Source organism: Apium graveolens, chromosome 4 (genome assembly GCF_009905375.1).
Source record: "Apium graveolens cultivar Ventura chromosome 4, ASM990537v1, whole genome shotgun sequence".
NCBI classification, from domain to species: Eukaryota; Viridiplantae; Streptophyta; class Magnoliopsida; order Apiales; family Apiaceae; genus Apium; species Apium graveolens.
Window position 1 is genome coordinate 69,311,279 of NC_133650.1, and position 72,089 is coordinate 69,383,367.

Genomic DNA, 72,089 nt, shown 5'->3' on the forward strand with positions numbered 1-72,089 from the left:
AGTTGCAGGTGAAGCAGCAAAGTCTGTACCAAAGGAGAAGAGTGATTACACTGCTGAAGATATCGCATCAATTGCTAAGGATGCTAAGGTACGACACTTGCTGCATAGTGCCATTGATAATGTAATGTCAAACAGGGTAATTAACTGCAAGACTGCAAAGGAGATATGGGATGCCTTGAAGACAAGATGCCAGGGAACTAATTCAATTAAGAAGAACAGGAAGACTATACTCACTCAAGAGTATGAACACTTTGACTCAAAGCCTAATGAGTCATTGACTGATTTATATGACGGATTTGTCAAACTCTTGAATGATTTGTCACTAGTTGATAAGGAATATGATCTTGAAGATTCAAATCTTAAATTCCTGTTAGCTCTTCCTGAAAGTTGGGATTTGAAGGCCACAATTATAAGAGACAACTATAATCTTGAAGAAATGACTCTTGATGAAATTTATGGGATGCTCAAGACTCATGAACTTGAGATGGAACAAAGAAGCAAGAGGAAAGGAGGAAAGTCAAGGACAGTTGCTCTTAAGGGTGACGAGGAATCCCCCAAAGCAGCTACCTCAAGGAAAGGTAAAGGAAAAGCTCTCATCACAAATTCTGATACTGAGTCATCAAGTTCTGATAGTGATGATGACTCAGAAACTGAAAGCTTACCTGAGATGGATGCTGATGAAGAGATGATGAAGCTGTGTGCTCTTATAGTGAAAGGAATCACAAGGATTGCATACAGAAAATTCAGGAAGGGAAAGAAGTTTTCCAGGAAAGGTTCAAGTTCTGATAAGAAGAGTTTCAGAAAATCTGAAGGCAAAGGAGGGAAGTCTGACAAAGGAGATTACACAAATGTCAAATGCTAAAACTGTGGTGAGAAAGGCCACATATCTTCTGATTGTAAGAAAGTGAAGAGTGACAAAGGCAAGGCTCTTGTCACAAAAAAGAAAAGCTGGACAGACACTTCAGATTCTGAAAGTGAGGAGAACTATGCCTTGATGGCAAATGCTGATAGCAGTTCTGATGCTGCTGAGTTAAAGGTACCTCAAACTACTTATGCCTTTCATACTGATGATATTAATGAGTTGAGAAGATATCTTAAAACCATGTTCATTAGTTATAGAGATCAAACTTTAACATGTGAAAGATTAACTTCTAAAAATCTTGCTTGTAAAAAGAGGAATGATTATTTAGAAAAAGAGTTAGTCATGTTCCATCAAACTCAGAAAGATAGAGATGATGCTTTCTATGTTAGGGATGGAGTACTTAAAATGAATGAATCACTAAAAACTGAGTTAGAAAAGGAAAGAGAGATTATCAGGACTTGGACTAACTCTGGCAGAACAACTCAAAATTTGTTAAGTAGTGGAAACTGGAAAGAGGGCTTAGGTTATGGAGATGATAAGAATGATAAAGGAACTGTAGAAATTGAGCCTATAGTTGTTAAACAAAATCCAAAGTTAAAACTTGTTAAGTTTGTAGCTGTAAAGTCTGATACTGATAAATCAGAAGTTAAAGAGAAATTAACTTCTGAGAAACCAAAACAAAGTAAGCCAGCTGAAGTAAACATAGGCTTAATGACAAAGAAGCAGCTTAAGCATAAGCTGAAAGATGTTAAGAATGTAAACAAGGTAAAGTCACCTAGGAAAAATAGGAATGGAAAGGAAGGTGTGAATAAAAGTAATGATTATAAGCCTGTTCCTAATGCTCCTAGAAAAACATGTCATAACTGTGGAAATTCTAACCATCTGGCTTTTTTTTACAGGAAAAATAAGAACATAAACTCCTTACCTTCAAAGTCAGGAGTTAAGAGTCAGTCTGTTAGATATAAGCCACAAAATCCTTGTTATCATTGTGGTAGTTTATGGCATTCCATTTATACTTGTAAGGAATATCATAGTTTGTACTATGATTATTATCAAATAAAACATTCTTTAAAGAAAGTTAGCATTGTTCCTTCTAGTGTAAGTTCTGATACAAAGTCTGATAGTGTAAATGTTGATAAGAAACATGTTAACATAAACTCTGATGCTAAATCCGCTGCAAATGTTAACAAACTTAATAAGGCCAAAGGATCCAAGCAAGTCTGGGTCCTTAAAACTAATCATTAATGGTCTTTGTGATTGCAGGGCAACAGGAAAAACATCCTAGTTCTGGACAGTGGATGTTCAGGACATATGACTGGAAATAAAGCCCTGCTATCAGACTTTGTGGAGAAAGCTGGCCCAAGTGTCTCTTATGGAGATGGCAACATTGGAAAAACCTTGGGATATGGCAATATCAATCTAGGGAATGTCATCATTGAAAAAGTAGCTCTGGTCTCAGGACTTAAACACAATCTGCTCAGTGTTAGTCAAATCTGTGACAGAGGTTATCATGTGGATTTCTTTGAAGAACACTGTGAAGTTGTAAGCAAATCTATAGGCAAAGTTGTTCTAAAAGGATACAGGCTTGGTAACATTTATGAAGCAAAGCTTTCAACAAGTACTGATGGTTCTGCAATCCGTCTGTTAAGTAGAGTATCAATTGAAGAAAGCTGGAATTGGCACAAGAAACTCTCTCATTTAAATTTCAACAATATAAATGAACTAGTCAAGAAAGATCTTGTGAGAGGTTTGTCAAAATCAGTATTTGCTCCTGATGGCCTTTGTGATTCATGTCAGAAGGCTAAACAAAGAAAATCTACATTCAAGAGCAAGACTGAATCATCAATTCTTGAGCCTTATCACCTAATACATTTTGATCTATTTGGTCCAGTGAATATCATGTCTATTGCAAAGAAGAAATATGTTATGGTCATAGTGGATGAGTTCACCAGATACACATGGGTGTATTTCTTGTACACAAAAAGTGAAACTGCATCTGTTTTGATTGAACATGTCAAGCAACTGGATAAATTGGTCAAAGATTCTGTGAAGATTATAAGAAGTGATAATGGCACTGAGTTCAAGAATTTGATCATGGAAGAGTTCTACAAAGACCATGGAATAAAGCATGAATTTTCTACTCCTGGAACTCCACAATAAAATGGAGTTGTTGAAAGAAATAATAGAACTCTTATTGAAGCTGCACGAACAATGCTTGATGAAGCAAAGCTACCAACCTATTTTTGCGCTGAAGCTGTGCAGACTGCTTATTTCACTCAGAATGCAACACTCATTAACAAGCATGGAAAGACACCATATGAGATGGTGAAGAAAAAGAAGCCAAATCTGAAGTATTTTCATGTATTTGGATGCAAGTGTTTTGTTCTTAAGACTCATCCCGAACATCTATCCAAATTTGATCTAAAAGCTGATGAAAGAATTTTTGTTGGATATCCACTTTCCACAAAAGCCTTCAGAGTCTACAATTTAAGAACAAGGGTTGTTATGGAATCTATCAATGTCTCTTTTGATGATAAGAAGATTACTGGACTTGAAGATTTCAATGATCATTATCAGCTGAGATTTGAAAATGAAGATTTAAAATCTGATACTGTAAATCCTGACAGTCTAAAACCTGATACTGCAAACTCTGATGGATTAAACTCTGATGTTATTGAAACCGTGGTGACTACGCCAAAGGAAGATGCACCTGTGCAGGGGGGCATACTGAAGATACAACCACATCTCAAGAAGCATCAGAACCTACAACTGGCTCTTCAAGTACTGATTCATCAAGTTCTGATGAGCCAAGTTCTGATAATTCTGGAAACTCAAATTCTGAAGGATCCAACTCAGAGAGCATAATTTCAGGGGGAGCATCAGAAAATGTTGATGAAGACAGCATGGATCATGGGGGAGTATCCAGTTCTAGAGAAAACCTTCCATCTGCAAGGAAGTGGACTAAATCACATACACCTGACTTAATTATTGGAAATCCTGATGCAGGTGTCAGAACTAGAACAGCTACATCAAATGAATGTCTCTATAGTTCTTTTCTTTCTCAGACTGAACCAAAGAAAGTGGAAGAAGCTCTTCAAGATGCTGATTGGGTGCAAGCAATGCAGGAAGAGTTAAATGAATTTGAAAGAAACAAAGTCTGGACCCTAGTGCCAAGACCAAACAACAGATCTGTTGTTGGTACAAAGTGGGTGTTCAGAAACAAAACTGATAGTGATGGCATAATTACAAGGAATAAAGCAAGGCTGGTTGCAAAAGAATATTCTCAACAGGAGGGAATTGATTATGATGAAACATTTGCACCAGTTGCTAGATTGGAAGCCATAAGGATATTTTTGGCTTATGCTGCTCACAAAAAGTTTACTGTCTTTCAAATGGATGTGAAAAGTGTTTTTCTCAATGGAGAATTGGAAGAGGAAGTAAAACTTCCAAATCATGTCTACAGGCTTGATAAAGCACTTTATGGCCTTAAGCAAGCTCCAAGAGCATGGTATGAGACTTTAGCTCAGTTTCTTCTGGAAAGTGGATTTAATAGAGGAACTATTGACAAAACACTGTTCTACCTCAACCATGGAAAGGACTTACTTTTGGTGCAAATATATGTTGATGATATCATTTTTGGTTCTACAAATGACAAACTTTGCAAGAAGTTTGCCAAACTGATGCAGTCAAGATATCAAATGAGTATGATGGGGGAACTTAGCTATTTTTTGGGCCTTCAAGTCAAGCAGAATGAAGAAGGCACTTTTATTTGTCAATCCAAGTACACCAGAAATTTGCTGAAGAAATTTGGAATGCAAGATTGTTCAAGTGCATCCACTCCCATGGCCACTGCAACAAAATTGGATAAGGATACTGGTACAATAGTAGATATTACTGATTAGAGAGGTATGATTGGTTCATTACTTTATCTAACTGCTAGGAGACCTGATATCATGTATGCTACCTGTCTTTGTGCAAGATTTCAAGTCGATCCAAGAGAACCTCACTTAACAGCTGTGAAAAGAATTTTCAAGTACCTTAAGGGTATAGCTGATCTGGGATTATGGTATCCTAGAGAATCAGACTTTAAGCTAATAGGTTACTCAAATGCAGATTTTGCAGGATGCATAATTGACAGGAAAAGCACAAGTGGAAGCTCCCAATTTCTTGGAGGCAGATTAGTTTCTTGGTTTAGCAAGAAACAAAAGTCAATTTCCACATCAACTGCAGAAGTAGAGTACATTGTTGCAGGAAGCTGTTGTGCACAGATTCTTTGGATGAAAAATCAGTTACTGGATTATGGGTTAACATACTTTAAAATCCCTATTTACTGTGACAATCAAAGTGATATTGCTATGACAGGTAATCCAGTTCAACACTCAATGACAAAGTACATCAGCATTGGGTACCACTTCATAAGGGAACATATGGATGAAGGTACAGTGGAATTGTACTTTGTTCCAACAGATCAACAACTGGCAGATATCTTCACAAAACCACTGTGTGAAGCTACTTTTACAAGATTGGTAAATGAACTTGGAATGGTTTCAGGTTCTTTCTCTAAATCTGCTTAGTTTATGTTCTGTTACATCAGACTTTATGATCAGTATTTACAGATATTACTATCTTTGTGTATAGTGTGCTTAATTTGAAATTTGCTTAAGTGCTGATTGTTGTCTGATGTGAATTTCTAAACTCTGATAGTGATATGCATGTTTCTGTGACTATTCAATCCAATGAGGATAACCGTGCTAGATGCTGACCTAGTAGTCTTTAATGTACTAAAGTCCCATGTTTGAAGTAATTGTTTATGTGGAAATCTTTTAACACAAGCAAATTCTGATATTGAGCTTAGTTGAAGTTTACTTTGTGTATCTTATTACTAAGTCAAAAACTAGAATAGTGCTTCTTATCTGTTAAGTTCCGAAGTTAGTAAACCTTGTGGATGTACTAAGTGCTGATAAACCTCACTTATCAAAATAAAAAAGAAAAGAAAAAGAAATAAAAATCAGGTACTCCTTTGAGATCTAGAGTAAAAATGTGGAAGGGAAGACCCAAGTGCATTGCCGGTATTAAGTAATATGCATTAGAAAAGCAAAATAAATATTTTCTTGGTGACTTTTCACACTCTATGATTACTGGAGAAATACTCCGATAATAGCATAAATTCTGATAAGCAGTCGGGACTCACTTACACTGAGAAGCCACTGTAAAATGGAATTTCAAAAGATGCATAAAATGAGCACAAAACAGTTGAGGTGGACTCATGCATGAATTCATTCTAAAGTAGACTTCAGAATAATGACAGATTTTGAGCAAAGTTCTTAGTTATGCCTTATCTCTAAGATGTACTGAAGTGAATCATACTTTAATCTTTATCTGATATTTAGCTTACTGCACACACATACACTCCATATGAATGATGAACATTACTGTGGTGATAAATGTTATTTTAGATGAACAGTTTAAGTGTCAGTTGCATAAATTCTGAGGATAAGTTATGATGGAAATTCTGATGATTAACTTTTGAAAAAACGAAATCAGTATTTATGTGAAGAATTACAGGAATATACATTCACTTTTCGAGTTAAGGAGCCATATTCTGATGACTGTTAAGTTCTGATATAAGTCTAAGTTCTGATATTAAATCCTGATTCTTTACTTGACTTATTTGTGGTTAAAATATGAAACAGTCATATTTAAAATTAGAATATGTTTGGGTGAAATATAAACAGTCAACATAATTTGGGTTAGTGGTACTCGTAAATGGATAGTAATTTTTACTTGTTTCGTGTGCTCATTAACTCCTGTTTTAAGCTTCCAATGGCTGTCATTATTGCTCATCAGTCTAGGGAGTCGAGGGGTCATCATTTTTACATGTAATTTTTGCCCAGTCCTCGCGTTCCTTGGTATTCCATTGGCTATTTAAACCAACGATTCATTCCAGCTAAAACATCCTTCACTTTCTCACAAACTCACTCTCTTTTTATTCATATCAACAAAAATGGCTGAGTTTGGTTGGTTTTACAACTATTGCACTGAAACTGTGCATATTTTTAAAAATGGAATTCCGACTGAATATCATATCAACAACATTCCTTATAATCTCTGGATTCAATTTCCAGAGATCATTAAAAATGACTTGTTGACTGTCCGAAGAAATCTTCATCTTCGTTATCTTCGTCAACAAGAATGGATCATCTGTCTTGCAGTGCTCTTCGTCAGCAGCAGAAGGAGTTAGTCGTTTGGCTTCTTAGCTTAGGACTAAAAGCTGTTGATGTTAGGAATCTTAGCTTAGGACTGTCTTGTAATTTTTGCATGTAATTCCTAAATTTCATCGCATGTAATCATCTGATATATTAATGAAATTTTGATTAATTACAAGATTTTGTCTCTAAAACATTTCATATTCTGATGACCTGTTAAGTTCTGATAAAAATCAAGTTCTGATGTTGACGTGGCAGTATTTATTTACGTGGTTTTTTTTTGGTCATTACCTCACTGGTCATATTTTTACAGAATATTGGTAAAGCAGTAATAATCATTTATTTAGTGGGAACAGTTTTTTTATATTTAAAAAAAAACTGAACATCCTTGATTAATGGGATTACTTGGTTAGTGGAACGGTTTTTTTCTCCTTGAAAACTGCATGTGATAAGTAATGATTACTGAATACCCGTGCCCATTAATTATCTTTTACTGATGCATGTCTGACAGGTGTCTCAACGGCTATTTTTTTACCGTGTATAAGTAAAAGAGAGAAAAGATTGTAACATCTTTTATTCACTTTCATACTCTATCTCTCTCTTTTTACTCTTATTCTGTAACACCCCCAAATCCGGGGTCGGGGATCCGGATTGTCACGAGTTCCATTTCCCTTAATAACACCCAATCTTAATAAATAATCAAATACTCTGTACTGTGACCCCACAATAAACACACACACCACAAGTTATAGTCTCAGAGATGATTATCCAAAAATAATCACAAGTCGTTTTATTCCAAAATTATATGTCAATACACCTTAAAAGGGTTTCTGAATAAATTTACATTTCTTTGCCATTATTACAATTCATAAATATACATAAATCTGGTGCATCAAAAGTTGAAAGCCTAGCCTATTGGTAGCTCCTACCTCAGCTACAGCGACATCAACGCCTATAGGAAACTACGGAACGTTTCCTATCCGCTCACGAATTGGGAGCTTGGTCCTGTTCATCTTGTCTATCTGATGTTGTGTGATGAAAGAAGAAAGTAAGGGTGAGCAACAAGCCCACCAAAATAATATGTATACTGATTAACAATATATGAGCATACTCATAGTACTCATGAAAGTCTTGGTCAAAAGAAATGAACCAAGCTGATATCTTAACGCGACCAAGTCGCAAAATATTCAGTATATATATATACATATATATATACTTTTCACAATCTTTGAAATCCTCTGACATGTATAATATACACAGAGTTCCAGTTTATAACTGTATAAAAATATCGTTGCAAGGTGATCTCATATATCTAATCTTGTCTCAACGTTTTTCTGAAAATCTTTGTTATGCATAAGATAATCATTTACTAGATATAAGTTTAAAAGATGAAGTTACAAGATACTCCAATATACGTATTTATTTTCCAAATACTGCTTGAACTACCACCGTTCAAGTTATAATGAGCTTTCAACAGTTCATCACATAGATGAGACTACAAGACAAGATTTGAATAGATTAAATCTTTAAAATATCATCAAAATAAAATGAAGTTATGAGATACTTCATTTGATGCAAACATCATTTTGAATACTTGACCGTGCCAACACTCAACAATCGCCCAACCGTAGCCTTTCTATCGAAGTGCTCTGGGTAGTGTTGCAGAAATATCCAATTGGATGATGAACTCATTACGGGAGTTTGCCGTGCCAGGAAGACCACTTACGATGATCAGTCGTAGTAGTGCAACCCCACCATTTTCTACATGTAGAGGAGAACCTGTCGGATTTACTTGTCAACCGAACACTGGACTCCTAAGGAATGGACCGTCTTAGCGGAACTTCCGGGCCATTTGGGCCAATATAATAAGGCTGGGCCGGCGCTACTCGACCACTTACGCCACTCCTAGTTCAGATGAAATCCATGACTCTAAAACGTAAAGCTCGTTCCCCCTTTCCCCAAGTAGAAACTTGTTGATACGGCTCCACCAAGAAGTCATATCTAGTTGGAAAGGAGAACTCACCGATATTTCCCAGGCGATGCCTGTTAATGGATTAACTTGTTCCAAGAATTTTACTTCCCGAGTGTTGGGTAAGTAATCAAAAATTCTTTTATCAAAATAGCAACCTTGTTGCGAATATACAATACACCACAGAGTCGGATCCCTCAGGTTTTGAGCGAGTATTTAAATCCCCTTCGAAAGGAGGATCTTAAATATAAAATTGAGTTTGGGATCCGCTCTAACTTTTAAAATCATTTTGAAGACTCGCAAAATATTTTTAAGAATGTTTGGAGTGATGCTGATTTAATAAAATAAATCAGTCCCAATATATTAGGAAATATCTGAATATTTAAATAATATTCTCATAAAGAATAATATTTATAAAAATAATTGAAGTAGAAGTTTTAAAACTTATACTTGCAATGAATATTAAATAACCAAAGATATACTTATACGAAAGTACTATCTTTATTTGAATAATCAAAAGTGAGATTGATCATCGACACATTATTCCTTAATAAAATAAAGAATAATAATTAGTAATTAATCGGAGTCATAAGTCCTCGAATGAATATTCAAAATAATATTCATTAATAAAATAAATGGAGTCATAAGCCCTCGAATGAATATTCAAAATAATATTCATTAATAAAATAAACGGGGTCATAAGCCCTCGAATGAATTTTCAAAATAATATTCAATAATAAAATAAACGGAGTCATAAGCCCTCGAATGAATATTCAAAATAATATTCATTAATAAAATAAACAGAGTCATAAGCCCTCAAATGAATATTCAAAATAATATTCATTAATAAAATAAACGGGGTCATAAGTCCTCGAATGAATATTCAAAATAATATTCATTAATAAAATAAACGGAGTCATAAGCCCTCAAATGAATATTCAAAATAATATTCATTAATAAAATAAACGGAGTCATAAGCCCTCGAATGAATATTCAAAATAGTATTCATTAATAAAATAAACGGGGTCATAAGCCCTCAAATGAATATTCAAAATAATATTCATTAATAAAATTAACGGAGTCATAAGCCCTCGAATGAATATTCAAAATAATATTCATTAATAAAATAAATGGAGTCATAAGCCCTCGAATGAATATTCAAAATAATATTCATTAATAAAATAAACGGGGTCATAAGCCCTCGAATGAATATTCAAAATAATATTCATTAATAAAATAAACGGAGTCATAAGCCCTCGAATGAATATTCAAAATAATATTCATTAATAAAATAAAGTTATCGAATAAACCTTATTTGATTCATAGTTTTGAAAACTATATCAATATATATATATATAAATAAATATATATATATATATATATATCATATACTCGAGAACATCTACTCCCGGTTTTAGAAAAGGGTTCACCTTTGGGTCCCCTATACTAAGGGTATACGCAACTACTGCTTATCTCTAGCATAGGTATTATGCAACTAATAAGCATTTGAACCAACAGATATATAAATCAAGGATACGAAACAGGCATGCATATATACCATATCACATGCTACAATATATCGCAAGAATTTGCTAATAACAAATATGCATTTATCACAAGATAATGCATATACATATGTATATATCACAACAACAGTATAACGGGTAGAAAACTTGCCTGAGTGCTCCCGGATAGACTTAAGCTTAGAGTGGGTCCGGTAACCTATGAACAACAATATAAGTCAGAATTAAACCCCGGTCGCTTAAGAAACTAGACTTTAACCATTTAGAGTCCTAACGTTCGCTTTCGCGCTTAACGATTCACTTAAGTCGCTCGAGTACTCTCGGCTCCACCATTTTTAATAAATTAACCATTAAGGGTTTTAAGGCTATTCTTTCATGAGTACCTTACCAACTGCCTAATCCAGTTAACATAATTGTTTCATACCCCAATTAGTCCTTTAAGGTCCTTAACCAAGGTTTCAAAGTAAGGTGAGGGGTAATGGTTCGGTCGCGAAACGCCGTTACTTAAAACGGTCGTTTCTCCTAAACCCTACATCGGAATCAAACGAACTACATATCAAAACGAAGCTCCTAACATGAACTATCTAAACATGGCAATGGTCAAAACCTATCAGGGAGTTCTCGGGTCCTAATGTTATGAACAAAAGCAGTCTAAAGTAAATCGGACATTACGACGGCTATGTTTACGCGATTTCCCAATTTTATACCATCCCAATTCAACCACCAATCAATCCCAATCCATTCATACAACCAAAATCCATCCTCATTACATCATAACAGCCCCAATCAACTCAATATTAACAATTTATACTTAATCTTAAACTTGAATTTAACTATACTTAAGTCCTTTAACCAAACCATAAGATTTCAACCTTCAATTCACTACCATTCCAACCCAAACTCTACACCAACAAGCATCAAGCTACTCTTTACCATAACTATCAAAATCCTCCTAATATACAAAGTAAAGCTAGGGTTTGGAGATGTTATACCTTCCTTGAAGCTTTTAATCAATGAAAGATCCTTGGAATGCCCATGGAAGCCTTGATCTATGCTTAAGCTACCTTGAACTTTCATAAAAAAATCAAGAAACCAAAGTTATTTCTTGAAGTTTACTATTCACCATCTTCTTCCTTGATTTATTGGAAGAGATTGTGAAGGAATTAGAAGCTTAAACTTATAGGATATCCATATCTATGTACAAGGAACCTTAGATAATTACCTTGTGATTTAACAATGCTTGGAACTTGATTTTTGATTTTTCTTCCTTTGAAAAGAAGAAAAAGCCGAGAGCAATGTTGAAGGAATGAAATAATTTTGTGTTTGCTTTGATTTGTTTTGGCTAGCTTGGTTGTTTTTGTTTTGTTTTTGGGTAATTACCTTTCTAACCTTGACTTTGTGTGGTTTTAAATCAACCACATCTCCTTCCCCTTATGTCATGCTTATGTCATGCTTATGATGTCATCATCCCTTACTTGCCCTCTTCTTATTGGTTGGATGACCTCATCATCCCTAATCTCCTTGATTAACTTCCTAATTGTTTGCCTAATGACCGCTGATCTGTTATACGGTTCGCTTAACTTTCGTTTTCGTTTATCGTTTGAGGGATCATACCCGGGATCTTATTACTTGGGTTTCCTTAACCTTTCTCAATACATTATATTCATTTTATGATCCTCTCTTATAATCCTTTAATTTAAATCCTTTTTATCCTGTTACCTTATACTCAATTCTTTCCGTATCTAGTGGATTTCCGGGAAAAATCAAAGTGTTCGGAATTGGATTCTGACGATCTTTACATACACTTATATGTCATATAGAGTGCCAATAAAATCTCAGAATATCCATAAAAGAACCCCTACCTAGTGTGGCATGAAAAGTTTTCTCATTCAGCAAAAACACTATTCATAAGGGTTTCAAAAATTTTCCAAAAATTGGGGTTATTACAGTCTCCTCTCCTTAAAAGGATTCCATCCCGGAATCAGATAGAAAATGAATAGGGATACTCTCTTAACATTGCACTTTCTAACTCTCGAGTAAATTTTCCCATATTGTGGTTCTACCATCAAACTCTGACTAGTTTGATAACCCTTCTCCTAAGCACTTGTCCCTTTTCGATCTATAACCCTTCCTCGTTGCTCTATATAGGTTACGTCGGGTTGCATGTCTATGCGCTCATATGCCCCTATTTATCTGGCATCCGAATTACACTTCCTTAACATTGATACGTGAAACACGTTATGACTTGCTACATGTTCTGGGGTAAGGCTAGTTCATATGCTAACTTCCCAATACTTCTTAATATATCCAAGGGTCCGACAAATTGTGGACTTAGCTTTCCTTTCTTTCCGAATCTCATCAATCCTTTCCAAGGGTTTCCAAAGGGATACCTTTAACAACACTAGGTCCCCTACTTCCTATTCTTTGTCCTTCCGTGTCAAATCAACATACTTCTTATGTCCATCTTGGGTTACTATCAGCCTTCCTCTGATTAGATCTATTATATCCTTGGTCCTTTGGACTACTGCGGGTCCGAGCATCTTACGCTCTACAACTTCATCCTAACATAAGGGAGATCGACATTGTCTTCCCTCAAGGATCTCATAAGGTGATATCTCAATACTGATATATGATCTATTGTCGTAAGAAAACTCAATCCGTGTTAAGTGATCATTCCAATTTCTTTCAAGTCTATTGCACAGACTCTCATTATAGCTTTTAGCATTAGAGCTTTTGCTTCTCAATACCCATTCTTTTCCAGTTCGTAATCGCTACTACCTTCCGTTCCTAATATTATACTGGTTATACTTTTGCTCGTTAGCGTTCTATAACCTTTTAATAACCTCGTCAACCTTAGTATCACGAATGTGTTTCCATTCTGAATACCACCACAACTTTACTACTCCTTTTTCAGCTGCTTCTATCTTCGAAAGCTTAATCCTTCATATAGAAGTAAAAGAATTTATTGAGAGATCACTATGATCATGAACACTTGTTATATCGCATAGTTAGTACAGAAGGTGGCCAGCCTTTAGTACTTGAAAAGCAATTAAACAATAGATGGTATCCTACTAGGCTTCTATCACACAGATAGATAGTCATTCGGCAATACCTTCCCTTCTAGAAGGGTTGTTCTTCTCGGCTTATATGAAATAAAAAGGAGAGAAAAGAACGAACTGAAGAGAATTGTCGCACGCATTTCACATGCTTAAATATTTTTGCTATTCCGTCCATCATTCTATGGACCCATGCTCTTCCTCGAGCTTATACACAATCACCTTTGAAACTCCCTCGACATTGAAAATCGAATCTGGGATCTCATTCTAGACATCATCATTACTAGAATTCTATGCTTGCATCGCAACCTTCCTCGTACAGTCATACGACCTTCTATTGATAAGGAGGAATAAATATTCAATAGGTAAATAATCTACTTAATTAGTCTATTCAATGATAACTTATACATCACCACGACCCGTTAGTGGTACTTAATCTCAACATCCATTCCAATACAACTCTCATGGTTGTAATCAGCTCATTACTTGCAGAATCATTGCTGCATTACTATGGTCCACTACTGACCTACTGTCGTCATTCACATTCCATAAAATCTTAATATCTAACCATACGGAGTCCATACCTGTCGTATCAAATTCTTCTAAGGAGTTAACATAATCACCATTCATGATTCATGAAGAACACTCCAGATCCTGATGTACTTTCATGACATGAAGCAGATAAAATTGCAGAAGAGTTTCAATCAAAGCAACGATAGCAGGTTAATACCATTCTTAATCATATGCCTTCAATAGAAGACTTAACTCAAAGGTTCGTTTAGTCCTTTTTGAAACATGGTCCTGGATTATTCTCAAGATAGGACCTTCTAAGATAGATAGCCCGCTCATGGCGATTACGCGAATTAAACCTTTACCAGCTACTAGTACGGTTGGGTATTGCACAGTCATCAGAAGGAATGTCAATCTTCCAAACCATAATACAACCTTCATAGCTTTAACCATCATCACTGTATTCCTTTGGCACAAGCGCCTATAATTATCCTCTTACCTTTAAAGTGTCGGCCACCTCTTTGGCCTTTCCTGATAGTAAAATTTCCTTACAGTCAATGTCATTTTAACCACCTCCAAATAAATTTTCTACCTCATTTCAATCACAGCTTATGTGAAGATGTTTTCCTTAAAATCAGATGAGTAAAAAAAAAATATCACCATTTTTCCATAAGTTATTGCCTCAGTCTTTAGAGGTTAATCACTGTCACGACTGACTTTTAATCATACTTAGAACATCTTTTTATCTTAAGTCCTAATTGCCCTGAACAATTTCGACCATTACTGGTTCGATCCATACTTTCTCGTGGTTTAACACGTGCCCCACTTGGCATCATTATAATTTCGTCACATTTCCTTTATCAACATTTCTATTCTTGAGAATTTTAAATATTACCTTTCTCCATGTAAAACCTCTAAGGTTATCCTTGAATCGTTCCTCCTGTATTCCCTAGATACAGGGCATATCAAAATACCATTTATTTATACCAGAATCATTGTCTATATACTTCTGAAAAAATTTCTCCACCTATTCTTAAAGGTTGTTATTACCTAAATCCTTTCCAATTCATACTGTCAAAACTCATACTATCCCTATTAAGGGTGAAATGCCAACCTTTATGCATTCCCCTAGAATTCGCTTTTAAGTTACCGATGTTCTATCCTTAATTCCACCTTTAAAAAGGTACATGCATCCTTCCATGGATAAATCAAGTCATATATCCCTAATAAGGGTGTCTTATTCAATCATTCCCACCTCGATAGTATATGCCTAATTTCACAATAATATCTGTATTCAAAATGAGGTCAATCAATATGGCCTCCAAAAGATAACAACGGTTATCCGCTTTTCTTGCCTAATTTGGTAACGATAACAAGGATGTTCTGGAAGATATTGGTCGTGTTCAATGTGAACCTCTTCTTAATAATTCCTTATTTACTTTTGTTGTTTATCTCAACAGTCACCTCAATGTTGGGATATCTTTCATACCTGGCGTCTCCCTTTCTGGGTATCGAGCCACCGGTCTTACACTTCACATTCTTGAAGGTCGCTTCCTTCATCCAATTTTCCTAATTTCTTACTTCCTTGTCTCCTCAGTCTATCTGCGTCTCATTATTTATCCTTCGAACTATTTCAAGGTTTCCTCGAATCCTCCCAACTTACAGGGGATAAAATATATGTATCTCTTATTCCTTCAATCATCAACTTTAACTCATGGTGAATCACCCTCATCCTGACGATTACATACTTTTCTATTTCTATTGCTACAAGTCTTTAGGGTTTCCTCATACCCAACTCCCTTATCATTCCTCAAACTCTATTGCCTTTATATTCCTTTCCACTTCAGTTTCTTTTTATTTTCCTTTCTCTTATCATTATTTCATGAACCCACTAATCATTGACTTCAAGCATCACATCGTTCTGGGATTCTTGTCATCAGAACGAATCTTGACAATTTTTACAACTTAGCTTCATATTTCATCATACTCGTCCGCCTTTGTTCTGACTCTAAAGCGTTTACACTATCTCCATAACCTTGGGAATTACTTTCCCGAAACAATTGACTGAACTTTAATCAGTTTATTCTAAAATCTGGCTCCGTGCCTTTCTTGGTCTTTCACCAGTGGTGGCCCTTCTCTTAGGAGGGTAAGTGACAAAAATAGTCTTTTGTGATTCGTCCATCATTTAGAATCTCAAATGATTCCTATATTTCCTTTAGCCAGGCTCTTGCCTCGACTGGTTCAGCTTGTTCCTTGGAACTCTAAGGGCTTAGCGACTTAAAGTTCCTAAAAGAATTTCTCACCGCATTGTTTCCTCAGGGTGGTGGTTGGGGATAATAGTCTAAGTTCTGTCTAGAAAGGTCCATAAATTTTCGTATAGGAGTACCGTCTCGGGTCTCCTTTCCTTACTCGAATTTTATTTCCTTAGTCTAAACATTCCCTCCTCCTCCCCATAATCGGGGTCCTCCTACATATTTTAAATCCTCATTTTCCACTTCATCATGTTATGGGTTCCTTCGATCTTGATGGCGACCTCCCTGACTATCACGTTCAGGGTTTGCTCTAAATTTTATTCCTCAAACTAGCTTTCATCTAAGATCTCATCTTTAAGCTCTTGAACATTTGGAACCCAAATTCTGTAGGAATACCTCATTATTCCCTTATCATCTTTCTCGGTATTAATCTCTTATCTATTTGTTGGCTCTCTGCCTTCATTCATCACTTTTTCTGGCACAATCTGTTCTTTTCCAATAATTTGAACTGTATTGCAATCTCAAACAGCTTTTCGGTACCGGCTCCGGTTACCTTCACTTCTATTTCCATTTTTTCAAAATCTCTTATAAACTCTCCAAAAGACATTATCATCTTGAGTCTCTCCTTTTCACTAAGGGCATCAGCCACCATATTGGCTTTCCCCGAATGATAAAGAATCTCCCAATCATAATTCTTGATTAGCTCTAACCGCCTCCTCTGGCGTATGTTGAGCTCTTTCTACGTAAAAATGTACTAGAGCTCCTATGGTTTGTGAATCTCGCACTTCTCTCCATACAAGTAGTGCCTCAAATCTTTAGGGCAAAACTATTGCCATGAGCCCAAGCTCATGGGTGGGGATATCGAATTTTAAATTCCCTTAATTGTCTTGACGCGTACGTGATTACCTTGTTGTGCTGTATAAGAAGCACCCTAATTCCTTATGTGAAGCGTCACTACACATCACAAAATCTCCTTTTCCATCCGGCAACGCCAACATAGGTGTCGTCACCAACCTTTGCTTCCGTTCTTGAAAGCTGTTCTCGCATTTCTCTGTCCATTCGAACTTCTCAGTCTTACGAGTAAGCCGCGTTAAAGTGGGCTACTATCTTTACAAACTTGAACGAACCTCCGGTAGTGACCGACCAATCCTACCTCTGGTAGTCGACCTAACCATGGTCATTAATTCATCAGTGGTCTTTTATTCATTCTTTTCAGGATCCCCCACGGGATCCTCCTTAGCAACAATCCCTTCTAGGACAACATCCTCAACCGCTATATCCTCAATATGAACATCATCCGATCCCGTGTTAGGACGCTCTATCGGATCCATAATATGATCTCCAATAAGTAATAAAACATCATCGCGTTGTTGCTCCTCAACCTCAGGGTTCGGAGTCCCGCTACCATATACGATAACGAACTACGCTTCTATCACGATATTTATAAGGGTTCCCATAAGGGTTTTAACTATCAGTACTACGTTAGGTACCCCGACTATGAACTTGGCAAGAGTTCTTATCATCTTAGTGAACTTATTATCTTAACGTCACATCATCTCTGAGGTTTATAACGCTTAGCTCTGATACCATTTCTGTAACACCCCCAAATCCGGGGTCGGGGATCCGGGTTGTCACGAGTTCCATTTCCCTTAATAACACCCAATCTTAATAAATAATCAACTACTCTGTACTGTGACCCCACAATAAACACACACACCACAAGTTATAGTCTCAGAGATGATTATCCAAAAATAATCACAAGTCGTTTTATTCCACAATTATATGTCAATACACCTTAAAAGGGTTTCTGAATAAATTTACATTTCTTTTCCATTATTACAATTCATAAATATACATAAATCTGGTACATCAAAAGTTGAAAGCCTAGCCTATTGGTAGCTCCTACCTCAGCTACAGCGACATCAACGCCTAAAGAAAACTGCGGAACGTTTCCTATCCGCTCGTGAATTGGGAGCTTGGTCCTGTTCATCTTGTCTATCTGATGTTGTGTGATGAAAGAAGAAAGCAAGGGTGAGCAACAAGCCCACCAAAATAATATGTATATTGATTAACAATATATGAGCATACTCATAGTACTCATGAAAGTCTTGGTCAAAAGAAATGAACCAAGCTGATATCTTAACGCGACCAAGTCGCAAAATATTCAGTATATATATACATATATATATACTTTTCACAATCTATGAAATCCTCTGACATGTATAATATACACAGAGTTCCAGTTTATAACTGTATAAAAATATCGTTGCAAGGTGATCTCATATATCTAACCTTGTCTCAACATTTTTCTGAAAATCTTTGTTATGCATAAGATAATCATTTACTAGATATAAGTTTAAAAGATGAAGTTACAAGATACTCCAATATACTTATATCTTTTCCAAATACTGCTTGAACTACCACCGTTCAAGTTATAATGAGCTTTCAACAGTTCATCACATAGATGAGACTACAAGACAAGATTTGAATAGATTAAATCTTTAAAATATCATCAAAATAAAATGAAGTTATGAGATACTTCATTTGATGCAAACATCATTTTGAATACTTGACCCTGCCAACACTCAACAATCGCCCAACCGTAGCCTTTCTATCGAAGTGCTCTGGGTAGTGTTGCAGAAATATCCAATTGGATGATGAACTCATTACGGGAGTTTGCGCGCCAGGAAGACCACTTACGATGATCAGTCGTAGTAGTGCAACCCCACCATTTTCTACATGTAGAGGAGAACCTGTCGGATTTACTTGTCAACCGAACACTGGACTCCTAAGGAATGGACCGTCTTAGCGGAACTTCCGGGCCACTTGGGCCAATATAATAAGGCTGGGCCGGCGCTACTCGATCACTTACCCCACTCCTAGTTCAGATGAAATCCATGACTCTGAAACGTAAAGCTCGTTCCCCCTTTCCCCAAGTAGAAACTTGTTGATACGACTCCACCAAGAAGTCGTATCTAGTTGGAAAGGAGAACTCACCGATATTTCCCAGGCGATGCCTGTTAATGGATTAACTTGTTCCAAGAATTTTACTTCCCGAGTGTTGGGTAAGTAATCAAAAATTCTTTTATCAAAATAGAAACCTTGTTGCGAATATACAATACACCACAGATCCGGATCCCTCAGGTTTTGAGCGAGTATTTAAATCCCCTTCGAAAGGAGGATCTTAAATATAAAAATGAGTTTTGGGATCCGCTCTAACTTTTAAAATCATTTTGAAGACTCGCAAAACATTTTTAAGAATGTTTGGAGTGATGCTGATTTAATAAAATAAATCAGTCCCAATATATTAGGAAATATCTGAATATTTAAATAATACTCTCATAAAGAATAATCTTTATAAAAATAATTGAAGTAGAAGTTTTAAAACTTGTACTTGCAATGAATATTAAATAACCAAAGATATACTTATACGAAAGTACTATCTTTATTTGAATAATCAAAAGTGAGTTTGATCATCGACACATTATTCCTTAATAAAATAAAGAATAATAATTAGTAATTAATCGGAGTCATAAGTCCTCGAATGAATATTCAAAATAATATTCATTAATAAAATAAACGGAGTCATAATCCATCGAATGAATATTCAAAATAATATTCATTAATAAAATAAACGGGGTCATAAGCCCTCGAATGAATATTCAAAATAATATTCAATAATAAAATAAACGGAGTCATAAGCCCTCGAATTAATATTCAAAATAATATTCATTAATAAAATAAACGGAGTCATAAGCCCTCGAATGAATATTCAAAATAATATTCATTAATAAAATAAACGGAGTCATAAGCCCTCGAATGAATATTCAAAATAATATTCATTAATAAAATAAATGGAGTCATAAGCCCTCGAATGAATATTCAAAATAATATTCATTAATAAAATAAACGGGGTCATAAGCCCTCGAATGAATATTCAAAATAATATTCATTAATAAAATTAACGGAGTCATAAGCCCTCGAATGAATATTCAAAATAATATTCATTAATAAAATAAACGGAGTCATAAGCCCTCGAATGAATATTCAAAATAATATTCATTAATAAAATAAACGGGGTCATAAGCCCTCGAATGAATATTCAAAATAATATTCATTAATAAAATAAACGGAGTCATAAGCCCTCGAATGAATATTCAAAATAATATCCATTAATAAAATAAAGTTATCGAATAAACCTTATTTGATTCATAGTTTTGAAAACTATATCAATATATATATATAAATATATATATAAATATATATATATATATATATCATATACTCGGGAACATCTACTCCCGGTTTTAGAAAAGGGTTCACCTTTGGGTCCTCTATACTAAGGGTATACGCAACTACTGCTTATCTCTAGCATAGGTATTATGCAACTAATAAGCATTTGAACCAACAGATATATAAATCAAGAATACGAAACAGGCATGCATATATATCATATCACATGCTACAATATATCGTAAGAATTTGCTAATAACAAATATGCATTTATCACAAGATAATGCATATACATATGTATACATCACAACAACAGTATAACGGGTAGAAAACTTGCCTGAGTGCTCCCGAATAGACTTAAGCTTAGAGTGGGTCCGATAACCTATGAACAACAACATAAGTCGGAATTAAACCCCGGTCGCTTAAGAAACTAGACTTTAACCATTTAGAGTCCTAACGTTCGCTTTCGCGCTTAACGATTCACTTAAGTCGCTCGAGTACTCTCGGCTCCACCATTTTTAATAAATTAATGATTAAGGGTTTTAAGGCGATTCTTTCGCGAGTACCTTACCAACTTCCTAATCCACTTAACATAATTGTTTCATACGCCAATTAGTCCTTTAAGGTGCTTAACCAAGGTTTCAAAGTAAGGCGAGGGGTAATGGTTCGGTCGCGAAACGCCGTTACTTAAAACGGTTGTTTCTCCTAAACCGTACATCGGAATCAAACAAACTACATATCAAAACGAAGCCCGTAACATGAACTATCTAAACATGGTAATGGTCAAAACCTAGCAGGGAGTTCTCGGGTCCTATTGTTATGAACAAAAGAAGTCTAAAGTAAATCGGACATTACGACGGCTATGTTTACGCGATTTCCCAATTTTATACCATCCCAATTCAACCACCAATCAATCCCAATCCATTCATACAACCAAAATCCATCCTCACTACATCATAACAGCCCCAATCAACTCAATATTAACAATTTATACTTATTCTTAAACTTGAATTTAACTATACTTAAGTCCTTTAACCAAACCATAAGATTTCAACCTTCAATTAACTACCATTCCAACCCAAACTCTAAACCAACAAGCATCAAGCTACTCTTTACCATAACTATCAAAATCCTCCTAATATACAAAGTAAAGCTAGGTTATACCTTCCTTGAAGCTTTTAATCAATGAAAGATCCTTGGAATGCCCATGGAAGCCTTGATCTATGCTTAAGCTACCTTGAACTTTCATAAAAAATCAAGAAACCAAAGTTATTTATTGAAGGTTACTATTCACCATCTTCTTCCTTGATTTATTGGAAGAGATTGTGAAGGAATTAGAAGCTTAAACTTATAGGATATCCATATCTATGTACAAGGAACCTTAGATAATTACCTTGTGATTTAACAATGCTTGGAACTTGATTTTTGATTTTTCTTCCTTTGAAAAGAAGAAAAAGCCGAGAGCAATGTTGAAGGAATGAAATAATTTTGTGTTTGCTTTGATTTGTTTTGGCTAGCTTGGTTGTTTTTGTTTTGTTTTTGGGTAATTACCTTTCTAACCTTGACTTTGTGTGGTTTTAAATCAACCACATCTCCTTCCCCTTATGTCATGCTTATGTCATGCTTATGATGTCATCATCCCTTACTTGCCCTCTTCTTATTGGTTGGATGACCTCATCATCCCTAACCTCCTTGATTAACTTCCTAATTGTTTGCCTAATGACCGCTGATCTGTTATACGGTTCGCTTAACTTTCGTTTTCGTTTATCGTTTGAGGGATCATACCCGGGATCTTATTACTTGGGTTTCCTTAACCTTTCTCAATACATTATATTCATTTTATGATCCTCTCTTATAATCCTTTAATTTAAATCCTTTTTATCCTGTTACCTTATACTCAATTCTTTCCGTATCTAGTGGATTTCCGGGAAAAATCAAAGTGTTCGGAATTGGATTCTGACGATCTTTACATACACCTATATGTCATATAGAGTGCCAATAAAATCTCAGAATATCCATAAAAGAACCCCTACCTAGTGTGGCATGAAAAGTTTTCTCATTCAGCAAAAACACTATTCATAAGGGTTTCAAAAAATTTCCAAAAATTGGGGTTATTACATATTCTCTCTCACATCTACTGACGATTTATCATACAGACATTTTATCAAACACCTTACAGACAACCTAATTTCTCACTTATTTCTCATGGCACCCAAGGATTTGATTGTAGATGGAGCCAAGTTTGTACCTAACAACTATGCTGTAATCTTGAACAAGGCTGAAGCTCCATCTGATTTGCACTTTGTGCAAGATTTTCTAGCAAATAGTGAGATTGGGTATGCTTTGACCCAACCTCAAGCCATTTCAAGCCAACTAGTTCTGGCGGACTGGCGGACTGGGCATTTTGATAATAGTGGTGCTACTGGTACTCCAAGCATCGTTTTTGAAATGAATGATGTTAAGCATGTGGTTACTCTTGGAGCAGTTCGTAAAGCTCTCCATATACCAGAAGGCTGTATTTTTTCAACAGTGGAGGAACCTGTTCTACAGCAGCTCATGGCCAGTTTGGGTTATGAGGGCAGTTTGGGAAAGCTTGAACAATTGAAAAGAGCAAAAATCAGGAAGGAATGGAGCTTTTTCTTCGATTGTATCACTAAGGCATTCGCCAATAAGTGCTCCAACTTTGATGCCATTCCAATTATGAGTCAGCAAATCGGGTATGCTATTATTCATCAAACTCACTTTGATTTTGCAAGTGTTGTGCTAGGTTTCATAGGGGATAGGATGACAGAAGATAGTAATGTAGTGTACTTTGCTAGATTCTGTCAGCTTATATATAATTTCTGTTGTGCTGATGAACCCCAACCTACCACTGATTTAATTCCACCCTTTAAGCTTGCAAAACGGGCTTTTAATGACTTGTTAAATGCTGACATTAAGAAAACAGTGGTTAGACCCTTACAGATACCTCAGTCTGTAAAACAGTTTCTTGTAAATGCTGATCCTCAAACCTACACTTCTGTTTATCCTGATGTTCATCCCACCAGCACATCCCAGCCACCATAACAAACATCAGAACATACCACATCTACACAAACACCTCAAACTTCTCAACCTCAACCTACTCAACCCTCCATCAGAACATATTTCAAACCATCACAGACATCTCAACCTTCACCATCAGCACATCCTGTGAGGCCTTCATCTTCCAAACCTAAGAGGACAAAGACTGTACCTCAGACACAACAGAAGAGAAGGAGGATTGTTCTGAGAGATGAGTCAGACAGTGAGGAACAGGTTCCAATGTCAGAACCTGTTGTTGAAGAAGCTGAGAAGGTCTCCTCTTAGAAGGATACTAGAATTGGGAGTTCTAAGCTTCTCAAAAGGCTTAGAAGGATGTATTCTGATGAAACTCCCAAAGTCTCTCCACCTTCAAAGAGATACAAGAAACAAAGAGCTCACAGGGACAGGGCTAAGTCAGTTTCAGAGGATGAGGAAGCAGCAGCTAAGGCAGGAGATCAGGAATCTCTGATCTCAAAGGAGCCATTTACTGAAGCTACTGCATCTACACCTCCATTGTCACCAATTCAGGAAACTGCTCATGACAGGGTATCTACACCTCCTGTGTCTCCTGTAATTCAACCAGTACATACTGAAGACCCAGGCACAAGTGCTGAGATTGATATTCACAACTTGATTGTGCCTGAGGTTCTGTACTTAGAAGCTCCACCAGCTCAAATCACTCCACCAACAACACCAATTCTTGATGCTGATTTCAATCCAGAATTGCCTACAACACCATCTCTGCATCTAGATACTGAAGGTCAGATGTTAGGTGAGCATCAGAATATGGTTATTGATTAGAACTTAGTTGAAGATCAGCACTTAGAGGATGATGTTGAAGCCTCAATAGCCACTCATACTATTCTTTTATCAGAAGAAGCTGATGATGCTGATTCTATAAGTTCTGATGCTGCTAATAAAGAAACTACTGGTGAAGCTGCTGGTAATTTAGATGTTAATGCAGCTGGTCCATCAGGACATGCACCTCAACAAACTGTTCATAAAGCTGAGATAGTCAAGAAGTTTGTTACAGGGGAAACACCAGTAGCTTGGAGTGAAACTCCTAGAGGACAGGAGTGGACTAAGGAGTGGAACACAGTTACCTTTGTTCCTTCTGAAAAGATTCTTGCTGAGCATCTTGCAAAAGCTGATGAAATGCTGATAAATGATGATTTCAAGGCACAGCTGAGAGTTACTGCATTGAGTACAAGGCACCTTCAAGGTCAACACTCAATAACTCATGAAAAGGTGAATAAAATTCAAGAAAACTTGATCCAGCAAGATATGAATCTGAAACTTGAAAAGAAAAGGTTTTTCCAGCCTGCCTTTGACAGAATTGCCTACATTGAGAAAACCCAAGAGAAGTAACAGTCTCAGATTGATGAAATTTTGAAGAATCAAGCTTCTCATCAAAATCAACTCAATGAGATCCAATCCTCAGTGGAATTGCTTGTCTATCTTCTTTTACCTGCTGATGCCAAAAAGGGGGAGAAAGTAATTAAGTCAAAATGCAAACCTATTAAGACACTGAAGGAAAAGGATGATGGAAAAGATGATCTGGGAAACTCTGGAATGGGTGGAGGTCATGGTCAAGGTAAAGGTATTTCATCAAGTAGAACTGGAACTACAAGTCAAAGAATAAGTTCTGATATTGGGAGAAGAATAACTTCTGATACTGGTAAAAGGATAAGTTCAGATGAACATCTGGAAATTGATGAGGAGATTTCAAGACAGTTATTTCTGAAAGAAAATCCAGGAATGGACTTTGAGAGTCTAAAGGAAGAAGAAGCTAGACTTAAGTTAGAAAAAGTCAACTCCAAATCTGAAGCTTCTGTTGTTGAAAAGAAACTTCCTAAGGCTAAAGGCATTGTGATAAAATAAAGGACAAATCCTAAGGCAACTAAGGCCAAATCACAAATGGAGATAGATCCAAGGTCCAAGGGCAAAGAGAAAGTTGGTGAACCTGTAAAGGTTTATGTGCCTCCTATGGATGAAGAAATATTTGTTGAAGATGCTAATCTTACTCTGATTTCAAATAAGATTTCTCAAACAACCTCTGACATGGCTCAAGTTGTTCAGAGTCAAGATATAGTAAGTTCTGATATGACAATGAAGCAAGCAACCTCTGACATGGCTCAAGCTGGCTTGATATCAGAAGATAAGTTAAAGGAAACCTCTGGCATTGCTCATATTAAATCCTTAAGGTTACTCCTACTAGGATTCACTAAAGCTAAACAGACTCAACCTTTGAAGACTGCAACAGGTGGTTTTGAAGCAAGAGTGGTTACAGGAAAGGAAGCAAGAGATAAATCTGGATTGGGTAGTGCTGATGAAAGAAGAGTGCAGAACACAGCCAATGATCCAACTTCCTTAAGTGAACCAGGTGTTGGAGCAACTCCTGAAAGATTGAATCAGCTTGAATCTGTACAGATGGTTTACCATACCTTCTTGAAAGAACACATCTTGTTATATTTCATGACAGATGGAAGGGTTTACCATATAAGGGAGAATGATATACCATTGAAGTATTTTGAGGAACAAGAACATGTTCTATTCTTACTTCAAGTGAAGAACAGATTAACAGAAAGTGCTGCAACTTATTTGAAGACTCAAATTCAAAGACAGAAGAAGCTTTATTCTGTAAAGTCTGACAGCAAATACTGTCTCAAGTACAGAGATCACAAGGGTGATATTGTCGAGATGAAGCCTAACTCTGCTAAGATTATAACTACCTTTCTGGGTTATAAGGCTGTGGAATTCAATCTTGAGTCTGACAAGGCATATTTGATCAGACTAGATCGGGACATAAGGAAAGCTAAAATAAATGATCTCAGGGTTGCTATCTTTCAAATTGGTGAAGATATAGTTGAATTGAAGAATGCTAAAAGGAGGATGATTGATGAACTTAAATATGCTGAGAGATGTTTGTTAAAGAACTATCTCAGAACAACTCCTGATATCAAAGAGATCAGTAATTGAAGCGAAGTCAAGATCTACAACTGCTCAAATTCTGATGTGTATACAGACTGAAGCTGTTATCAGAAGTTAAAGTTGGTAAAGCTTTAAGGACTGTAAGTTGTAGTTATCTAGTCAAATTCTCATGCATTTGTACTTAATGTTTTTGACATCATCAAATATTTGTTAAACTTGTATATTATGCTAATTTACAAGTTGGGGGAGATTGTTAGATATATTTGATAATGTCATCTCTAATATGATTTGTGTTTAGTTTTTAGATCTTACTTAAACAGGACAAATCAGTACTTAACTGGAAATCAGCACTTATACTGAAGTCAGTACTTAAGATATCAGAACTTAAGTGGTCAGAACTTAAGTTATCAGGAGATATTTATCAGGAGATAATATCAGGGCTTAAGGAGACTTTCAGATAAGGAAGACGGTTGATTGAAAGGAAAAAAGATCAAGACAAACGCAAGAAGAGATATGCATGAAGAAGGAATTCTATGAAGAATAGAATACTTGGAAGAAAAGATATCTGATTGATATATTTTAGGAAGCAGAATTATATTCCATATCAATTAGCGATTATCTTGTAACTGTGTAGTATATAAACACAGACATAGGGTTTACACCTAGCAGCTCTCGTGATAATTTGTTCATCACTGAGAGAGGACAGTTCCATATTGTAACAGAGTTTAATAAAGTTTGTTTTCTGTTACTTGTGTTCTTTAATTCGATTTGATTGTGATAATCACTGTATTCAACCCCCTTCTACAGTGTGTGTGACCTAACAATGTAAACCAAGCTCCTGACAGTTTCAAGGGGTTTGTGAAACTTTTGGCTGAGTCTTATCTTGCAGGAGCTTTGACTACAAATCTAGTCCTGTATCTAGATGTGCTGCATGAGTTCTAGACTATAGCATTAGTGAGGACTAATATGAATGACAACTCTCTTTCTATGGCGGTGACATGCAAAATTGGAGGCCAACTGATAGAGTTCAATGACATAGATGTGAATAGAGCTTTGGGGTTGCCAACTAAAAATCTGGTGGAGGTACCAACTTCTGATGAGCTGACTGAGTATGGACTTCATCAATTATGGTGGAAGAATCAACCTGTCAAGCTTAAACAGGACCAATCTAAGGAAGAAGTGGTCCTTTATCTTTGATTCTGTGGTAAGGGCCTTCACTTGCAGGAAAATAGGGTACGATAACATTTCAAGTGTTGTGCAAAAGCTGGTGTATTCAATTGCGCACAACAGACACTTGAATGTTGGTCTGTTGATCCTGGAAGAACTTGTAACAAGGCTAACAATGCCCCTGTCAGCTAGAGGTAAGGAAATTTTCTTTCCTAGATTTATTATGTCCACTTTAAATCATAAAGTAGCAGACATACACTTATTGAATGGTATAGATAGCACAAAAATAGGCAATTGTAAGCAAGTGTCTAAAATAATATTTGGCTCACTTACTACAAAGAATAAGGTAAATGTAAGTCTGAAAATCACTCCATTCATGTTGAGAGGTTTAGGACTTACCCTTACCCTATGCCTGACATGAGATCCAACATACAATCTAGCACAGCTATGATCCCTGAACCTGTGGAAGTACAAGCACAGAAACACCAACAGGGATCTTCCCAAGCTGCAATCATTCTTTCAAAAACTGTAGAAGCTAGGAAACCAACCACCTCATCTTCTCAAAAGGATGAGGTGAGTAAAAAGAAGAGAAAGGGGGTAACATTACCAGTTATAGCTGAGAGTGGTCAGGATATAGCAGAAGCTGAGTCACCCTTGGTCAAGAGATCCAAAAGAAGTAAGAAAACTGAGCTGATCACTCAAGCCTCCTCTGTATCCTCCCAACAGGATACAGTTGTAAAAGCACCTAGTAGTGAGTCTACACAGCCTGCACTTGAAGCAATTCAAGTGTATGGTAGGAGAAACAAGGATGGCACACACTGTGAGGGCACATCTTTTGAAGCTCCCTCATCCATTCAGGGGGAGCTGCCAACACTCACACATAAGCAACAATTTCTTATATCTAACATTTCTTCTCTTCCAACTACACTTGAATCTAATTCTCAAGTGCAAGAAAAATCAAGTGTCTTGGTTCAAGAAACCATGCTCACCACCCAGACACTACATTTAGATGGTGAGAGGCTACTAGCTGGGGTAGACCTTGATGACACCATAAAAACATGGGGGATTCATCAGTTTTTACTGAAGACCCCATAGAAACTCTAAATGGACCTTCATGTACAAATCAATCATCACAAACTATTAGGTTTGAGGGTAGTACTCCTGAGGGGGAGCTATCTAAATCCTCTCTAATTCAATTGGAGATTCCTCATGTAGGAACAACTCCCCTCAAAACCCTAGCAGAAATTGCCTTGGCAGTTGATGCTAGGAGTACAATTTCCAATGATCTCGTTATATGGAAGATCATGCCTCAGAAGAATTATGAAGAAGCTTGGAGTTGAATAAATATGTTTTAGGAAAAATATTCTAAGTCAAGATCACTAATACTCACAGATTTAGTGTTATAGAGAAGTCATTCGAGAACTACAGAATGACTTATAGAGAACTCAGGAAAGCTTATAGAAAAGTCAGAGATATCGACAAGCCAAATTGAAGACATAAAGATTGGAGATATCGACAAGTCATTTCTTCACTAGAGAACACAGAGTTATCGACAAGTCAACATCCATTAGAGAACTCTGAGTTATTGATAAGTCATATTCCACTAGAGAACTCCGAGTTATCGATAAGTTAAAATCCACTAGAGAACTCGGAGATATCGATAAGTCAAATTTGATTAGAGAACTCTGAGATATCAACAAGTCAAGAAGCCACTAGAGAACTCAGAGATATCGATAAGTCAAACTTAAGATATGAAGACTAGAGATCTCGACAAGCAAAATTCTCTTATAGAGAACTGGGAGACCTCTACAAGCCAAATTAACTATAGAGTACAAGAGATCTTGATAAGCCAATATACTTATCGAGATGTCAAGTTCTCTATAGATCAAACTGGAGATCTCGAGGTAAAATCTCAAAGTACAAAATTGCATATCAGTTCAATATCTAAGATTAACAATCAACAAACAATCCAAACAGTTGGATTGACAAGTCTACAAAAAGCAGCTTAAAGGATGTGCAAGATCAATGGTGAAGATTAACTGACAAAGGAAGATCAAAGTAAACACAGGATGTTAAGATATGCTAAGCCATAAATAGAATATATACTTTTCTATAAATGGAACTGACAAGTGACTATTTACCAAAGCTAATAGCATGTCTTATTGTACACTGTGTAAACCAGCAGTTAACTAAATTATAAAGTTAACACTGGTCCTTTAGTCAGGGTGACAATCTAGATATAAAATCTTGTAACACTCTCAAGAAGAAGCTAAGCTCTTTATCAACAAAGAGCCTAGAAATTTTGTAGCAAAACATTCTTAATTTTAATATAAAATTAAGTGAGTTTTGAAAGATTTGCGTTCTTTATTATTGCATATTTATATTCTGCATTAATACAATTCTCTACAAGATTTAAATTTACTTTGTTCAACCATAAAGATTCAAGAAAAACCTAAAAATAGTTAAAACGCATTCACCCCCCTGTGTGTTATTCATTTCCTAACAGTAACTTTTACTGATTGTGAAATATTATCGGACGACCATATATAGAAGTCCTTTATAAAAATTTCGAGTTCTATTAGTGTTCAGTAATGAATATGAGTGTATGTAAAAGTCGTCATAATACAAAAATGAGCACTTTGATTTTTTCCGAAAATCCACTAGACACCGAAGGAATTAAGTATAAAGCGTTGAGATTGAAGAAATTGAATCCAAGAATTATAAAAGAGGATGATTAAATGAATAAAAGATATTGAGAGAGTATTAGGAAAACCCTAACAATAAGATCACAGATATGTTTCCTCGAACGATCAAGCGAGATTAAATGATGAATAAATAACATAAGAAAGGGAAGCCAAATGAGAAAGAAATACATGTGAAAATTAGAAGAGAAAGGAGTGTAACATTTGGAGCATCAATGTGAAAAGAAATCAAAGGATCAAGCTTGATTACATCACTAGCAACTTGGTTAACAAATACTTGGAAAGAGGTGATGTAAGCTAGGTGACGTAAGCACTTTATTAAAGTGATCAAGATAGATATTAACCAAGTAAAATCACTTGGTCAATAATGCACCAACCAACCAAGCAAAGAAGCAAGAAAAAGATCACTTCTTCATTTTTTGAAGAAAAATCCGAGAGGAAAGTGGGGGTAGAAATGGAGGAGAAAGAAATGCCTGTATCTTGAGTTTCCGTTGGTCGATTCACGTGTTCTACCAGTAAAATCGAAGCCCTCGAGAAGCTCTACGCATATAGGGTAACCAATCTACTCACATACTTAATTCCCATACTCGTTTTTCATGATTTATAGTTAGGAGAATAGTAAACATGTTTGTTTTCTTGATTTTCATGGAAGATTAAGGTTGTTTGAGCATAAATCAAGGCTCCTAGAGGCTTTTAGTGACTAAACACACTCCAAGGAAGGTATAAAACTCTTGAAATCTTAGTATTCAAGTTGTGCTGAATTATTTTTAAGTATATGTTTTGAGAATTGTAAATGATGAAAGTATAAAACATGTTTAAGGTTATGATTATCTAAGTTAGTATGATGATGGTTGTTGTTGGTTTATCCATGATTGGTGCTAGTTATAAATTGGTATTCTTGAGAGATTTTGACTTATAAAAGTTGTTGATGATGGATTCTTGGATTTTTGGTTTGATTGAGGATGTTTTGTTGTAGATTAAAATTTGGAAATCGTTAGTTTATAGCCGTCGTAATGCCCGATTTTATACTACCCTGTTTGTGTATAATTTTGGAGTTAAAAAACATATTTTGAACATCACTACTGCCATCATCAGTTATCAGCTTTGTTTTGATATGTAGATCATTTTAATCGGATTTACGGTTTATGAGAAACGATCATTTTAAGTAAGCGATGTTTCGTGAAACCATTCCTTCCTTACGTGTAGCTTTGAAACTATTTTTGTGACCCCTAAAGAACTTGTTGGATCATGAAAATTTTATGTAATGTGTTAGAGGAAGTTATTAAGGCTCTCACGAATGTTTCATGTTAAAAAGATTATTTTTTTGATTTTATAAAAATGATAGAGTCGAGGGTGTGCAAGCGAGAAATGTAAATCAATGACTTAAAAATGAGCGTTCATATATATATATATATATGAGCGTTAAAGCTTAGATTCATAAGCGATCAATGACTAATATTGATTAATGTTATTGCTTATAGATTATCAAACTAACCCAGGACCCTTGCAGTCGCATTCGCATTTGCAGTGGCATTTGCATTCGCATCACTGAGGCAAGACTTTTATCCTTTAACTGTTAACTTCTTGACCTTATGATATTATTCGTTATAAAGTGTATATATGTATATATATAAATGTATAGAGTAAATATAAATTGAGAATTATTTCGAGGTATGAATGACTACCCTAAGTTATGTACATATAAGGACTTGTTAATCCTTCAAATGGGAAGATTGTTCATTTGAATATTTTCATTATGTCGACTGGAAGCCGGCCTTTCTTCTGACGAATATCATCTTAGTTCGAAGATTGTTCCTTTGAATATTATACGATTGTATAGTATTCCTTTCTTGATTATCAGATGTTGAGGTATTTAATCTTATTAAATACCAGAATGAGGATAACAAATAATTTTATCGTAAATTAAACTCGTAAGGATAGTATGTTTGTAATTCATTATCTATCTATTCTTCAAAACTGTTTGGGAATAATGAAGGATTTAAGATGGATTTCTATAACAATTAATTATTTAATTATTATTTAAAAATTCTTTGAAGGATTAATTAATTATTTAAAAAAATTACTTTCTTTAGTTTAATTATTTTGAAATATTGGTTAAGGAATCTTAATTGATATTCAAATAAAGGCTGAATCTAAAAGTACCATTTTAATCGGAGAGTAAGAGATTATTAAATAACTTAGCAATTGTTAAGGCTTCCTGGTCAATTCGAGAATGTTCTTTGATTAATAATATTCCTTAATGGATAACAATTAATGTGATGACTATAGAGATAAATAACAATAATAATGAGAATAAAGAGATAAGAATGATGTGATGGATATAGAAAAGATTGAGTGGTAATTATGGAATTTGAAATATGGAATGATATGAATGGATTAAAATGAAAAGTAAAGATTTTTGATAATTCATGGGACTCTGTTAGTGCGGGTATCATTGTACATGATGTCCTAGCAGATGCGGCCGGAGTGGTCAGCGTACAACTAAAACTAGATTACGGTCGACATGAACATCGGTACCGTGGATTGAGAATACAGGAAATGCGGTGCTTCTGAGTAAGCGGTCGTGTCTAGTCGGTCTAGCTAGTACCCGGGTGCTGCCAAAGGATGTGACAATTTTCAAAAGTGATATTGTCCATCATAAGGGCAAGTATGAAAAGTGTTCTTGTCCTGGTCAAATACGAAAAGTGTTCTTGTCCATCTACTAGTAGTAAAAAGGTTCCTCGGAAGGACATGATTGAAATGACTGATCATCGTTTAATTATATCCAGTTGGTTGGAAGTCCCAGTTCCTCGAAAAAAATATTTAAAATGTTATAAATTGAATTTTCATAGATAAATGCCGATCATAAATATAATAAATAGATTTACTTATAGCTAACAACATATTGGATTGTTAAGGTTGTTTGGTAATGGAACATCTTAAAACTTACGTTGATTGTTAAAACAGGGAATGAGTAATTGTTGTTATTAAATTTATATTACAGCTAAGTGCTGGAAAATGTTATATTAATGATCGATTGAATGAAAAGTATATCCTGTAGTAACTTGAACTATTGGAGAATTATAAAATGGTTTGAGGTTAATAAAAGATGTTGAGATTGAGGAACAATATAAAGGGTATAAAGGTTTGATTCTTTTCCCTATTACTCCTATTGAAGTATATTCTATTTTTATAAGTTGATAATTATTGGTAGAACTTACTGGGCATTATTTGCTCATTCTTGTTGTTTCATCTTCCAACCCCATAGATAGCAACGTGGCCGTACCATCGACGAATAGCAAGGAAGTCGGTGATATATACTAGTCCATATGACTGGCTTGAGGTAAAGGATTAAGCTAGTAGGTGACTAGTTATCCTAGCATGTTTTGTATAATTAAATCACGTAAATTGTAATAACCCTTAGGTTAATTCTATATTTGACTGTTGATTATACTTCATCTAGAAGTAATAGTCGGTAGTATATCTAGAAGAGATATTTGGAAGAATGTAATAATTATTGAATCACTGTATTTTTTATGATTCAGTATTGTATCGATGCATTCTCTGAGATTATAACCTGTGTGTGTGTGAAAGATAGGGGTCAAGATATGAGTAATTGTGTGTTGATGAGAAGTATAGAGGAAATGTTTTGAAAAAGGATTGTAAAGTTAATCGTGACAACCCAGATTCCTTACCCCGGATTTTGGGGTGTTATAGAATGGTCTCAGATCAAAGGTATAGTACTCAGAGACGTGAGTGTAAGGAACTTAGTTATAATTAAGAGGACTGAGAATCCATATCGGATTTATAGTCGTACTACTGGATGTAGTACTGATAGGTGATAGAAAGATGTGAAACCTTGAGGGAAGATTTACGAACAAGAACTATTAGGCTCCTTATTATATTATAGGGGACCCCAAATGACTCTGTCTCAATAGAGTGAGACATAGAATTGATTTATATGGATGACAGAGAGCTTATAGAAATGTTAGAGACTGAGATTGATATTGATACGTTTACTTTGGCCCAGAAATAGGGGCACTAAGAAAGTTTGATAGAGCAAGACTCAAGCATCAAGAGAGAGATAAGATGGCTATTTGCCTTTGTTCCCCTTTTGATTAGAGTACCATATGAGGTCGACCCTTCTAGGGCACAAGGAGAGGATTTTGAGAATGATAAGAAGAGATTTTGAAATTTTTATGAATTATCCAAGACATTGATATAAGATATGGAGTAGAATTTCAAGAGGCAGTTGAGGTAGAGACAGTAAGTGCCAATACCATTGGATGACTCAAATATCATGAAGTTTATTGCTCTTAGTCCTGTATAATTGCTCTGAGGGAAACAGTATGTATGAGGACTAAGACCTTTAAATTCACCGTACAATTAATGTTACTTATTACCTGGAATAGGTTAAGGAATTATTTTGTATGTGAGATTTTAAATTCCATGCGAATGACGATTTCACTAGGGATAGAGTTTACTATAGTATTGAGGACATTGCTTCCTTTAAGGAAGATTTATTATATACATTGAGAATGTTATCAGGAATATACCTTGTATGATAGACCATGATGGATTACCTTAGAAAGTAAGGATATTGGGAATGGATGGTCTGACTTTAATAAAGTTGTATATGGGTGAAACGAGCGAGACGGTGATCTCAGAATCTATGAGAAAAGAAGACCAGTGGGTCTGGAGATGGGACTTGATAGAAATCTTAATAGAAATTATGCATATATTAATTCATTGATCTTTGCTTTCTGTTGAGATATCGAGTAGACAGCTGTAGACATGAATATGAAACAATTATAAGGGAATGACGAATATAGTTATGAAAACCTAAATTATAAAGAGACTTTATTAAAGCTATATATGATTGCCACGAATGAAGCGGTGATTTTGGAACCTACATGAGGAAAAAGACCAGTGAGTCTATGGTGAGTCTTGATAAGACTATTATAAGAGACTAAGTATATAGTTACTTCAGTTTAGAAAAATGATGTGGTAGAAGTCTTATTTATATACTAGATTCAGGGAGATATAAAATTATTTTTTTTCTTAAGTGGATTATATTTATTTTTATTAAATAATTTTGACGCTAAAATGGAAATGGATCGAGTAAGGTGATCAGTGGTTAGGAGATGATTGAGAATATTTTTAAAAGATGTAACCTAAAGGTGGAATTATTGTAAATGTTTTGGAAACTTCAGAAGTATGCCACTCAAACAGAGAGTTACAAGGGTACGCTATGAACCAGAGAATGAAGCTAGTGAAAAAAATAGTACTTCAGACGGAGATATCCCTGAAGATTATAATGAACATGATGATGAGCATTACGAAGAAGAAAAGGAACAAGACATCGGGAACCAGAGAGGTGACCCAAAAGTAAATCCCGTGGACCAATTTATGGACTTGCTGAGGCAGAATTTAGATCGCCACCCAAACCTACGGAAACTACCTATTTCCCAACACACTATGGTCAATTCCTTTCAGGCCTTTAAATCACTGAAACCTCTTGAGTTTGAGGGAATAGCCGACCCTGTGGTAGCTATGGCCTGGCTGAATGAATTAGAGAAGTTCTTTGAGATTATGCAGGTAGATGAGAATCAAAAAACTATTTTTACTGCCTACTTACTAAAGGGAGAGGCAAATTATTAGTGGGAGTCTAAAAATAATATAGAAAGGGATGGAGTGGTGATTTGGGCTAGGTTTACCAAGTTATTTTTGGAGAAATATTTTCCCAGTTACATGGAGGGCGAGATGGAGCTAAAAAATTTAGAACTGAAGCAGAATAACTTGAACGTAGCGGAGTATGAAGCAAAATTTACTGAGTTGTCAAGATTCGTGCCATAATTTATAAATGTTGAAGCAAAAAAGGCAAGAAGGTTTCAGCAGGACCTGAACCAATGGATTCAAAATAGGGTGTCTGTGTTAGAGATAACAAATTATGCTACCCTAGTACAGAAAGCTAATATTGTGGAGAAAGAAAGTGAGCAGGTACAGAAAGATAGAGATGATGGAAAGAGAAGGTTTGAGAGTCAGAAGGGAAGTTCCACTTGTAGGAATCTTCCAAACAAGATTGTTAAGGGACGAGCATCCTAAGTTAGAAGAAATCCAGAGGCTACGAGATCGAAATGAATGAGTGTTGGCAAGAGCAGCAGGAAGCTCAGGGGATCCTCGTCAGGACGGTCAAGGACCCCACTGCCAGATTATAAAATATACGGGAGAAAGCATAGAAGGGAGTGTTATATGCCCAGGGTAAATTTTTCCACTGTGGACAAGTAGGGCACTATGCGAGCAATTTCCAGATACGCACTTCTAATAACAAACCCTTAAATTTTAGGTGTTACAAGTGTGTCTAGGTGCGCCATTTAAAGAAGGAGCGTAAAGAAATTAGACCAGCAGTATCAAGACGAAGTGTGGTTGCTTTTAATTAAGCACCAACAGCGAGGACCTTCAATATGGCGGTTAGAAACATTGTGCAAAACACTAATGTAATTAAAGGTATCCTTCTACTCAATTTCACCAATACACCTATTTTAACCTATTTGAGAACTACTAGATTTTGTGTGTATATGATTGTCCTGATTGTGAGTTAGAAATAGAAGTACAACGATCTAAGACATATGATTTTGGGATGTTAAAGCTATAATGGACATAGTTTGACTGATGCAAATGATCGATCAAAGTTTATAGAGAGGATCAAAGATTTTTTTTAGTGTGATATATGAATTTTATTGGGAGGTTAGTATCTTTAAGAAGAGCAATAAGTAATAAGAAATTCTCGTTGAACGCGACCAACTTCCAAAACATCCTTGATACCATTACCAAATTCTGTAACAAAAACAGTTAACCATTATTGTATTTTGGAAGCCATATAGATTGATCTCAGTTTGAAAAGGGTGAGAATGATTGAATAGATACCCTTATCGGAGTAGATGATTTGATTTATCTATTAAAGGATGTAAGTACCTTTTGAAAATAGAATTGAGGATTGAATATCGATAAATTAAGATAAACCCTGGGCGGATGCACTAATGATGGTATTTCACCCCTAATAGGGACATTACGAATTTTGATAATATAAATTAGATTGATTAAGTTAGCAACAACCTTTAAAGGTCAGTGAAGAGAGTTTTCAGAAATTATATAGACAAAATGATTATAATATTGGTAAATGAATATTGATATGCCCTGTACCCAGGAAATACAGGAGGAAGGATTAAGAATAACCTTAGAAACTTTACAAGAAGAAAGGTAGTAATTTGAATTTTTCAAAATAAGAATTATGGAAAGGAGATATATGACATAATAATAATAATAATACCAGGAGGGGCATGTGTTTAACCAGGAGAAAGTATGGATTGAACCAATAAAGATCGAGATTATTTTAAAGCAAGAAAGACCTAAATAAGATATGTCCTATGTATGATTGGGAATTAGCCGTGATAATGTTCACATTTAAAGATTGAGGCATTAACATATGGAAAATGGTGATTTTTTTTACTTTTCACAAGAGCTTAAGGAAAATATTTTCACATAGCAGTGATTAGAAATGAAGTGGAAAATTTTGTTGAAATTGGTTCAAAAGGACGTTGATTGTAAGGAATTATTATTATCAAGAAAGGCCAAAAGGACGTTGATTGTAAGGAATTATTATTATCAAGAAAGGCCAATGGGGTGGCCGAAACTTTAAGTATAAGAGAAAAATTATAAATTCTCATACCAAAGGAACATAGTGATGCTAGGTAAAACCTTGAAGGTTATAATATGGTGGGATATGATTACAAACAATCGAGTCAAACCATGGCGATATATGGATTATAGTTGATAGACTAACCAAGTCGACTATATGTTTAATCATTTAATTATTTCTTCTTATCGATGAAGAGATATAATTATATATATATAAGGTATTAGAGTAGAACGTAGAATTCTAGTAGCGATGGTGTCGAGTAAGAAATTTAAGATTCAATTCTAGATGTTGAAGGAGTTTTGAAAAATGATTGTAATTAAGAGTGAATGAGAGTATGGATCCATAGAATGTTGGACTTAAGATGCTCTTTTGTTGACTTTAATTTTTAGATGCCACTGGATATGATTATTAGGTGGCTTGATTTGAACTTATGATAAATTAGTACTTGGTACTGACCTTTATATCTCATTCTTCTCTGATAAACCTCTATAGTCCAGAGGTAAAATGTTCAGCATAATATTTTACAACCATGAATCTTTCTATAATTCTCTGAAATTCTTTCTTTTGCTCTCTTATTCATCTTCTTTATAATTAATAGGAATAACCCTTCAAGGAGTGGAGGTACTGCCAAATGACTTTCTATCTATGTGATAAAAATCTAGTAGGATACCACAGATTATTTAATTGATTGTCAAGTACTAAAAGATGGCCACCTTCTATACTAACTATGCAATATAACAAGTGTTCATTGATCATAATGATCTCTCAATAAATTCTTCTACTTCTACATGTTGATCAAGCTTACACGATTAGAAGCGGTTAGGAAAGATGTCGAATGATTAAGGTTGTCTCCGAATTAGAAGCATGTTCGTGATACCAAAGTCAATGCGAATATGAAAAATGTGATATGATATGAACGAGTAAAAGTATAACTAGAATAGTATTATGTATAGAGAATAGTAGAAATTATGGGCCGGAAAGAGTAAGTACTCAGAAGTAAAAGCTATAGTGCTAGTGAGATATGCTGAAAGAGGATCAGAATGTTCAAGGATTAACTTAGAAATTAGGAAACGAAATGTTAAGAAAAGTATCCCCAATTATTTCAAACCTGACTCTGGGACGAAATCCTTTTAAGGAGAGCAGACCGTAATATCCCCAAATTTTGCAACTATTTGAAGCCCTGATGAATAGTAACTTTTGCCTATTGTGAAATACTATCAAACAACCATAAATAGAAGTCTTTTATAAAAATTATGAGCTTGTATTAGTGTTCAGTAATGAATATGAGTGTATATAAAAGTCTTCAGAATTTGAAAACGAGCACTTTGATTTTTCCCAAAAATCCGCCAGACACCGAAAAAATTAAGTATAAAGCGTTGAGATTGAAGGAATTGAATCCAAGGATTATAAAGAGTATGATTAAAGGAATAAAAGATATTGAGAAAGTTTTTAGGAAACCCTAACAATAAGATCACATATATGTTTCCTCGAACGATCAAGCGAGATTAAACGACGAATGAATAACGTAAGAAAGGGAAGCGAAATGAGGATGAAATACATGTGACAATTAGAAGAGCAAGGAGTGCAACATTTGGAGCATTAATATGAAACCAAATCAAAGGATCAAGCTTGATTACATCACTAGCAACTTGGTTAAAAAACACTTGGAAAGAGGTGATGTAAGCTATGTGATGTAAGCACTTTATTAAAGTGATCAAGATATTTATTAATCAAGTAAAATCACTTGGTCAATAATGCACCAACTAACCAAGCAAAGAAGCAAGCAAAAGATCACTTCTTCATTTTTTGAAGAAAAATCCGAGAGGAAAAGGGGGTAGAAATGGAGGAGAAAGAAATGGTTGTATCTTGAGTTTTTCTTGGCCGACTCACGCGTTCTACCAGTCAAAACGAAGCCCTCAAGAAACTCTACACATATAGGGTAACCAATCTCCTCACCTACTTGATTATCATACTCTTTTTTCATGATTTACAGTTAGGAGAATAGTAACCATGTTTGTTTTCTTGATTTTCATGGAAGATTAAGGTTGTTTAAGCATAGACCAAGGCTCTTAGAGACTTTTAGTGACTACCCACACTCCAAGTAAGGTATAAAAATCTTAAAATATTAGTATTCAAGTTGTGTTGAATGTTTTGTAAGTATATGTTTTGAGGATTATAAATGGATGAAAGTATAAAGCATGTTTAAGGTTATGATTATCTAAGTTAGTATAATGATGGTTGTTGTTGGTTGATCCATGATTGGTGCTAGTTATAATTTGGTATTATTAAGAGATTTTGACTTATAAAAGTTTTTGATGATGGATTCTTGGATTGTTGGTTTTATTGAGGATGTTTTGGTGTAGATTAAAATTTGGAAATCGTTAGTTTATAGCTGTCGTAATGCCAGATTTTACAATACCCTTGTTTGTGTATAACTTTGAAGTTGAAAAACCCGAATTTTGAAAATCACCACTGTCATGATCAGTTAGCTCATATTATAAGCTTCGTTTTGATATATAGATCGCGTTAATCGGATTTACGGTTTAGGAGAAACGACCATTTTAAGTAAGCGGTGTTTCACGAAACCATCTCTACATTACGTATAGCCTTAAAACTGTTTTTGAGACCCCTAAAGGACTTGTTGGATCATGAAAATTTTATTTAATATGTTAAGTAAGTCCCTCTAGAAGCTTTCACATTAAAAAGATTATTTTTCAAATTTATAAAAATGATAGAGTCGAGGGTGTGCAAGTGAGAAATGTAAATCAATGACTTGAAAACGAGCTTTCATATAATGAGCGTTAAGGCTTAGCTTCATAAGCAATCAGTGACTAATCCTGATTAATGTTATTATTTATATATTATTAGATCAACTCAGGACCCTCACTATAACACCCTCCAAATCCGGGGTATAGATTTGGGGCATTATTAACACTAACTACTCACTAAACCTGTACAATCAAGATATATATAAAATAATTACCCCGAACTACTGCTACTCAGGATCTTTTCAAGGTTAAGGATTAAAAATAAGAACGACAAACCAACTTTATAACAAACTAGTTTAAACAATCTGTCTCAAGAACTCTCTTTATTATAAAACATTATTCTATTCACATTTTAAACTAAACATCTTTTATTCAAACTATAATTATTACTTATCCAGCTATACCTGATCTGGCAACTCAAAACTCTCTTCTGGGATAGATACAAATACTCTTGGTATAAGAGGGTCCCGCTGCTTGACTCGCTTCTTGACTACTAGGGTTCTGATGGGTTTCATTCTCAACCTTAACTGAAAAACAAGGTGAACAACAATAAGTGGGGGTGAGCCAAAATTTGATTAACAAGCCTGCAACAATATATATAGTGTAAAGAGAGAAGAATAAATGAACCGGTAATCTGCTAGTTTGAACAACCATCTATTTTTGTAAAGAATAATAACTTGCCATTACTGGCGAATGCCAAATGAACGAGACTGGAAACAAAAACCAACATATGCACTATAACCTGCTGATCAATCAGGATACAGTGTAGATCTATACCCAACTGCATAGACCCAACCAACATAAGGGGTACCCAGGCAACTATGGCTTAATTATCAAGGGTCCGGTTAATACCCGGCCCGCATCGTAACCATCCAGTCCATAGCTTAGCATCTGGAACAATCGGTATGCTTTTGATGTATCCCAACATCAGGATATATCAGAGTATATGTAAGTAAGGGTATCAGTATTGGAATATGAATAGAGGATTCCATAAATTGGGAGAAATCAAGAATCGAAATGAAATAGAAACAAGGATCAACAATTGTGTATCAATATATGTGAACAAGAATTATCAAGGTGTAATTGATATGGAAAGTTGGATATATTTTACTATTCTCAACTTAAAATAGGGGAAAACTTGCCTGGTGCGCACTTCACCTCGTATGATTCACTACCTTCTCTCTCTTGCTTAATTCGCCTTGTTGGTACTGAATCTATCAAGGAAATATATTCGTTTAGATAACTTATCTCGTACACGTATCTTGAGTTGATACCACGTAGTCCTAATCGTCTACCCATACGATTCTATCAGACTCGCATATATAATATAACATATAAGGTTCACATAATCACGTAAAATACATAGCACATAAGACACATAATTTATTTTAGACTTGTAATTATTTTTAGAATCGATACTAGACTTATACTCACACTAACTAACATTATTCGGTTCGATTCATAATTTTTCAGGATTTATTAGACTCAATTATACCCCTAATATGGACTATAAACAATTAATTACCACAAGATGACTCGCTTTCGAAAGAAATTATAATTTATACTTATTTTTAATGGAATCTGGTCATTTTTCTGAGTCTAAGGGTCTTCATTTCACTCAAATCGGACTAACGGTTTAATTACTACGCAATAAACAAGATTTAATAAATTATAAATCAATTATAATTAATTAATCATCATTAATTAACCCTTAATTATATTTTTGAATAATTATTTAAGAATTATTTTATTTTAAATAATTAATCCCTAATTTTTAAAATTAATTACAATTACCATTAATTACAATTAATTACAATTATTACCAATTATTCACAAATTATACAATAAAATCGACTATTTGAAATTAGTTATTTGATAGGAATAATTATTACAACTCTGATCGTATAAATAAACGAACGCTAGAATACTAATTCCAACTTATCGAAGCTCCACTCGAATAAGTACGCGTTACTCGAATTATTCGATTAATTCTCGAATAATTATTCAAATTATTCGATCTATTATTTATTAGTTAATCTTATTTATTACTTAATTATAGAATAATAGATAACTGAATAAATAATTAGATAATTAATTAAATAATTAAATAAATAATCAATTTCGAATTTCTAAATTAATAAAATAATTTAGAAATTAATTATAAAATAATTCAGATTTTAAATCTGATTTTTAGAATTATTAAAAACTGATTTTTTTTTATTTTATAAAAATAAACTAAATAATTAAAAATGCAGAAACATAAAACAGGGAATGGGTTTCGGGTTTTAAGGATCAAACCCGGGTCGATTTCCAGGTTGGAACCGGGTCGAACCCGGGTCGAACCCGGGTCACGAAGAACAGCCACCGACAACGACGCCGGTGGATTTTCCGGCGAGTGAAACCGGCCACAATCACGTGATTCCTGGCTAGGTTTTCTGCGTTTGTGTTTCCTGGCAAGCCACAGCAACTTCCCTCGCCTTCCTCCTTCTTCATTCATCATTTTTTAGCCGGAAACACGAAGAACAGCCGTCGGTAATGGCGGTTCTCCGGTGATAAGTGGCATTTTATACCACTTAGAACGTCTTATAATGGCTTGAATTGATGTCTTGAAATCAGGTATTTTGTGTATTTGATGCATTTTTTAAGTGTTTTTGCATTTCAGGGTATAACTTGCGTATGTAGGAAGAATTCATCATAGATAAGCCTAGGTAAGTGTGTGGCATTGGTTGTGGAAAGTTGGGGGCAGAACGCAGCAAAATCAGGAGCAGAATTCAGAATTTTCCAGAAGGTGCTTGGGCGCCCGCTCAGGATGCTGGGGCGGTCGCCTGAGAGCTTGGGCGCCCGTTCAGGAATCTGGGGCGGCCGCTCAGGGACGAAAATTTTAATACTGAATTTTATAATCCTAATTCTGATGGACTTCTGAGACGGCTGGTTCTTGTGGGCTTCTATATAAGTAGTTCTCAGAGACGTTTCACATAAGTGTGGTATCAAGCAAGGAGCAAGGAGAGAAGGAAGAAGATCGTTTTAGCACATCGCAGCGAAGAAGAGGAAGCATACGTTTTCTTGTTATTCTTTTATTCGTTGTATCAGTGGATGCTAGTTTTCTTTACTTTAAACCTTATTACTCTTGTGACGTACTCTGGTTTTAATAAGTATTTTTATTAGTTTATATTGTGTGTATTATCATGATTTCATATGAACCCATGGTGACGATGAGTTCTATCATGGGCTAATCGTGATCATGGGGTCATAACGGATTTACTATGGATTTCTTTAGTTAGTTGTTTAATACCTTAGTGTGTGATGATTGTATGATATCTAGCATAGGTTGTGCTTATTCGTCTTATGTGCGTCGCGAACATATAAGATAGTCTGTTAATCTCCTGTAAAGCGACGGTGGATCTTGAGGTTTAGAACTTTCCATGCTAGCATATGTTCATGTATGTGTATACATGATTAGTGGGTAACTCTAACCGTTTTACTTGCCCTTTGTAATCATAAAAAACAACTTGTGCTTAAATTGTTATGTTGTCAAATTCTGTAGACATATAGGGTCTCAACATAGTTGATGCCTATTCAACTTCTATCTTGATTGTGGATGTTTGGTAGAATGGTATTAGTACAATGAAAGTTGGCTTTTATCAGTTTCGTGTTGTTCGATTAATATCATCACCATTACATGCTAAGGGTAATGACGATAACTATTGAATGAAGTAGTAATGAAGTTGTGATCTCATGTGTGTTTAATATTGTTAATTCAGTGTGAATTAAGTGTTTAATTCTCATAGTTAATTGTAGTTAATAATTAGTTAATCATATTTAAGTGTTATTGTCTTGACATTGAGAAGTAATCATACATTGGTGAGTAAGTGTTAATTGAACATAATTAGTCTGAGTCTCTGTGGGAACGAACTAGAATTTATTCTATATTACTTGTGAACGCGTATACTTGCGTGAATTATTAGCGCGTATTTTTACCCTAACAAGTTTTTGGCGCCGCTGCCGGGGACTCGGCGTATTTGTTTAGTTTATGTACTTGCCATCAGTGGTCATTAGGACTCATTGATTAAGACGTGTTACTTATTGTTTCCGGTTGTGCTTTAGGTACTCTAGCGAGCGTTTATGCAAACACGTTCTCGCACTCGCAAGAGAATTTTAGATACGGCTGAGGAGACAGACTCAGTTCTTGATATTCCGGAGAAGATAGATTTTGAAGATTTGGATAAAGAGAGTGAGCAGAAAGAACCAATAATCATGGGTGATCGTATAGTTCCAACAGCAGATCCAGCTTTTATGGACTTTTCTCGGCCTAAAATTGATGACATTTAGTCAAGCATCCTTCATCCGGCTATTCAGGCTAATACTTTTGAAATCAAGCCGGGACTATTTAGATGGTGCAGAATTCTGTTTCTTTCGGAGGTGCTGCGACTGAAGACCCCAACATGCATATCAGGAATTTTGTCGAGATCTGTAGTACTTTCAAATATAATGGTGTGACTGATGAGGCTATCAAGCTGAGGTTTTTCCCATTCTCTCTGAGGGATAAAGCTAAGGACTGGTTACATTCTGAACCAGCTGGGTCCATCACTACTTGGCAAGATCTTGCACAAAAGTTTTTGGTGAAGTTCGATCCAATGGCGAAGACTGAATCTATCAAGGAAATATATTCGTTTAGATAACTTATCTCGTACACGTATCTTGAGTTGATACCACGTAGTCCTAATCGTCTACCCATACGATTCTATCAGACTCGCATATATAATATAACATATAAGGTTCACATAATCACGTAAAATACATAGCACATAAGACACATAATTTATTTTAGACTTGTAATTATTTTTAGAATCGATACTAGACTTATACTCACACTAACTAACATTATTCGGTTCGATTCATAATTTTTCGGGATTTATTAGACTCAATTCTACCCCTAATAGGGACTATAAACAATTATTTACCACAAGACGACTCGCTTTCGAAAGAAATTATAATTTATACTTATTTTTAATGGAATCTGTTCATTTTTCTGAGTCTAAGGGTCTTCGTTTCACTCAAATCGGACTAACGGTTTAATTACTACGCAATAAACAAGATTTAATAAATTATAAATCAATTATAATTAATTAATCATCATTAATTAACCCTTAATTATATTTTTGAATAATTATTTAAGAATTATTGTATTTTAAAATAATTAATCCCTAATTTTTAAAATTAATTACAATTTATTACCATTAATTACAGTTAATTACAATTATTCATGAATTATACAATAAAATCGACTATTTGAAATTAGTTATTCGATATGAATAGTTATTATAACTCTGATCGTATAAATAAACGAATGCTCGAATACTAATTCCAACTTATCGAAGCTCTACTCGAATAAGTACGCGTTACTCGAATTATTCGATTAATTATCGAATCATTATTCAAATTATTCGATCTATTATTTATTATTAAATCTTATTTATTACTTAGTTATAGAATAATAGATAATTGAATAAATAATTAGATAAATAAATAAATAAATAAATAATCAATTTCAAATTTCTAAATTAATAAAATAATTTAGAAATTAATTATAAAATAATTCAGATTTTAAATCTGATTTTTAGAATTATTAAAAACAGATTTTTTTTTATTTTATAAAAATAAACTAAATAATTAAAAATGCAAAAACATAAAACAAGGAAAGGGTTTGGGTTTTGAGGATCAAACCCGGGTCGATTTTCGGGTTGGAACCGGGTCGAACCCGGGTCACGAAGAACAGCCACCGACGACGATGCCGGTGGATTTTCCGGTGAGTGAAACCGGCCACAAGCACGTGATTCATGGCTCGTTATTCTGCGTTTGTGTTTCCTGGCAAGCCACGGCAACTCCCCCCGCTTTCCTCCTTCTTCCTTTATCGTTTTTCAGTCGGGAACACGAAGAACAGCCGTCGGTAACTGCGGTTCTCCGGCGAGCCTGAATCGTGGTCAAATCGGGATCGTTTGGATCGATTTAACCCTCCATTTCATTCAAAATTTCCTCAGAAACACAACCGCATCAACATCATAACCTAACAATCTCTACAACGATTTCTCCGACCAAAACATAATAATTTCCGGCCAAAAAATCAAACTAACAATTTCGTACATGAAAAATTGCAAATAATATATCAAAATAAAGCTCATAACTTGTATAATCTAACCCCTATCAGCAAATTAACCTCAGATTCATGTAAGTTCAAATACGAATTAAAATAAAATTACATAAACTTGAAACTAAGAACTAACACTTAGAACATAACTTTGATGAACTAAATAGCATAAATCCATTGTAAACAAGTATATGAAACTATCCCAAGCTTCAAATTCAACCCAGAACCCTACAATCAAAAACCCCCAATTCAGTTCATAAACCCTAAAATTCGAATTGAAAATCTAAACAACAAAACCTGAAATTGTTGATACGAATAGAAAGTAGAGATCATAAGCTTTGTTTTGATTACTCACATGAAAGATTTGGTGCACAGAAACACTATGAAATCTGAGGTTTAATTCTGCAGTTGTTCTTCACCAACACTCCTTGTTCTTGATTTTTTCTAATTTTTTACTAATTAATTAACTAATAATTAACAATAAATCAGCTATTTATATTTATGAAAATAATACCCCTAAATAAAATTAAGGGTCTAATTACACATCTAATAAAAATATTTGGCCCCAATTTTTATAATTTTTGGGTATTAATTATGAATTTTTAAATATCCATTAAATACAAAATATATGTCAAAAATTCTCAAAAATTCTGAATATTACAAAAATGCAAAGAAAAATGTGATTTTTGTGGGGGGTTTTGACACCCGATGGGGTCCGGAAAAGCCGTTTTTCGCGAAAGAGGTAAATTTGTAAAATGTCTAGGGGTTCAGAATAGCGATATGGTATAGGCCGTTGTTTGAAAAATAGGGCCAACGATTTTGTTTCAAATACGGGCTTTTAAAATATTATTTGAGCTGTACGGATTTTGATATAAAACCTCTAACTTATATTAAAACACTCAATAAATACCCGAAATACATTCCGATCAAAAAAGACAACACGTAGCACATAGCAGTTAGGGTTTACGACTCAACACACTTATTCACATAATAATACACATAAATTATCTTTATTATAATATAATACAAGCGTAATTTCTCGGTCGTTACATTCTCCCTCCCTTAATAGGATTCTGTCCTCAGAATCACGCTATGAAAATAACTGAGGGTACTTTTCTAACATATCACTTTCAAGCTCCCAGGTTGATTCTTCAACCACGGGATTTCTCCATAAAACTCTCACTAATGGTACAGACTTATTTCTTAATACTCTCTCTTGCCGATCTAAAATTCTTACCGGCTGCTCTATATATGAGAAATCTGCCTGAAGCTCTATCGGCTCATACTCTATTACATGCCTTGTATCAGGGTTATACTTCTTAAGAATTGACACATGGAATACATTATGAATATGCTGCATATGAGGTGGTAAAGCTAGCTCGTATGCAACTTTTCCGACTCTCTTCAGAATTTCAAATGGACCGACATATCGGGGCTTTAGCTTGCCTTTATTACCAAACCTACTCAATCCCTTCCATGGTGATACCTTTAGTAGTACATGTTCCCCTTCTTGATAGTCCACATCCCTTCTGGTTGGATCTGCATATTTACGTTATCGATTTTGCGTTGCCTCGAGTCGCTTTCGAATAAGTTCTACTTTTTCCTTGGTCTGCTGAATCAGTTCGGGACCTAGAATTTTGCGCTCTCCAACTTCATCCCAACATGTAGGTGATCTGCATTTTCTTCCATATAAAGCTTCATAAGGTGGCATTCCGATACTCGCATGATAGCTGTTGTTGTAAGAGAATTCCACTAGCGGTAAGTGCTTGTCCTAGTTGCCTTCAAAATCTATTACGCAAACACGTAACATATCCTCAATTGTCTGAATAGCCTTTCACTATGCCCGTCTGTTTGTGGATGATAAGCGGTGCTCATATTTAGCTTGGTCCCTAGACATTCCTTGAATTGTCTCAAAAATCTCGAATTAAAACAGGGATCTCGATCCGATACTATGGACACTAGTACTCCATGACGCATCACAATTTTTTTGAGATATAGATGTACTAACTTGTTAAGTGAAAACCTTTCGTTGATTGGAAGGAAATGTGCCGACTTCGTTAATCTGTCTATGATAACCCAAATTGCATCGTGATTTGCTTTGGTCTTTGGTAGTCCCACTACGAAATCCATAGCTAAGTGATCCCATTTCCATTCTGGAATATCTAGTGGTTGTAGTAATCCGCTCGGGCGTTGATGTTCAGCTTTGACTCGTTGACACGTGTAACACTTACTGACCCATTCCGTTATCTCTTTCTTCATATCTAACCACCAAAAGTTTTCCTTCAGATCTCTATACATCTTTGTGCTTCCTGGATGAATTGAATATATTGAACTGTGAGCGTCTTGGAAAATTTCCGCTTTCAATTGCGGTACATTAGGTATCCAGATTCTCGAAGCAACTCGAAAAATTCCCTTATCATCATTTTGGCTGGTAATTTCTTCTCCTGACAAATTGTCGATTTCGTGATTCATTACTTCTTCTTGACACCTTCTTATCTTCTCCAATAATTCGGGCTGAAAAGTTATGGCATAAATCGTTTCATTGGAACTTTCTGGAACACGAACTTCAATTTCCAATTTATCGAATTCTTTAATCAAGTCTTCTGAAGATGTTAACAAGTTCAATCTTTCCTTTCGACTCAGTGCATCTGCTACAACATTCGCTTTGCCTGGATGATAATTGATTGATACGTCATAATCTTTGATTAGCTCTAGCCAACGTCGTTATCTCATGTTGAGTTCTTTCTGCGTGAAAATATACTTCAGACTTTTATGATCCATGTAAATTTCACACCTTTCTCCATAAAGATAATGTCTCCAGAGCTTTAGTGTGAATACAATTGCTACTAGTTCCAGATCATGCGTCGAATACTTTTGCTCATGAGGCTTTAGCTATCTAGAAGCGTAAGCGATTACATTGCCATGCTACATCAAAACACATCTGAGTCCTCGATAAGAAGCGTCGCTATAAATGACGAAGTCTCCTTGATCATCAGGTAAGACAAGTACAGGTGCGGTTACCAACCGATTCTTCAATTCTTGGAAACTCTCTTCGCATTTCTCATTCCATTCGAACTTTTCATTCTTCCGGGTCAACTTTTTTAATGGTGTGGCTATATTTGCAAAATCTTTAACAAATCTTCTGTAATAACCTGCTAATCCCAAGAAACTTCTGACTTCCATCGGAGTCTTTGGTCTTTCCCAGTTTAAAATAGCTTCAATCTTTGCTGGATCGACTTGAATTCCTTCAACACTGATGATATGTCCTACAAACTGCACTTAATTTAACCAAAATTCGCATTTCAAAAATTTTGCATAAAGTTGTTCCTTCCTTAATGTTTCCAATGTTATTTTCAGGTGCTCTGCATTTTCTTCTTCAGTCTTCGAGTAGATCAAGATGTCATCAATAAATACAATGATAAACTTATCCAGGTACTTCTTGAATACTCGGTTCATCAAATCCATAAATGCTGCTGGTGCATTGGTTAGTCCAAACGCCATCACAAGAAAATCGTAATGTCCATATCTCGTTCGGAACGCAGTCTTCAGAATATCTTCTGCCTTGATCTTCAATTGATGACAGCCTGATCGTAAGTCGATTTTCGAAAACCATGCCGCCCCCTTCAGTTGATCAAATAAATCATCGATTTGGGGCAAAGGATATTTTTTCTTGATAGTTAACTTGTTCAGCTCACGGTAATCGATACATAGTCGCATGCTACTGTCCTTCTTTTTCACGAACAACACTGGTGCACCCCATGGGGATACACTAGGCCTTATGATTCCTTTGTCGAGAAGATCCTGCAATTGCTTTGCTAATTCTTTCATTTCAACAGGTGCCATTCAATACGGAGTTTTTGAAATTGGTTCAGTCCCTGGTGCCAAATCAATAGTAAACTCGATTTTTCGATCCGGATGTAATCCTGGAAGTTCATCTGGAAATACATCGGGAAACTCACAAACCACAGGAATATCTTCGATCTTCGGACTTTCTTTTTCCGTATCCAATACATAGGCTAAATAGGCTTGACATCCTTGACGCAATAATTGCCTCATTTGCATCATCGTTAAGAATCTCTGCTTATGTTTTTCGCCTTTAAATGTTACTGTTGCATTCTCTTCAGTTCATAAATTTACCTTCTTATTCGTGTAATCGATCTGAGCATTATCACTGGCTAACCAATCCATTCCTAAAATAACATCAAATTCTCCTAACTTGAAAGGTATCAAGTCAACTGAGAAATGATGTCCCGCTATTTCAATATCACAACCTGGACACACTCGATCTACCGCAATTTGATCATCATTTGTTAACTTTATAATTAACACTTCGTCTAACCACTGAATCTCACAATATATCTTAGGAATAAAATCTTCAGAAATAAAAGACCTTGTAGCTCCAGAATTAATCAGTACTTGAGCATTTACAGAATTCATGAGAAGCGTACCTGCAACCACATTCGGATTTTGTATAGCTTCTTTCATTGACATGTTGAAAGTCCTTGCCCTGGGCTGATTCTATGATGGTGGCGTAGGTAATGCTAAAACCCTTGGAATGGTGGCGGCCATTATTTCTCCTCTACAGTCCTTGACAATGTGTCATTTTCTTCCGCATTGGAAACAAGTGACTTCTGCCTTCCCAATTGGACATTCTCCAGAGTAGTGTCCCTTATGTTTGCACTTGAAGCACGTGACATTTGGCTTGTTATAAATTCCGGTATGCTTCTTCCCATATGTTCTGTAATCAGGTATAGGTGGTCGGATAAGTCTTTGTTAATTTGGGGCTGGGAGTCGGTTACCCGTCCTCTGGTTGCCCTGCTATGTCCTTCTAAAATTAACATTTCCCCGGGCTTGAAATCTCGGCCTTCTATTGGAACGATTCTGGAAACTTCCTGGTCCCTTTTCTTTCTGAGACGGTTCACTCTCTCCTTTAATAATCATGGCCTTTTGAACAACCGCTGTATAAGTTGTCAGCTCAAACACTGCTACCCTGCTATGGATCCATGGCTTCAATCCCTGCTGAAACCTCTTGGTTCACTTTTCATTAGTATCCACCTGCTCAGGAACAAATCTGGCCAATTCAGTGAACTTCGCTTCATAATCTGTGACCGACAAATTACCCTGCTTCAACTCCAGGAACTTAATCTCCATTTGATTCTTCATGTAACGAGGAAAATATTTTTCCAGAAAAAAACAGTAAATCTATCCCAAGTCACTACATCTTCGCCCTTCAAAGCCTTCTTCGATTCCCACCAGTAATTGGCCTCACCTTTCAGAAAGTAACTAGCAAAATCCATTTTCTGATCTTCCTCAACTTTTACTAACGTAAAGAACTTTTCCATTTCTTTTAACTAAGCTCTTGCCTTTGTAGGATCTGCGGAACCTTCAAATTCTGGAGGCTTCACCGACTGGAATTGCTTAAAAGTAACTACCGGTGCTGCTGCTGGTGCTTGTTGTTCTGGATGAACGACTTGTTGTAGCATTTGTTGTTAAAATTGTTGTTGTTGTTGCTGCATCTATTGCTGCATCATCATCATCTGTTATTGCATAAGGTGGAACATCTGGTCCATGGGATTATTATTGTTCTGACTCTCGGTATTGCCATTAGACGACTCAGGTCTTTTTTTTCTTTTAGGTGTCATAGTTCTGATAATAAAACAATTGGTTCTTTTAATAATAGTTTATTAAACAGGTGATATGAATAAAGAAACAATTTGTATGGTATTAAAATAAAATTTAAACAGTTGACATTGTAAGGAAAGATAATTTAATGTTTAAGTAAATCATTTGGAAATAATTTGAGAAATTTGGGAAAAATAAATGATACAACATGGTTGTAAATAAAAATAACATTTTAAAATATGCAACGGTAAAATAGTAAAATAAATGTAAATGCTTAAAAGACTGGAAAATAAAAAAAATGTGAAAATGTTCATTTTATATATATAGGTATAACACCAGCTACATGTGTCAGTATTTGATACAAAAAGGTCTACATCAGATCAGTCATACTGCTACTACTACCAGTCAAAACTAGCGGCTACACACATACAAACTAGTCATACAATACTATGTCGCATCTATCTACATATAATATACATGGTACAACATCCTACTGTTAGCTAGAATTAAAATCCGGGTGGCACTCGGCCCAACTCCTGCTTAGTGCCTCTAGCACGGCCTCGGTCTATCTCATCGCTCTACGGTATACGGCATCGGTGTGCACATCATGCTGTCTCAAATTAACCATCTCCTGAGAACTTGCTCTATATATCTGACGAAGTCTCTCTCTCAATATATAATCTTGTTGGAGTGCTCTGACTGGTCCATCCTCTCTAGTCTCGAACAACCCAAGTATCTCTCGGCACTGGTCCTGCCATCTCAACCTCTCCTCTCTCTCACTCTGGAACTGCTGGTAAGATACTATATGGGGCTCACGAAGATCAGTCTGAGAACCTCTGGTAGGTAATAGCTGGTCAACAACTACCTCATCCATGAACTCCTGCTGAGGAAATTGGTATATCCCAGGCACAGGTGCATAAATAGCCAAATGTGCGGGAATTAGTACATGCAACTCTGGGGTGCAAACATCGGTGGGTCTGGCTGTAACTGTGGGATCTCTGGCTGTGGTGCTGGGATCTGCGGCTCTAACTTCCCCCACTGAGGGATGTTCAAGAATTAACTTAGAAATTAGGAAGCGAAATGTTAAGAAAAGTATCCCCAATTATTTCGAACCTGACTCTGGGACGAAATCCTTTTAAGGAGAGCAGACCGTAATATCCCCAATTTTTGCAACTATTTGAAGCCCTGATGAATAGTAACTTTTGCTTATTGTGAAATACTATCAAACAACCATATATAGAAGTCTTTTATAAAAATTATGAGCTTGTATTAGTGTTCAGTAATGAATATGAGTGTATATAAAAGTCTTCAGAATTCGAAAACGAGCACTTTGATTTTTCCCAAAAATCCGCCAGACACCAAAAAAATTAAGTATAAAGTGTTGAGATTGAAGGAATTGAATCCAAGGATTATAAAGAGTATGATTAAAGGAATAAAAGATATTGAGAAAGTTTTTAGGAAACCCTAACAATAAGATCACAGATATGTTTCCTCGAACGATCAAGCGAGATTAAACGACGAATGAATAACGTAAGAAAGGGAAGCGAAATGAGGATGAAATACATGTGACAATTAGAAGAGCAAGGAGTGCAACATTTGGAGCATTAATATGAAACCAAATCAAAGGATCAAGCTTGATTACATCACTAGCAACTTGGTTAAAAAACACTTGGAAAGAGGTGATGTAAGCTAGGTGATGTAAGCACTTTATTGATGTAAGCACTTTAGGAGAAACGACCGTTTTAAGTAAGCGGTGTTTCACGAAACCATCTCTACATTACGTGTAGCCTTAAAACTGTTTTTGAGACCCCTAAAGGACTTTTTGGATCATGAAAATTTTATTTAATATGTTAAGTAAGTCCCTCTAGAAGCTTTCACATTATAAAGATTATTTTTCAAATTTATAAAAATGATAGAGTCGAGGGTGTGCAAGTGAGAAATGTAAATCAATGAATTGAAAATGAGCTTTCATATAATGAGCGTTAAGGCTTAGCTTCATAAGCAATCAGTGACTAATCCTGATTAATGTTATTATTTATATATTATTAGATCAACTCAGGACCCTCACTATAACACCCTCCAAATCCGGGGTATAGATTTGGGGCATTATTAACACTAACTACTCACTAAACCTGTACAATCAAGATATATATAAAATAATTACCCCGAACTACTGCTACTCAGGATCTTTTCAAGGTTAAGGATTAAAAATAAGAACGACAAACCAACTTTATAACAAACTAGTTTAAACAATCTGTCTCAAGAACTCTCTTTATTATAAAACATTATTCTATTCACATTTTAAACTAAACATCTTTTATTCAAACTATAATTATTACTTATCCAGCTATACCTGATCTGGAAACTCAAAGCTCTCTTCTGGGATAGATACAAATACTCTTGGTATAAGAGGGTCCCGCTGCTTGACTCGCTTCTTGACTACTAGGGTTCTGATGGGTTTCATTCTCAACCTTAACTGAAAAACAAGGTGAACAACAATAAAAGGGGGTAAGCCAAAATTTGCTTAACAAGCCTGCAACAATATATATAGTGTAAAGAGAGAAGAATAAATGAACCGGTAATCTGCTAGTTTGAACAACCATCTATTTTTGTAAAGAATAATAACTTGCCATTACTGACGAGTGCCAAATGAACGAGACTGGAAACAAAAACCAACATATGCACTATAATCTGCTGATCAATCAGGATACAGTGTAGATCTATACCCAACTGCATAGACCCAACCAACATAAGGGGTATCCAGGCAACTATGGCCTAATTATCAAGGGTCCGGTTAATACCCGGCCCGCATCGTAACCATCCAGTCCATAGCTTAGCATCCGGAACAATCGGTATGCTTTTGATATATCCCAACATCAGGATATATCAGAGTATATGTAAGTAAGGGTATTAGTATTGGAATATGAATAGAGGATTCAATAAATTGGGAGAAATCAAGAATCGAAATGAAATAGAAACAAGGATCAATAATTGTGTATTAATATATGTGAACAAGAATTATCAAGGTGTAATTGATATGGAAAGTTGGATATATTTTACTATTCTGAACTTAAAATAGGGGAAAACTTGCCTGGTGCGCACTTCACCTCGTATGATTCACTACCTTCTCTCTCTTGCTTGATTCGCCTTGTTGGTACTGAATCTATCAAGGAAATATATTCGTTTAGATAACTTATCTCATACACGTATCTTGAGTTGATACCACGTAGTCCTAATCGTCTACCCATACGATTCTATCAGACTCGCATATATAATATAACATATAAGGTTCACATAATCACCTAAAATACATAGCACATAAGACACATAATTTATTTTAGACTTATAATTATTTTTAGAATCGATACTAGACTTATACTTACACTAACGAACATTATTCGGTTCGATTCATAATTTTTCGGGATTTATTAGACTCAATTCTACCCCTAATAGGGACTATAAACAATTAATTACCACAAGACGACTCGCTTTCGAAAGAAATTATAATTTATACTTATTTTTAATGGAATCTGGTCATTTTTCTAAGTCTTAGGGTCTTCGTTTCACTCAAATCGGACTAACAGTTTAATTACTACGCAATAAACAAGATTTAATAAATTATAAATCAATTATAATTAATTAATCATCATTAATTAACCCTTAATTATATTTTTGAATAATTATTTAAGAATTATTGTATTTTAAATAATTAATCCCTAATTTTTAAAATTAATTACAATTTATTACCATTAATTACAATTAATTACAATTATTACCAATTATTCACGAATTATACAATAAAATCGACTATTTGAAATTAGTTATTTGATAGGAATAATTATTACAACTCTGATCGTATAAATAAACGAACGCTCGAATACTAATTCCAACTTATCGAAGCTCCACTCGAATAAGTACGCGTTACTCGAATTAATCGATTAATTATCGAATAATTATTCAAATTATTCGATCTATTATTTATTATTTAATCTTATTTATTACTTAATTATAGAATAATAGATAACTGAATAAATAATTAGATAATTAATTAAATAATTAAATAAATAATCAATTTCGAATTTCTAAATTAATAAAATAATTTAGAAATTAATTATAAAATAATTCATATTTTAAATCTAATTTTTAGAATTATTAAAAACTGATTTTTTTTATTTTATAAAAATAAACTAAATAATTAAAAATGCAGAAACATAAAACAGGGAATGGGTTTCGGGTTTTGAGGATCAAACCCGGGTCAATTTCCGGGTTGGAACCGGGTCGAACCCGGGTCACGAAGAACAGCCACCGACAACGACGCCGGTGGATTTTTCGGCGAGTGAAACCGACCACAATCACGTGATTCCTGGCTAGGTTTTCTGCGTTTGTGTTTCCTGCAAGCCACAGCAACTTCCCTCGCCTTCCTCCTTCTTCATTCATCATTTTTTAGCCGGAAACACGAAGAACAGCCGTCGGTAATGGCGGTTCTCCGGTGATAAGTGGCATTTTATACCACTTAGAACGTCTTATAATAGCTTCAATTGATGTCTTGAAATCAGGTATTTTGTGTATTTGATGTGTTTTTTAAGTGTTTTTGCATTTCAGGGTATAACTTGCATATGTAGGAAGAATTCATCATAGATAAGCCTAGGTAAGTGTGTGGCATTGGTTGTGGAAAGTTGGGGGCAGAACGCAGCAAAATCAGGAGCAGAATTCAGAATTTTCCAGAAGGTGCTTGGGCGCCCGTTTAGGATGCTGGGGCGGTCGCCTGAGAGCTTGGGCGCCCGCTCAGGAATCTGGGGCGGCCGCTCAGGGACGAAAATTTTAATACTGAATTTTATAATCCTAATTCTGATGGACTTCTGAGACGGCTGGTTCTTGTGGGCTTCTATATAAGTAGTTCTCAGAGACGTTTCACATAAGTGTGGTATCAAGCAAGGAGCAAGGAGAGAAGGAAGAAGACCGTTTTAGCACATCGCAGTGAAGAAGAGGAAGCATACGTTTTCTTGTTATTCTTTTATTCGTTGTATCAGTGGATGCTAGTTTTCTTTACTTTGAACCTTATTACTCTTGTGACGTACTCTGGTTTTAATAAGTATTTTTATTAGTTTATATTGTGTGTATTATCATGATTTCATATGAACCCATGGTGACGATGAGTTCTATCATGGGCTAATCGTGATCATGGGGTCATAACAGATTTACTATGGATTTCTTTAGTTAGTTTTTTAATACCTTAGTGTGTGATGATTGTATGATATCTAGCATAGGTTGTGCTTATTCGTCTTATGTGCGTCGCGAACATATAAGATAGTCTGTTAATCTCCTCTGAAGCGACGGTGGATCTTGAGGTTTAGAACTTTCCATGCTAGCATATGTTCATGTATGTGTATACATGACTAGTGGGTAACTCTAACCGTTTTACTTGCCCTTTGTAATCATAAAGAACAACTTGTGCTTAAATTGTTATGTTGTCAAATTCTGTAGACATATAGGGTCTCAACATAGTTGATGCCTATTCAACTTCTATCTTGATTGTGGATGTTTGGTAGAATGGTATTAGTACAATGAAAGTTGGCTTTTATCAGTTTCGTGTTGTTCGATTAATATCATCACCATTACATGCTAAGGGTAATGACGATAACTATTGAATGAAGTAGTAATGAAGCTGTGATCTCATGTGTGTTTAATATTGTTAATTCAGTGTGAATTAAGTGTTTAATTCTCGTAGTTAATTGTAGTTAATAATTAGTTAATCATATTTAAGTGTTATTGTCTTGACATTGAGAAGTAATCATACATTGGTGAGTAAGTGTTAATTGAACATAATTAGTCTGAGTCTATGTGGGAACGAACTAGAATTTATTCTATATTACTTGTGAACGCGTATACTTGCGTAAATTATTAGCGCGTATTTTTTCCCTAACAAGTTTTTGGCGCCGCTGCCGGGGACTCGGCGTATTTGTTTAGTTTATGTACTTGCCATCAGTGGTCATTAGGACTCATTGATTAAGACGTGTTACTTATTGTTTCCGGTTGTGCTTTAGGTACTCTAGCGAGCGTTTATGCAAACACGTTCTCGCACTCGCAAGAGAATTTTAGATACGGCTGAGGAGACAGACTCAGTTCTTGATATTCTGGAGAAGATAGATTTTGAAGATTTGGATAAAGAGAATGAGCAGAAAGAACCAATAATCATGGGTGATCGTATAGTTCCAATAGCAGATCCAGCTTTTATGGACTTTTCTCGGCCTAAAATTGATGACATTTAGTCAAGCATCCTTCATCCGACTATTCAGGCTAATACTTTTGAAATCAAGCCGGGCACTATTTAGATGGTGCAGAATTCTGTTTCTTTCGGAGGTGCTGCGACTGAAGACCCCAACATGCATATCAGGAATTTTGTCGAGATTTATAGTACTTTCAAATATAATGGTGTGACTGATGAGGCTATCAAGCTGAGGTTTTTCCCATTCTCTCTGAGGGATAAAGCTAAGGACTGGTTACATTCTGAACCAGCTGGGTCCATCACTACTTGGCAAGATCTTGCGCAAAAGTTTTTGGTGAAGTTCGATCCAATGGCGAAGACTGAATCTATCAAGGAAATATATTCATTTAGATAACTTATCTCGTACACGTATCTTGAGTTGATACCACGTAGTCCTAATCGTCTACCCATACGATTCTATCAGACTCGCATATATAATATAACATATAAGGTTCACATAATCACGTAAAATACATAGCACATAAGACACATAATTTATTTTAGACTTGTAATTATTTTTGGAATCGATACTAGACTTATACTCACACTAACTAACATTATTCGGTTCGATTCATAATTTTTCGGGATTTATTAGACTCAATTCTACCCCTAATAGGGACTATAAACAATTAATTACCACAAGACGACTCGCTTTCGAAAGAAATTATAATTTATACTTATTTTTAATGGAATCTGGTCATTTTTCTGAGTCTAAGGGTCTTCGTTTCACTCAAATCGGACTAACGGTTTAATTACTACGCAATAAACAAGATTTAATAAATTATAAATCAATTATAATTAATTAATCATCATTAATTAACCCTTAATTATATTTTAGAATAATTATTAAAGAATTATTATATTTTAAAATAATTAATCCCTAATTTTTAAAATTAATTACAATTTATTACCATTAATTACAGTTAATTATAATTATTCATGAATTATACAATAAAATCGACTATTTGAAATTAATTATTCGATATGAATAGTTATTATAACTTTGATCGTATAAATAAACGAATGCTCGAATACTAATTCCAACTTATCGAAGCTCTACTCGAATAAGTACGCGTTACTCGAATTATTCGATTAATTATCGAATCATTATTCAAATTATTCGATCTATTATTTATTATTAAATCTTATTTATTACTTAGTTATAGAATAATAGATAATTGAATAAATAATTAAATAAATAAATAAATAAATAATCAATTTCAAATTTCTAAATTAATAAAATAATTTAGAAATTAATTATAAAATAATTCAGATTTTAAATCTGATTTTTAGAATTATTAAAAACTGATTTTTTTTATTTTATAAAAATAAACTAAATAATTAAAAATGCAAAAACATAAAACAAGGAAAGGGTTTGGGTTTTGAGGATCAAACCCGGGTCGATTTTCGGGTTGGAACCGGGTCGAACCCGGGTCACGAAGAACAGCCACCGGCGACGACGCCGGTGGATTTTCCGGTGAGTGAAACCGGCCACAAGCACGTGATTCCTTGCTCGTTTTTCTGCGTTTGTGTTTCCTGGCAAGCCACGGCAACTCCCCCCGCTTTCCTCCTTCCTTTATCATTTTTCAGTCGGGAACACGAAGAACAGCCGTCGGTAACGGCGGTTCTCCGGCGAGCCTGAATCGTGGTCAAATCGGGATCGTTTGGATCGATTTAACCCTCCATTTCATTCAAAATTTCCTCAGAAACACAACCGCATCAACATCATAACCTAACAATCTCTACAACGATTTCTCCGACCAAAACATAATAATTTCCGGCCAAAAAATCAAACTAACAATTTCGTACATGAAAAATTGCAAATAATATATCAAAATAAAGCTCATAACTTGTATAATCTAACCCCTATCAGCAAATTAACCTCGGATTCATGTAAGTTCAAATACGAATTAAAATAAAATTACATAAACTTGAAACTAAGAACTAACACTTAGAACATAACTTTGATGAACTAAATAGCATAAATCCATTGTAAACAAGTATATGAAACTATCCCAAGCATCAAATTCAACCCAGAACCCTACAATCAAAAACCCCCAATTCAGTTCATAAACCCTAAAATTCGAATTGAAAATCTAAACAACAAAACCTGAAATTGTTGATACGAATAGAAAGTAGAGATCATAAGCTTTGTTTTGATTACTCACATGAAAGATTTGGTGCACAGAAACACTATGAAATCTGAGGTTTAATTCTGCAGTTGTTCTTCACCAACACTCCTTGTTCTTGATTTTTTCTAATTTTTTACTAATTAATTAACTAATAATTAACAATAAATCAACTATTTATATTTATGAAAATAATACCCCTAAATAAAATTAAGGCTCTAATTACACATCTAATAAAAATATTTGGCCCCAATTTTTATAATTTTTGGGTATTAATTCTGAATTTTTAAATATCCATTAAATACAAAATATATGTCAAAAATTCTCAAAAATTGTGAATATTACAAAAATGCAAACAAAAATGTGATTTTTGTGGGGGGTTTTGACACCCGAAGGGGTCCGGAAAAGCCGTTTTTCGCGAAAGAGGTAAATTTGTAAAATGTCTAGGGGTTCAGAATAGCGATATGGTATAGGCCGTTGTTTGAAAAATAGGGCCAATGATTTTGTTTCAAATACGGGCTTTTAAAACATTATTTGAGCTGTACGGATTTTGATATAAAACCTCTAACTTATATTAAAACACTCAATAAATACCCGAAATACATTCCGATCAAAAAAGACAACACGTAGCACATAGCAGTTAGGGTTTATGACTCAACACACTTATTCACATAATAATACACATAAATTATCTTTATTATAATTTAATACAAGCGTAATTTCTCGGTCGTTACATTCTCCCTCCCTTAATAGGATTCTGTCCTCAGAATCACGCTATGAAAATAACTGAGGGTACTTTTCTAACATATCACTTTCAAGCTCCCAGGTTGATTCTTCAACCACAGGATTTCTCCATAAAACTCTCACTAATGGTACAGACTTATTTCTTAATACTCTCTCTTGCCGATCTAAAATTCTTACCGGCTGCTCTATATATGAGAAATCTGCCTGAAGCTCTATCGGCTCATACTCTATTACATGCCTTGTATCAGGGTTATACTTCTTAAGAATTGACACATGGAATACATTATGAATATGCTGCATATGAGGTGGTAAAGCTAGCTCGTATGCAACTTTTCCGACTCTCTTCAGAATTTCAAATGGACCGACATATCGGGGCTTTAGCTTGCCTTTATTACCAAACCTACTCAATCCCTTCCATGGTGATACCTTTAGTAGTACATGTTCCCCTTCTTGATAGTCCACATCCCTTCTGGTTGGATCTGCATATTTACGTTATCGATTTTGCGTTGCTTTGAGTCGCTTTCGAATAAGTTCTACTTTTTCCTTGGTCTGCTGAATCAGTTCGGGACCTAGAATTTTGCGCTCTCCAACTTCATCCCAACATGTAGGTGATCTACATTTTCTTCCATATAAAGCTTCATAAGGTGGCATTCCGATACTCGCATGATAGCTGTTGTTGTAAGAGAATTCCACTAGCGGTAAGTGCTTGTCCCAGTTGCCTTCAAAATCTATTACGCAAACACGTAACATATCCTCAATTGTCTGAATAGCCTTTCACTATTCCCGTCCATTTGTGGATGATAAGCGGTGCTCATATTTAGCTTGGTCCCTAGACATTCCTTGAATTTTCTCAAAAATCTCGAATTAAAACGGGGATCTCGATCCGATACTATGGACACTAGTACTCCATGACACATCACAATTTTTTTGAGATATAGATGTACTAACTTGTTAAGTGAAAACCTTTCGTTGATTGGAAGGAAATGTGCCGACTTCGTTAATCTGTCTATGATAACCCAAATTGCATCGTGATTTGCTTTGGTCTTTGGTAGTCCCACTACGAAATCCATAGCTAAGTGATCCCATTTCCATTCTGGAATATCTAGTGGTTGTAGTAATCCGCTCGGGCGTTGATGTTCAGCTTTGACTCGTTGACACGTGTAACACTTACTAACCCATTCTGCTATCTCTTTCTTCATATCTAACCACCAAAAGTTTTCCTTCAGATCTCTATACATCTTTGTGCTTCCTGGATGAATTGAATATATTGAACTGTGAGCGTCTTGGAAAATTTCCGCTTTCAATTGCGGTACATTAGGTATCCAGATTCTCGAAGCAACTCGAAAAATTCCCTTATCATCATTTTGGCTGGTAATTTCTTCTCCTGACAAATTGTCGATTTCGTGATTCATTACTTCTTCTTGACACCTTCTTATCTTCTCCAATAATTCGGGCTGAAAAGTCATGGCATAAATCGTTTCATTGGAACTTTCTGGAACACGAACTACAATTTCCAATTTATCGAATTCTTTAATCAAGTCTTCTGAAGATGGTAACAAGTTCAATCTTTCCTTTCGACTCAGTGCATCTGCTACAACATTCGCTTTGCCTGGATGATAATTGATTGATACGTCATAATCTTTGATTACCTCTAGCCAACGTCGTTGTCTCATGTTGAGTTCTTTCTGCGTGAAAATATACTTCAGACTTTTATGATCCATGTAAATTTCACACCTTTCTCCATAAAGATAATGTCTCCAGAGCTTTAGTGCGAATACAATTGCTACTAGTTCCAGATCATGCGTCGAATACTTTTGCTCATGAGGCTTTAGCTATCTAGAAGCGTAAGCGATTACATTGCCATGCTACATCAAAACACATCTGAGTCCTCGATAAGAAGCATCGCTATAAATGACGAAGTCTCCTTGATCATCAGGTAAGACAAGTACAGGTGCGGTTACCAACCGATTCTTCAATTCTTGGAAACTCTCTTCGCATTTCTCATTCCATTCAAACTTTTCATTCTTCCGGGTCAACTTTTTCAATGGTGTGGCTATATTTGCAAAATCTTTAACAAATCTTCTGTAATAACCTGCTAATCCCAAGAAACTTCTGACTTCCATCGGAGTCTTTGGTCTTTCCCAGTTTAAAATAGCTTCAATCTTTGCTGGATCGACTTGAATTCCTTCAACACTGATGATATGTCCTACAAATTGCACTTAATTTAACCAAAATTCACATTTCAAAAATTTTGCATAAAGTTGTTTCTTCCTTAATGTTTCCAATGTTATTTTCAGGTGCTCTGCATTTTCTTCTTCAGTCTTCGAGTAGATCAAGATGTCATCAATAAATACAATGATAAACTTATCCAGGTACTTCTTGAATACTCGGTTCATCAAATCCATAAATGCTGCTGGTGCATTGGTTAGTCCAAACGCCATCACAAGAAAATCGTAATGTCCATATCTCATTCGGAACGCAGTCTTCAGAATATCTTCTGCCTTGATCTTCAATTGATGACAGCCTGATCGTAAGTCGATTTTCAAAAACCATGCCGCTCCCTTCAGTTGATCAAATAAATCATCAATTTGGGGCAAAGGATATTTTTTCTTGATAGTTAACTTGTTCAGCTCACGGTAATCGATACATAGTCGCATGCTACCGTCCTTCTTTTTCACGAACAACACTGGTGCACCCCATGGGGATACACTAGGCCTTATGATTCCTTTGTCGAGAAGATCCTGCAATTGCTTTGCTAATTCTTTCATTTCAACAGGTGCCATTCAATACGGAGTTTTTGAAATTGGTTCAGTCCCTGGTGCCAAATCAATAGTAAACTCGATTTTTCGATCCGGATGTAATCCTGGAAGTTCATCTGGAAATACATCGGGAAACTCACAAACCACAGGAATATCTTCGATCTTCGGACTTTCTTTTTCCGTACCCAATACATAGGCTAAATAGGCTTGACATCCTTGGCGCAATAATTGCCTCGTTTGCATCATCGTTAAGAATCTCTGCTTATGTTTTTCGTCTTTAAATGTTACTGTTGCATTCTCCTCAGTTCATAAATTTACCTTCTTATTCGTGTAATCGATCTGAGCATTATTACTGGCTAACCAATCCATTCCTAAAATAACATCAAATTCTCCTAACTTGAAAGGTATCAAGTCAACTGAGAAATGATGTCCCGCTATTTCAATATCACAACCTGGACACACTCGATCTACCGCAATCTGATCATCATTTGTTAACTTTATAATTAACACTTCGTCTAACCACTGAATCTCACAATATATCTTAGGAATAAAATCTTCAGAAATAAAAGACCTTGTAGCTCCAGAATCAATCAGTACTTGAGCATTTACAGAATTCATGAGAAGCATACCTGCAACCACATTCGGACTTTGTATAGCTTCTTTCATTGACATGTTGAAAGTCTTTGCCCTGGGCTGATTCTATGATGGTGGCGTAGGTAATGCTAAAACCCTTGGAATGGTGGCGGCCATTATTTCTCCTCTACAGTCCTTGACAATGTGTCATTTTCTTCCGCATTGGAAACAAGTGACTTCTGCCTTCACAATTGGACATTCTCCAGAGTAGTGTCCCTTATGTTTGCACTTGAAGCACGTGACATTTGGCTTGTTACAAATTCCGGTATGCTTCTTCCCATATGTTCTGCAATCAGGTATAGGTGGTCGGATAAGTCTTTGTTGATTTGGGGCTGGGAGTCGGTTACCCGTCCTCTGGTTGCCCTGCTATGTCCTTCTAAAATTAACATTTTCCCGGGCTTGAAATCTCGGCCTTCTATTGGAACGATTCTAGAAACTTCCTGGTCCCTTTTCTTTCTGAGATGCTTCACTCTCTCCTTCAATAATCATGGCCTTCTGAACAACCGCTGTATAAGTTGCCAGCTCAAACACTGCTACCCTGCTATGGATCCATGGCTTCAATCCCTGCTAAAACCTCTTGGTTCACTTTTCATTAGTATCCACCTGCTCAGGAACAAATCTGGCCAATTCAGTGAACTTGGCTTCATAATCTGTGACCGACAAATTACCCTGCTTCAACTCCAGGAACTTAATCTCCATTTGATTCTTCATGTAACGAGGAAAATATTTTTCCAGAAAAAAACTATCCCAAATCACTACATCTTCGCCCTTCAAAGCCTTCTTCGATTCCCACCAGTAATTGGCCTCACCTTTCAGAAAGTAACTAGCAAAATCCATTTTCTGATCTTCCTCAACTTTTACTAACGTAAAGGACTTTTCCATTTCTTTTAACTAAGCTCTTGCCTTTGTAGGATCTGCGGAACCTTCGAATTCTGGAGGCTTCACCGACTGGAATTGCTTAAAAGTAACTACCGGTGCTGCTGCTGGTGCTTGTTGTTCTGGATGAATGACTTGTTATAGCATTTGTTGTTAAAATTGTTGTTGTTGTTGCTGCATCTATTGCTGCATCATCATCATCTGTTATTGCATAAGGTGGAACACCTTGTCCATGGGATTATTATTGTTCTGACTCTCGGTATTGCCATTAGACGACTCAGGTCTTGTTTTTCTTTTAGGTGTCATAGTTCTGATAATAAAACAATTGGTTCTTTTAATAATAGTTTATTAAACAGGTGATATGAATAAAGAAACAATTTGTATGGTATTAAAATAAAATTTAAACAGTTGACATTGTAAGGAAAGATAATTTAATGTTTAAGTAAATCATTTGGAAATAATTTGAGAAATTTGGGAAAAATAAATGATACAACATGGTTGTAAATAAAAATAACATTTTAAAATATGCAACGGTAAAATAGTAAAATAAATGTAAATGCTTAAAAGACTGGAAAATGAAAAAAATGTGAAAATGTTCATTTTATATATATAGGTATAACACCAGCTACATGTATCAGTACTTGATACAAAAAGGCCTACATCAGATCAGTCATACTGCTACTACTACTAGTCAAAACTAGCGCCTACACACATACAAACTAGTCATAGTATACTATGTCGCATCTATCTACATATAATATACATGGTACAACATCCTACTGTTAGCTAGAATTAAAATCCGGGTGGCACTCGGCCCAACTCCTGCTTAGTGCCTCTAGCACGGCCTCGGTCTATCTCATCGCTCTACGGTATACGGCATCGGTGTGCACATCATGTTGTCTCAAATCAACCATCTCCTGAGAACTTGCTCTATATATCTGACGAAGTCTCTCTCTCAATATATAATCTTGCTGGAGTGCTCTGACTGGTCTCTAGTCTCGAACAACCCAAGTATCTCTCGGCACTGGTCCTGCCATCTCAACCTCTCCTCTCTCTCACTCTGGAACTGCTGGTAAGATACTATATGGGGCTCACGAAGATCAGTCTGAGAACCTCTGGTAGGTAATGGCTGGTCAACAACTACCTCATCCATGAACTCCTGCTGAGGAAATTGGTATATCCCAGGCACAGGTGCATAAATAGCCAATGGTGCGGGAAATAGTACATGCAACTCTGGGGTGCAAACATCGGTGGGTCTGGCTGTAACTGTGGGATCTCTGGCTGTGGTGCTGGGATCTGCGGCTCTAACTTCCCCCCACTGAGGGATGTTCAAGGATTAACTTAGAAATTAGGAAGCGAAATGTTAAGAAAAGTATCCCCAATTATTTCGATCCTGACTCTGGGACGAAATCCTTTTAAGGAGAGCAGACCGTAATATCCCCAATTTTTGCAACTATTTGAAGCCCTGATGAATAGTATTTTTGCTCATTGTGAAATACTATCAAACAACCATATATAGAAGTCTTTTATAAAAATTATGAGCTTGTATTAGTGTTCAGTAATGAATATGAGTGTATATAAAAGTCTTCAGAATTCGAAATCGAGCACTTTGATTTTTCCCAAAAATCCGCCAGACACCGAAAAAATTAAGTATAAAGTGTTGAGATTGAAGGAATTGAATCCAAGGATTATAAAGAGTATGATTAAAGGAATAAAAGATATTGAGAAAGTTTTTAGGAAACCCTAACAATAAGATCACAGATATGTTTCCTCGAACGATCAAGCGAGATTAAACGACGAATGAATAACGTAAGAAAGGGAAGCGAAATGAGGATGAAATACATGTGACAATTAGAAGAGCAAGAAGTTCAACATTTATAGCATTAATATGAAACCAAATCAAAGGATCAAGCTTGATTACATCACTAGCAAATTGGTTAAAAAACACTTGAAAAGAGGTGATGTAAGCTAGGTGATGTAAGCACTTTATTAAAGTGATCAAGATATTTATTAATCAAGTAAAATCACTTGGTCAATAATGCACCAACTAACCAAGCAAAGAAGCAAGCAAAAGATCACTTCTTCATTTTTTGAAGAAAAATCCGAGAGGAAAAGGGGGTAGAAATGGAGGAGAAAGAAATGGTTGTATCTTGAGTTTTTCTTGGCCGACTCACGCGTTCTACCAGTCAAAACGAAGCCCTCGAGAAACTCTACACATATAGGGTAACCAATCTCCTCACCTACTTGATTATCATACTCTTTTTTCATGATTTACAGTTAGGAGAATAGTAACCATGTTTGTTTTCTTGATTTTCATGGAAGATTAAGGTTGTTTAAGCATAGACCAAGGCTCTTAGAGGCTTTTAGTGACTACCCACACTCCAAGTAAGGTATAAAAATCTTAAAATATTAGTAGTCAAGTTGTGTTGAATGTTTTGTAAGTATATGTTTTGAGGATTATAAATGGATGAAAGTATAAAGCATGTTTAAGGTTATGATTATCTAAGTTAGTATAATGATGGTTGTTGTTGGTTGATCCATGATTGATGCTAGTTATAATTTGGTATTATTAAGAGATTTTGACTTATAAAAGTTTTTGATGATGGATTCTTGGATTATTGGTTTTATTGAGGATGTTTTGGTGTAGATTAAAATTTGGAAATCGTTAGTTTATAGCTGTCGTAATACCAGATTTTACAATACCCTTGTTTGTGTATTACTTTGGAGTTGAAAAACCTAATTTTGAAAATCACCACTGCCATGATCAGTTAGCTCATATTTTAATCTTCGTTTTGATATATAGATCGCGTTAATCGGATTTACGATTTAGGAGAAACGACCGTGTTAAGTAAGCGGTGTTTCACGAAACCATCTCTACATTACGTGTAGCCTTAAAACTGTTTTTGAGACCGCTAAAGGACTTGTTGGATCATGAAAATTTTATTTAATATGTTAAGTAAGTCCCTCTAGAAGCTTTCACATTAAAAAGATTATTTTTCAAATTTATAAAAATGATAGAGTCGAGGGTGTGCAAGTGAGAAATGTAAATCAATGACTTGAAAATGAGCTTTCATCTAATGAGCGTTAAGGCTTAGCTTCATAAGCAATCAGTGACTAATCCTGATTAATGTTATTATTTATATATTATTAGATTAACTCAGGACCCTCACTATAACACCCTCCAAATCCGGGGTATAGATTTGGGGCATTATTAACACTAACTACTCACTAAACCTGTACAATCAAGATATATATAAAATAATAACCCCGAACTACTGCTACTCAGGATCTTTTCAAGGTTAAGGATTAAAAATAAGAACGACAAACCAACTTTATAACAAACTAGTTTAAACAATCTGTCTCAAGAACTCTCTTTATTATAAAACATTATTCTATTCACATTTTAAACTAAATATCTTTTATTCAAACTATAATTATTACTTATCCAGCTATACCTGATCTGGAAACTCAAAGCTCTCTTCTGGGATAGATACAAATACTCTTGGTATAAGAGGGTCCCGCTGCTTGACTCGCTTCTTGACTACTAGGGTTCTGATGGGTTTCATTCTCAACCTTAACTGAAAAATAAGGTGAACAACAATAAAATGGGGTGAGCCAAAATTTGCTTAACAAGCCTGCAACAATATATATAGTGTAAAGAGAGAAGAATAAATGAACCGGTAATCTTCTAGTTTGAACAACCATCTATTTTTGTAAAGAATAATAACTTGCCATTACTGGCGAGTGCCAAATGAACGAGACTGGAAACAAAAACCAACATATGCACTATAACCTGCTGATCAATCAGGATACAGTGTAGATCTATACCCAACTGCATAGACCCAACCAACATAAGGGGTACCCAGGCAACTATGGCCTAATTATCAAGGGTCCGGTTAATACCCGGCCCGCATCGTAACCATCCAGTCCATAGCTTAGCATCTGGAACAATTGGTATGCTTTTGATGTATCCCAACATCAGGATATATCAGAGTATATATAAGTAAGGGTATCAGTATTGGAATATGAATAGAGGATTCAATAAATTGGGAGAAATCAAGAATCGAAATGAAATAGAAACAACGATCAACAATTGTGTATCAATATATGTGAACAAGAATTATCAAGGTGTAATTGATATGGAAAGTTGGATATATTTTACTATTCTCAACTTAAAATAGGGGAAAACTTGCCTGGTGCGCGCTTCACCTCGTATGATTCACTACCTTCTCTCTCTTGCTTGATTCGCCTTGTTGGTACTGAATCTATCAAGGAAATATATTCGTTTAGATAACTTATCTCGTACACGTATCTTGAGTTGATACCACGTAGTCCTAATCGTCTACCCATACGATTCTATCAGACTCGCATATATAATATAACATATAAGGTTCATATAATCACGTAAAATACATAGCTCATAAGACACATAATTTATTTTAGACTTGTAATTATTTTTAGAATCGATACTAGACTTATACTCACACTAACTAACATTATTCGGTTCGATTCATAATTTTTTGGGATTTATTAGACTCAATTCTACCCCTAATAGGACTATAAACAATTAATTACCACAAGACGACTCGCTTTGGAAAGAAATTATAATTTATACTTATTTTAATGGAATCTGGTCATTTTTCTGAGTCTAAGGGTCTTCGTTTCACTCAAATCGTACTAACGGTTTAATTACTACGCAATAAACAAGATTTAATAAATTATAAATCAATTATAATTAATTAATCATCATTAATTAACCCTTAATTATATTTTTGAATAATTATTTAAGAATTATTATATTTTAAATAATTAATCCCTAATTTTTAAAATTAATTACAATTTATTACCATTAATTACAATTAATTACAATTATTACCAATTATTCACGAATTATACAATAAAATCGACTATTTGAAATTAGTTATTTGATAGGAATAATTATTACAACTCTGATCGTATAAATAAACGAACGCTCGAATACTAATTCCAACTTATCGAAGCTCCACTCGAATAAGTACGCGTTACTCGAATTATTCGATTAATTATCGAATAATTATTCAAATTATTCGATCTATTATTTATTATTTAATCTTATTTATTACTTAATTATAGAATAATAGATAACTGAATAAATAATTAGATAATTAATTAAATAATTAAATAAATAATCAATTTCAAATTTCTAAATTAATAAAATAATTTAGAAATTAATTATAAAATAATTCAGATTTTAAATTTGATTTTTAGAATTATTAAAAACTGATTTTTTTTTATTTTATAAAAATAAACTAAATAATTAAAAATGCTGAAACATAAAACAGGGAATGGGTTTCGGGTTTTGAGGATCAAACCCGGGTCGATTTCCGGGTTGGAACCGGGTCGAACCCGGGTCACGAAGAACAGCCACCGACAACGACGCCGGTGGATTTTCCGGCGAGTGAAACCGGCCACAATCACGTGATTCCTGGCTAGGTTTTCTGCGTTTGTGTTTCCTGGCAAGCCACAGCAACTTCCCTCGCCTTCCTCCTTCTTCATTCATCATTTTTTAGCCGGAAACACGAAGAACAGCCGTCGGTAATGGCGGTTCTCCGGTGATAAGTGGCATTTTATACCACTTAGAACGTCTTATAATGGCTTGAATTGATGTCTTGAAATCAGGTATTTTGTGTATTTGATGCATTTTTTAAGTGTTTTTGCATTTCAGGGTATAACTTGCGTATGTAGGAAGAATTCATCATAGATAAGCCTAGGTAAGTGTGTGGCATTGGTTGTGGAAAGTTGGGGGCAGAACGCAGCAAAATCAGGAGCAGAATTCAGAATTTTCCAGAAGGTGCTTGGGCGCCCGCTCAGGATGCTGGGGCGGTCGCCTGAGAGCTTGGGCGCCCGCTCAGGAATCTGGGGCGGCCGCTCAGGGACGAAAATTTTAATACTGAATTTTATAATCCTAATTCTGATGGACTTCTGAGACGGCTGGT